This window comes from Phyllostomus discolor, chromosome X, assembly GCF_004126475.2.
Source record: "Phyllostomus discolor isolate MPI-MPIP mPhyDis1 chromosome X, mPhyDis1.pri.v3, whole genome shotgun sequence".
NCBI classification, from domain to species: Eukaryota; Metazoa; Chordata; class Mammalia; order Chiroptera; family Phyllostomidae; genus Phyllostomus; species Phyllostomus discolor.
Window position 1 is genome coordinate 15,632,904 of NC_050198.1, and position 71,576 is coordinate 15,704,479.

The 71,576-nt window shown below is 43.4% G+C and overlaps 6 protein-coding genes and 1 pseudogene across 6 annotated transcripts in view; all 7 read left to right on the forward strand.

The window, feature by feature from the left end:
• The first annotated feature begins 401 nt into the window (after positions 1-401).
• Positions 402-1,445, forward strand: LOC114505614 (melanoma-associated antigen B2-like). Its single transcript, XM_028523432.1, has one exon. The coding sequence runs from the start codon at positions 402-404 to the stop codon at positions 1,443-1,445; it is 1,044 nt and encodes a 347-aa protein (XP_028379233.1).
• A 9,675-nt stretch (positions 1,446-11,120) lies between these two features.
• On the forward strand, positions 11,121-12,152 carry LOC114505615 (melanoma-associated antigen B2-like). The gene has a single exon (XM_028523433.1). It carries the CDS (start codon positions 11,121-11,123, stop codon positions 12,150-12,152), a length of 1,032 nt encoding a protein of 343 aa, XP_028379234.1.
• Positions 12,153-21,424: 9,272 nt separating this feature from the next.
• Positions 21,425-22,468, forward strand: LOC114505616 (melanoma-associated antigen B4-like). Its single transcript, XM_028523434.1, has one exon. The coding sequence runs from the start codon at positions 21,425-21,427 to the stop codon at positions 22,466-22,468; it is 1,044 nt and encodes a 347-aa protein (XP_028379235.1).
• A 6,510-nt stretch (positions 22,469-28,978) lies between these two features.
• On the forward strand, positions 28,979-30,219 carry LOC114505617 (melanoma-associated antigen B3-like). The gene has a single exon (XM_028523435.2). The coding sequence runs from the start codon at positions 29,018-29,020 to the stop codon at positions 30,002-30,004; it is 987 nt and encodes a 328-aa protein (XP_028379236.2). The 5' UTR covers positions 28,979-29,017; the 3' UTR covers positions 30,005-30,219.
• Positions 30,220-35,563: 5,344 nt separating this feature from the next.
• Positions 35,564-35,664, forward strand: LOC114505794 (annotated as a pseudogene).
• A 21,597-nt stretch (positions 35,665-57,261) lies between these two features.
• LOC114505618 (melanoma-associated antigen B3-like) lies at positions 57,262-58,309 on the forward strand. The gene has a single exon (XM_028523436.2). It carries the CDS (start codon positions 57,350-57,352, stop codon positions 58,307-58,309), a length of 960 nt encoding a protein of 319 aa, XP_028379237.1. The 5' UTR covers positions 57,262-57,349.
• Positions 58,310-67,073: 8,764 nt separating this feature from the next.
• The window catches only part of LOC114505619 (melanoma-associated antigen B2-like), a 5,579-nt gene continuing 1,076 nt past the window's right edge, over positions 67,074-71,576 (forward strand). Inside the window, exons 1-2 of the mRNA XM_028523437.1 lie at positions 67,074-67,108; positions 69,955-70,150. Of these exons, the coding sequence (XP_028379238.1) occupies positions 67,074-67,108; positions 69,955-70,150 (231 nt within the window). The remainder of the gene's footprint in view (positions 67,109-69,954; positions 70,151-71,576) is intronic.

Genomic DNA, 71,576 nt, shown 5'->3' on the forward strand with positions numbered 1-71,576 from the left:
GCAAAGGGGAAGGTGCCCGGCCTCTGGCCATGGTTGACGTGATAATATGGAAGATGAACTGAGAGGATCCCACATGCCGGAACAAAGAGGGCTACACTGACATCACCTGCTGTTACTTGGGCAAAGTCAGGCAGGGCTGGTAGGATGCAGCATGAACCTCTCTCTAAAGGTTCTACAGTCCCTGTATGGGATTCTCAGTGGATAGACTGACCAGGAAAACAGGAATCTTGTCACTTTTTAGAGTAGCACCCTCAAGGGGGCCTGCAGAGGCAGCCTTCAATAAAGCCAAGGTGGAATCTACCTGTTGAAGGTGCTCACATCCTCTCTTTCTCCATCCACCAGGTGCCCAAGTCACCTTTCTTGGCCCACACTCCTGTCTGCTGTCCTGACCCACATTCATCATGCCTCGTGGTCACAAGAGTAAGCTCCGTGCTCGTGAGAGGCGTCACCAAAACAAAGCTGAGGCCCAAAGTCTTAAGAGTGCTCAGGCCACTGCAGGAGAGGAAGAAGAGGCTGCTTGCTCCTCCTCTCCTGTTCTGTGGGATGGTCCCTCGACCTCCACTGGTGCTGGCCCCCTCCAGGCATCTCCGGGTGCCCCAGCCACCAGCAGTACCACTGCAGGTGTGTCATACGAAAGATCTGCTGGAAAAGCCAAAGGCCGTGCTCGGAAAAGTAAAAATTCCTCTGGGGCCTCAACTTTTACAAAGAAACCTGGCCTGAATATTTTATCTCAGAAAGCAAATAAGTTGGTTCAGTATCTACTGAATCAGTACAAAAAGAAGGAGCCCATTAGAAAGGCAGACATGCTGAAGATAGTCCACAAATGGTACAGGAAGGACTTTTCTGAAGTTCTCAGGAAGGCAACTGACCTAATGGATCTGGTGTATGGTCTAGAAGTGAAAGAGGTCAAGCCCAATGGTAACTTCTACACTCTTGTCCACAATCAAGATGACACCGATGATGGGAGTCTGAGCACAGTTTGGAGATTTCCCATTAAGGGGATTCTGATGCCTCTCCTGAGTATGATCTTCTTGAATGGCTACCGCGCCCCTGAGGAGGAGGTCTGGAAATTCCTGAATATGATGGGTGTCTATGCTGGAGAAATTCACTTCATTTTTGGGGAACCCAGGAAGCTTATCACTCAAGATTTGGTGCAGAAAGAATACCTGGTGTACCAGCAGGTGCCCAACAGCGATCCTCCACGCTATGAGTTCCTGTGGGGTCCAAGAGCCCACGCTGAGACAAGCAAGATGAAAGTCCTTGAGTTTTTGGCCAAGCTCAATGATAGTGAGCCCACAGCCTTCCCATGTGTTTATCAAGAGGCTTTGAGAGACGAGGAAGAGAGAGCCCAAGCCAGGGCCCAAGCTGAACCCAGGGCTGGCAGTCCTTCAAAGGCCGGTGGGCACCCTACAGCCACATCCAGCCACGACCCTCACCCTGAGTGAATTCGAGGTGGGGTCTTCACTCTTTAGTTGAGAAGGCCTGTTAGGCAGTTGCCTGATATGCAGAATAACTTGTTGACTTATCTTGGTGTTTATGTTGAATGTTTCAGTAGTGTTCCTTCGGACAGAATGTTCTTGTAGATTCAGAACACAGGCTTATGAAGGCCATGGAACTCACAGTAACTGCTCTTTATCAGATTAGTAGTGTGATGTTTATTTTTTGTTTCTTTTTCTTTTTTGGAAATACAGATTGGCAATCCTTTTATCGCTTTTGTGATACAGAACAGGATAACTTGACTTTAGCATAAGAATCTCTTTCCAGGTCAGCAGGAAGTTTGCACTAACATAGTTGGGAGCAGTAGATAGGTGAATATATAGGTGAATAGACAGATGAAGTAAAAGTTGGCCACATTAAAGAAATTTTAATTACAGTTGTCATACAATATTATACTAGTGCCAGGTGTGGAACATATTAATTAGACATTTATGTGACTTACAAAGTGCTCATTGCAATAAGTTTACTACCCATATGAACCATATGTACTTATTACAATGTTATTTACTATTTTACCTATGCTGTGCCCAGCATGATCTGTTACAGCCAAACATGGACACAGGCTACATGTACATCTGCAGACGAATGAATAAAGAAGATGTGGTACATGTATAAAATTGATCATTTCTTGTTCTCCTCACTGGATTTAGTCATTTGTTGTATAAACTGTAAAGATATGCACCTAGATTTGCTTATGTTTTTCAAGAATGTTTGATAATATAAATGATGATGAATCAGACCTCTTGGTTCACGGTTTTTATTTGACGTAGTCACTAATGGAACATCAGCTCTTTGGAAGTCTTCATGCTTGCACCAGAGATGTTTTCTTTTAAAGATTTTATTTATCTTTAGAGAGAGGAGAGGGGAAGAAGAAAGAGAGGGAGAGAAACATCAATGTACGGTTGCCTCTAACATTGCTTCCAACCGGGGATCTGGCCCACAAACCTGGCATGTGCCCCGACTGGGAATCAAACCGGTGACCCTTTGGTTCTCTGGCTGGCACTCCATCCACTGAGGCACACCATCCAGGGTTGCACTGGGGATGTTTATGCAAAGATGACCCTGCCCGTGCCTGTGCAATTATAGATTGTAGGAGAAGCTATCATTACCAAAGAGGGTGAGAATCTCACAACTCCACAAGGAACAAGAAAAAAGGCAAGTAAAAAGGGGGAGGGATATGGCAGATTACTTAGATTTCGTCACTAAGCAGAATTTCATGCCATTGGCAGGTCAATGGGTGAATCAGGAGTACCTGCACTTGTTTCTGTCACCCTGAGTGAGGCCTGAGGTGGAGTCTTCACGCTGGTTGGAAATGCCTGTTGGCCAGTATCCCTGATGTGCATGGACATTGTGCCGACTTCTATTTTGAGTTAATTTCCAAGTAGTGTTCTATCAGCATAACGCCTATTTCGGTTCAGAAGATAAGTGTATGAAGGACAGGGATAGCACACTTATTATTCTCTATATCAGATTGAGGAGTGAGAGTTGTGTGTTTTGAAATACACATAGAAAGTCCTTAAATCACTTTTGTGGTTCTGAAGAAGACAGCATGGCATTCCATTGGGGGTATGTTTGTTAATGTTAAAAAAAAACTCAAACAAATAGATCTGATGAGAACATAGAGTGGTAGAAGAAATGTAAAAGTTGGTCAGTTATGGATTTGCCTAATCCATTCAGTCTTTCTGTTCTTAACTTTAAAAGTTAAATACCTGGATATCTTTAGATTATTCAAAAGTGAATGAGTTTAGGGGAATGTGAATTGATAAAGCCAATAGGGAAGAGAATACAGAGATGCCCCCAAAAGTAAAAAATTGAACTACCATGTTCTGCAGCCATTCCACCATTGGGTACTTAGGTAAAGGGAATCCCTAACATGAAGGAATAGAAGTACACCCATGTTCATTGAAACAGTATTCACAGTAGCCACAACATGGAAGCAACCTCAGCAACCATTAATGAATGAATGTGTAAAGGCAGTGTGATACACAAACACTCACCCACTCAGGGAAAAAGATACATCACTCATCCATAAAAAAGGAAGAATTCTTGGTATTGGTAAGAGCACGTGCTTGGTCAAAGAAGGGGTAATGTTCAAATGGTGGTCTTTCATTAGAAACTTTTCAAAAGACAGACAAATACTATGTAGTGTCACTTACATGTGAAATCTTTAAAACACATATACTGATAAATTAACTCACAAATTGAAGAGATTGGTGCTTGCCAAGGTGGGGAGTGGAAGGTAGGTGAAATTGGTGGGTGGTCAAATGATACAAATTTTCCATTATATAATAAGTAGCCCCTGCAGATGCAACACACAGGATGAAAACTAACAGTTAATACTATATTAGATATGAAAATATAACCAAGACATTATACCTTAAATGTTCTAATTATGTGATAGAAAATAAAAAGCTCTGGCTAGTGTGGCTGAAGTGGAATGAGCATCAGACCAGGAAAAATAGGGTCACTGGTTTCATGCCCAGAAATGACACATGCCTGGTTTGCATGCCAGGAAGTTTGGGGTACAAGGGAAACAACCACATGGTGATGTCTCTCTCCCTCTCTTTCTATGTTCCTTCTGTGTGTATAAATAAATAAAATCATTTTTTAAAAAGAAGAAGAAAGAATCTGCAGGTGGAATTTCTTCAGTACATATGTTAAAATACTTTACTTTTGACAAAATGCCAGTGTTTTGTACATTCTACCTACAAACATTTAGTACCTCACAGTTCCATAGGACAGAAGTTGGGTGTGGAGTCACTGGGATCCCTAGTTCAAAAATCTTACAACTCTGCAATCATTGTTCCTGGTGGCTTTGTTCTCATGTGGAGCTCAGGAGCTCCTTCCAATCCACACATTTTGGTGGGAGCAGAATTCAGTTACCAGCAATTGAAGCACTAAGGTTCCCATTTGTGAGCATGCTATGGGCTAGAGATCATTCTCAGGTCTCTCTTAGGTCTTTGCTATGCTGTGCAGCTCCTTCCATCTTCAAAGCTGGCCAGGAGAACCTCCCTCTCATCCTTTGGATTTCTCTCCCCAAGAAAAGCTCCATCTGATTCAAGGATTCACCTCATTCATTAGGTGTGGCTCATGGAGGATAATCTCCCTACTTTAAGAATAGCAGATTTGGAAACTCCATTATGTCACCTAAATCCCTCATAGCAGCACCTAGATTAGTGTTGGATGGATTAACTGGAAGAAGGTGTTTGTACACCAGGAATCAGGAATCCAGGAGGTCATCTTGGAATTCAGACTGCCTGTGTCCTTGCGTATTTTGGTTATGTTTGTAATTAAGAGCTTCAATCTTTAAAGGTACAGAAAAGGATAAATATTGTTATTTTGTCTGCCTCACAATAGTTTGAGGGCTGAGGGTGACATAGATGTGACAAGATTAGCTGTGTGTTGATATTGCTGAAGCTGGGAAGTGAGTACCTGGAGCACCGATTACATTATACGCTCACTGCTGCAAATGTCCTCATTTCTTCATACAAATTATCCAGAGCATACATGTGAAGTAAAACAAAACTTCCAAAAAATTTTTAAAGACTTTATTTATTTTTAGAGAGAAGTGAATGGAGGGAGAGAATCTCCCTCCTGAGGATTGGTCGCCTCTCATGCAGCCTCCACTGGGGACTGGCCTTGAAACCCAAGTATGTGCCCTAGACTGGGAATAAAACCTGCAACCCTTCAGTTCACAGGCTGTCACTCCATCCACTGAGCAACACGAGCCAGGGCCAACACGTCCAAAATTTCTAATAAAACAAGTATAACATAACATAGACATGTTAAAAGCAGCTCCAAATCACTTAATTTATTATTGTATTACTGAAGAATATTACTTATTTCCCACATTACTTAAGAACATTGTTGCAAACATTCTCAAAATGTTAACTTAAACCTGATAATATGCAACAAAAGTAAATATTCATTTATTGGTGACACACTATTCCACTGACCCTGGGTAAGGGGAAAGCTTCCCCTTAAGGATTACACTCAAGCAGATAAAAACATATACATGTTCATGTATGGATTGATTGAAAAACATGTGGTATATCCACACTGAGTCAGAGCTTCAGCCCGGGTTCCCCTACTGCAGCCATGGCCAGTTTGCTGTCCAAGGCATGTCCCGCAACTCCTCCCATCCCTAGTGAGGTCTGAGACAGAGTCTTCACTTTGTGGTTGAAGAAAGCAGCCAGTCTTCTAACTACTGAGGAGCCAACACTGGGCTCCTGCAAACACAGGACATACTCTGTCCTTCTACAGTATGGGGACATTGGAGATTGATCTTTTGTTTTTTCTATAGTAAATGTTCTTCCTTTAAATTAGTGGCTATTTACCTCCAGTACCGAAGATTATGAGTGATGTGGATCACACATTTATTACAGACTTGTAAGTTGAAATATAATTCTGGGATTGTGTAAAAATTGAAAATCTTTGGATCATTCCTGTGATTTGGACCAAGATACTATAATATTGGAATATGGATTTTTTTTCAAATGGAGAGGGGTTGTTACCACACAGTAAAGACTGTGTCACCATTCGTGTGGAAAAAAAAAATGTAAAACGTTTTCCATTCTTCCTTACTCTCCTTCCTTTAAGTTCTTTATAAATTGAAGAATATGGATATGGATTAGCTCAGCTAACTGAAAGATATTAGAGAAATTAAATCATAGTACAATTGACTTCTTGTACACTTGCTCTTTACAAATCCAAATATTAATTCAGCAAATGCTCTTTGGAAGGCACCATAATATAGGGGATGCTAGGAGAAATGGACCCTGCCTTCACTGCCCATAGGATTTTAAAGTTTAAGAGCAGTTTTCATATTAGATGGAAAAGTTCTCCATGACGTCTAGAGAACCAGTAAAATTAAGGGGAAGAAATGGGACCTGAGGTTCCTGATTGCACGTCTTGTAGAGAAGACATTCAGGACTGCAGATAAATAGTAGGAAAGTGAAATTGATGCAGTGGGTGGTAATGTGAAGGTCACAGCAGGGTGGGCTAGATAAGGCTGTGATGATGGTGGGAAGGGGCCAGACCCACAGATAGTGGGTCTCAGAGTTGAACAGCTTAGACCTGGAATGACAAGTTACCCTTACCAATTATTTTGGAATTTTCTTACTAGCCAATATCTTCTATTTTCTTTTTTTAATTTTTAAAACTTTTTCTGTCCCTGGCTGGTGTAGCTCAGTGGATTGAGCCCGGGCTGGGAACCAAAGTGTCCCAGGTTAAATTCCCAGCCAGGGTACATTCCTGGGTTGCAGGCCATAACCCCCAGCAACCACACATTGATGTTTCTCTCTCTCTCTATCTCCCTCCCTTCCCTCCCTAAAAAAAAATAAATAAAAATCTTAAAAAAAAACAAAAAACTTTTTCTTATTGCTGTAGAATTACAGTTGTCCCCATATCCCTACTGTTGCTCTCCTCTGTCCCGCCCACTCCCCTACCCCCTCAGCCAGTCCCCAGCCTGTTGACCATTACCGTGGATCCTTTCTACATGTACCTTGGCTAGAGGCTCCCCTTTCTCTCGCCTGGTCTCCCTCCCTCCCTCCCCTCTGCTCACTGACAGTTTATTCCTTATCTCCAGGTCTCTGCTTCTATTTTGCTTGTTTGTTTGTTTGTTTGTTTCAGAATCATGAGTAGACCAGAGAGAATCTCCACATGGGACAGGGAAAGGATGCATCCTGTGCTCCTATTCCTCTGTATGTGACCACAGTGCACAGACAAGTATGCACTTCAACACCAGGGAGGATCTGTGAAGTAAGGGAGATGGTGTGTGATGGAAACTCAGGAGCCATCAGGTTGGCACCCTTTGCAGTGTGTTGTACTAGAGTGCCACATATTTGCTGATATCTACTGAATACTTTTTATTCCTTTAAGGTGAGCGGTATTTTCTGGGGTGGAAATAATCATAATCATAGACATAACAAATATTGTGCAAAATCTCAATGAATTCCAGGCACTATGCACATTTTCACACACAATGAACACAATCCATGAACCCAACCAGAGAGGGCTTTTAAAAAAAGACTATGACGCCCTGGCTGGCGTAGCTCAGTGGATTGAGCGCAGGCTATGAACTAAAGTGTCGCAGGTTCGAATCCCAGTCACGGTACATGCCTGGGTTGCAGGTCATGACCCGCACCAACCACACATTGAGTTTCTCTTTCTCTCTCTCTGTCTATCTCCCACCCTTCCCTCTCTAAAAACAAATAAATAAAATCTTTTTAAAAAATACCATGACAAATGCAGAATCTGAGGCCCATACACAGCAGCTAAGTGACAGCACTGGGACTAGAACCCCTAGACTGCATTTGTCCAGAGCTTCCAGGAGAGCACTCTTTCCAGCTGACCACAAGTCAGTTAATTCACTTATGTCTACTACCCCAAAGCACAGCTCAAGTGATAAAACAGAAGACCTTGTGACCAAAACACTGGATGGACTACATAACAAGAGCAGTTAGAATATCCACATAAACAAGAGATATGAATAAAGCAGACATGGTACTTAGTGCCAGTATGATCAGCTACATATGCAATATCAGATAGTGTCAAAACATCAGTCAGGGATCACACATCAGGCTCCATCCTTCTATGCTCCCTAAGCCAGGCTCATGAAAAGGAAGAATGTATCAGCTTTCTTTTCTCGGACAGCACAGCACATGGGCTCTGATACGAGCTGCAGTTTCCTAATGTTACATCACTCATGGAGGGAACCCATTTTCTGCACCTTTGCAGGAAGTAGAATATACAAGTACTGGGAGGGAGGTGTCACCACCCAGGAAGCCATTAATCAGAAGACAGGTGCCAAGATGAGGACTCCCATGACTGAGGAATGAGAAAGCAATCACACCAAATTAAGTGTATTAAACAAAATTATAAGGAGGGTATCTCGGTTTCGTAGGAGTCCAAGGCTCTGACAGATATAGTGAGGATCCTGCCTGGGAAGAGTAGAGGCAATCAGCCAGAATACTAAGTCCTAGAGTCGAACCCTCATTGTCTCACCTTGGAGGCCTCCGACGACAATGATCGTATGAGGATGACCTTGATTTCCAACATGGAATTCCCAGAAAAGTGGGATATTAATGTAACATGAGCAGAGTCAATAAAGCAAAGGCCAAAGTTACAGGACTGTTCATGTGTCAAAGTGAGGACCCCAAAGTGAACTAAGGGTAGAACCCAGAGCATGAAAAGGAGGTCTCACAAAGTCTCTTGTGCTATCATTCCTGGGAAGCCCCTGGCAGAGATATCAGGCCGGACAGCCTCAAGGAGGTCTGCACCTTGGTGTAATGCAGACAATTTTCATCTGGAAGAAGGAATGACTGGGTCTCTAACAGGAATCCGTCTATATGAGTATCCTGAGTATGATGAGGGGCTGCACCAAAAAATAAAAAAAAAAACACAGGGGAGTCACATAAAAACAAGGACTTTCCATAGCCTTGGGGAACCCAGAAGGGCTACCACTGAGTGTCCACGCTTTCCACGGAGGTGGTCTCAGGGAGGGAAGAGCCTTGCTTAACAGGATCCAAGCCCAGTGTTCCAGAGACAAGAATCTTGAACAGAGGCGAGGCAAGTACACTCTGTGCTAAAAGGGAGGATCACCCTGGCAACCCCAGAGCCTGGCTGTGTGCCCACCCTTGGTCTGGCCCGCAAGGCCCAGGGCCCACATCAGAAGCTGTCCACCAAACTGCCACATGGAACTCAGAAAAGTGAGCACTTGGTGTGCAGCCGGGACCACCCATGTCACTAGAGGGACAAGCCGAGACTCTGACCACACAAAAACACAGACACTGAGTGAGGACTTAGGGCCCACCCACTCCTAAGCAGTGGGGTCCACCATATTTACCTGGGACTCTCAGTTATCAGGCACCCGGGACAGCCCGCGCCAGTTAGGACCCACCCACTTCCGCCTGGGGCAAGGGCCTTTCCTGGTGCACTCTGCTGGCGCCTTTCCGGCTCAGGCCAGATTCGCAGACTTTGCCTCCCGTCCTGGTGACCACCTACAGTGGGACCTTCGGAAATCCCAGCTCTCCCAGAGCGAAGGTGAGCTCACCCCCCATCCCTGCCCTGGGGTCAAGCTCCGAGAGGCCCGAGGACAGCCGTGGGGCTGAATTCGGCCTCGAATGTGTTAGTGAGAAGGCCGTCCCTGCCCTGAGGGTATAGTCTGATTCTGCAGAAGGGCGACATGCAGCAGTGAACTGCTTTCAAGATGAGGGCCTGAGTGCTTAAGAGTCCACCTCTGCCCAGAAAAGTGGGCCACACAGAGCCGCAACCTGGCCCTCACCTCCAGCAGCCTCCAGACGTAGGAAACAGACAATAAGCAAAGTAACTTTCTCTCTAGGGTAGCTAAGGGAGACCAGGGCTGCACCCACCAGCAACCAAACTCAAGAAAGGAAGCCCGGGGAGAGCTCGCAGGCTGAGCTGGGCCCTCATTTCCTCTGGCGGTGGTCTCAGGGGGGTGAGGGCCTTGGTTTATTGGACAAAGTCCAAATGAGAAAAGGGGGGCGAGTCCCAGGTGGGATTTAGGGTTGTGGAACTGATGAGGAGCGGGGAGCCCGCCCAGGAAGTAGGGGTCCACCTGAAGTCTCCGGGGCTGTTCTCAGACCTTGAAGATGGGGCATATCGCCATGTTGAGTTGCACTCCCTTCTTCCCAGAGCATCGCTGGGAGGAGACAGATTAGGTCAAAATAGCGATCTCCCGGCATGAGTGGCAGGACTTCACATTATGCCGGGTATCTCAGAAAGACCATTGTGGACTTTGGCGATGTGCTGCACCGTATCAATGGGGCCCACACAGTGTCCTTTGCATTTTCCGTGCTGGCGGCTCTCTAGCATAGATTTCAGTCTGGAGTGCCCATCTGTCTTCACTAAAGGGAAAAGGGGTAGTGAGAGGGGTGGTCCCATATTATCAAAGGGAAATTGCAACCTAAGGAGGAGACAAATTTAGAATTTGAATTGTGATTCTGTTTGGAACAGCTACCATGGGAAATTCGCTAGCACACAACAGCCCCCACCCACTCCTGGGCGATGTGCTTTGGTTACATAAGGTCCACTTCATATCCTCTTGTTGCGTCTCAGGGAGGTTGCAGTTTCCTATGAGCAGTTCTCCTCCAGGAGTCCACTTGAGGAATATGCAGAGGGCTCAAGCAACCAAGCAACCAACCCCCCAAATAGAGGACATCAAAGCCTCCATCCCTATCTTTAGCTATCAGCCCAGGATAGCTCAGAGATGGGCAGTCAGGTTGAGTTTCCCTGCATTTCTTCGTATCAGACCTAAGGGAGTTAAGATCCTTAGTAAGTCTAGCCACCATTGAAAGAGAAGGCAGAGGTGCCAGTCCTCACAAGGAGGCAAACTGAGCAGCTTGACTGACAACTGATGATACTCACGAATTCAGGAGACAAAGGAGCCAACCAAACTCTGGGCACCGGGTGTCCTCTGACAGGCAGGTAGACTGAGGCTCCGTTTGTGGGTCCCAGGGAGTGTTGAGGTGTCAATGTCAGAGTAGCAGAGGGGAATGAGCCTGCCGAAGGTGCTCCCATCCTCTCTTTCTCCATCCACCAGGTGCCCAGATCACCTTTTTGTTGGCCCACACTCTTGTTGGCTTTCCTGAAAATCACCCCTCATGCCTCGTGGTCACAAGAGTAAGCTCCGCGCTCGGGAGAAACGTCGCCAAAACAGAGCTGAGGCACAAAGTCTTAAGAGTGCCGAGGCCGCTACAGGAGAAGATGCAGAGGCTGCTTGCTCCTCCTCTTCAGTTCTGGCAGGTGCTCCCTCAAATGCCACTGGTGCTGGTCCTCTCCAGACACCTTCGAGTGCCCCAGCCACCACCAGTGCCACTGCAGGTGTTTCATGCAAAAGATCTGCTGGAAAAGCCAAAGGCCGTGTTTGCAAGAGTAAAAGTTCCTCCCAGGCCTCACCTTCCCCGGAAAGCTTTGCCCTAGATATCCTGACCCAGAAGGCCAGTCACTTGGTAGACTATCTTCTGAATCAGTATCAAATGAAGGAGCCCATTAGAAAGACAGACATGCTGAAGATAGTCCACAAATGGTACAGGAAGGACTTTTCTGAGATTCTGAAGATGGCCTCAGACCACATGGATCTGGTGTATGGTCTAGAACTGAAAGAAGTCAAGCCCAATGGTAACTTGTACACCCTCGTGCAAAATGAAGATGCCACCAGTGATGAGAGTGTGAGCAGAGCCTGGACTTTTCCTATCAAAGGGATTCTGATGCCTGTCCTGAGTGTGATCTTCTTGAATGGCAACCGCACCTCTGAGAAGGAGATCTGGGAATTCCTGAATATGATGGGCATCTATGATGGAAAGTCTCACTTCATTTTTGGAGACACCAGGAAGCTTATCACCCAAGATTTGGTGCAGGAAGAATACCTGGTGTACCAGCAGGTGCCCAACAGCGATCCTCCATGCTATGAGTTCCTGTGGGGTCCGAGAGCGCATGCTGAGACCAGCAAGATGAAAATCCTGGAGTTCGTGGCCAAGATGAATGATAGAGTCCCCACTTCCTTCCCAGCCTATTATGCAGAAGCTTTGAAAGATGAGGAAGAGCGAGCCCGAGCTGCACTCAAGGCTAGCAGTCCTTCCAAGGCCGGCAGTGACCCCAGACCTGCATCCAGCCACTACCCGCAGCCTGAGTGACATGGAGATGCAGTGTTCCCTCTTTGGTTGGAAAGGCCTGTTAAGCAGCTTCCTAATGTGCAGAATATCTTGTTAGCCACCTCTGGGGGGCGGGGGGTGGTATTGCGCATTTTCAAATGGTGTGTTTTTAAGCAGAACATTTCTTTAGATTCAGAATGTAAGTTTAAGAATGACAGGGATCACTCATTTATTGTCATGTAGCAGGTTAGCAGTACGCGTTTTTGTTTTTCAAATACAAATTGTGAATCCTTTAATCATTTTTGTGATCCAGAAGAAGGTAACATGGCTTTAGGGTAGGGATATCTTTAGCAATGTGAAGGGAGTTTACACTAACATAAGAGGCAACAGTAGATGGATATATAGAAGGGTAGATAAACTAAAAGTTGGCTGCTTGCTATAACCTTGTATTCGAATACAGTAGATACAGAATATTCTTTTAGATTCAAGTGTACAACATAGTGATTACACATTTATATAACTTACAAGGCATTCACACCCATGGGTCTACAGCCCATCTGAACCATATGTACTAATTACAATATTATTTACTGTATTAGCTGTGCTGTACCCAGCTGGTCTGTTACAGCCAAGGCAGGGACATAAACTGCATGTCCCATCTGTACATGAATGGGTAAAGAAGATGTGGTACATATATAAAACTGGTCACTGCTCATTTTCTTTACTATATTTACTCTTTTGTTGTGTAAGTGTAAAGCTGTGTACCTGGATTTGCTTCTGTTTTCAAATATGTTTGATAATATAAATGATAGTGAATCAGACCTCTTGGTTCATGGCTTTTATTTGACACACGCATTAATGGAGCATCAGCTCTTTGGAAGTCTTCGTGCCGGCACTGGGAGTGTTTAGGCAAAGGAGACCCTGCCTCTGCCCCTGTGGTTTGATTGTAGAAGCTGTCATTACTGAAGAGGATGAGATTCTCTCTACTTCTTAAGGAACAAGTGAAAAGTAAAGTGGAGCTCCAGGTAGTGTACTACCTAGCCTTTGTCGCTAAGCAGAATTTAGTGCCATTGGGAGGATAAGGGGTGACCCAGGGCCATACCCAGTCGCTTCTGTCACCCTGAGTGAGGTCTGAGGTGGAGTCTTCACATTGTGGTCAGAAATGCCTGTTGCCCAGTGTCCCTGATGTGCACAGACACCTCCATGACTCCTATTTTGAGGTAATTTTCACGTGGTGTTCTAGCAACAGAAAGTCTAGGGTCAGAAAGGAAGCCTATGAGTGACAAGGATCTCAGACCTGTTGTGTGTCAGAGTGAGAGTTTTGGTTTTTCAAATTCACCTTGAGAGTCCTTAAATCACTTTTGTGATCTTGAAGATGACAGCATGGAATTCCATTTGGGCTATGTTTGGTAATGTGGGAAAAACTAAAAAATAGATCTCATGAGAATATAGAGTGGTAGAAAATGTAAAAGTTGGTCAGTTATCGGTTTACCTCACTCCACTCAGTATTCCTTTTAACTTTAGAAGTTACATACCTGGATATCCTCAGATTATTAAAAATGAATGAGTTTAGGGGAAAGTAAACTGATTCAGCCACTATGGAAGACAGTAAAAGATGCCTCCAAAAGTTAAAAATTGAACCTCCGTGTTCTGCAGCCATTTGATTATTGGGTACTTAGGTAAATGGAATCCTTAATGTGAAGGGATAGAAGTATCCCCATGTTCATTGAAACAGTACTCACAGTTGCCACGACATGGAAACAACCTCAGTAAGCATTAATGAATGAATGTGTAAAGGCAGTGTGATACACACACTCACCCACTCAGGGAAGAAGATATATCAATCAGTCATAAAAGGGGATGAATTCCTGGTATTGGTGACTGCACGTGCTTGGTGAAAGAGGGTGAGCTTTTCAGATGGTGCTCTTTCATTAAAACTTTGGAAAGACAGACAAATACTGTGTAGTATCGCTTATAGGTAGAATCTTTAAAACACACACTGATAAGTTAACTCCCAGATTGAAGAGATTGATGTTTGCCCAGGGGGGTGGGTGGTGGGTGAAATTCCTGAAGGTGGCCAAAGATACAAACTTTCTGTTATACAATAAATAGCTCCTGGATATGCAATGTACAGGACGAAAACTAACAGTTAACAATACTGTATTAGATGTGAGAACATAGACAAGAGGGTATATCTAAATGATCTAATTACATGAAAGGAAATAAGAAGCTGTGGCTGGTGTGGCTCAGGGGAATGAGCTTCAGACCATGAAACAAAGGGCCGTAGTTTTTATTCCCAGTCAGGGCACATGCCTGGGTCACAGGCCAGGGCCCCGGTTGGGGTGCTGAAGAGGCAACCACACATGGATGTTTCTCTCCCTCTCTTTCTCTGCCCCTTTCTGTCTGTATAAATATATAAAATATTTTTTAAAAAGAAGAACAAAGAATCTATACATTATTTTTTCAGTGTACATATTATAATACTTTACTTTTGACAAATTGCCAGTATTTAACACATTCTCCCTACAGACATTTAGTACCTCACAGTTCCATAGGACAGAGGCTGGGTGTGGAGTCACTGGGATCCCTGCTTCAGAAGTCTTACAACTCTGCAATCATTCTTGCTGGTGGCTTTGTTCTCATGTGGAGCTCAGGAGCTCCTTCCAATGCCACACGTTTTGGTGGGAACAATCCAGCTACCAGGAATTCAAGCACTAAGGTTCCCATTTGTGAGCATGCTATGGGCTAGAGGTCATTCTCAGGTCTCTCTTAGGTCTTTGCTATGCTGTGCAGCTACTTCCATCTTCAAACCTGGCCAGAAGAACCTCCCTCTCATCCTTTGGATTTCTCTCCCTCAAAAAAGCCCCATCCAATTTAAGGATTCACCTCACTCGGTCTGGCTCCAGAGGATAATCTGCCTATTTTAAGAATATCAGATTTCAGACCTCCATTCCATCTGCCAAATCTCTCATAGCAGCACCTAGATAAGTGTTGGATGAATTAACTGGAAGAAGATGTTTGTACACCAGCAGTCAGGAATCCAGGAGGTCATCTTGGAATTCAGACTGCCTGTGTCCTTGAGGTATTTTGGTTATGTTTGTAATTAAGAGCTTCAACCTTTAAAGGTACAGAAAAGGATAAATATTGTTGTTTTGTTTGCCTCACAATAGTTTTAGGGCTGAGGGTGACATGGATGAGACCAGACTGGCCGTGTGTTGATATTGCTGAGGCTGGGAAATGAGTACCTAGAGCACTGGTTACATTATACTGTTACTACTACTGGAAATGTCCTCATTTCTTCATACAAATTATCCAGAACATGTGAAGTAAATCAAAACTACAAAACATTTTTTAAATATTTTATTTATTTAATTTTGAGGGAATGGAAGGGAGGGAGAGAGTAAGGAGACATCTATGTGTGGTTGGCTCTCATGCACACCTCACTGGGGACTGGCCTGCAACCCAGGCATGTGCCCTGATTGGGAATCAAACCTGGGACCCTTTGGTTCACAGGCCAGCACTCAATCCATGGAGCCACACCAACCAGAGCCAAAACATCCAAAATTTTAAATAAAACAAGTATAACATCATAATATAAGCTAATTGAAAGTAGCTCAGAATTACTTAATTTATTATTATATTATGTAAGAATATTACTTATTTCCCACATTACTTAAGATCATTGTTGCAAATATTCTCAAAATGTTAACTTATACTTGAAAATATGCAACAAAAGTAAACGTTGATTTGCTGGTGACACACTACTCCACTTTCGAAAACTTACCCTTAAGGCTTACACTCAAGCAGATAAAAACATATACATGTTCATGTATGGATTGATTGAAAAACATGTGGTATATCCACACTGAGTCAGAGCTTCAGCCGGGGTTCCCCTACTGCAGCTATGGCCAGTTTGCTGTCCAAGGCATGTCCTGCAACTCCTCCCATCCCTAGTGAGGTCTGAGACAGAGTCTTCACTTTGTGGTTGAAGAAAGCAGCCAGTCTTCTAACTACTGAGAAGCCAACACTGGGCTCCTGCAAACACAGGGCATACTCTGCCCTTCTACAGTATGGGGACATTGGAGATTGATCTTTTGTTTTTTTCTATAGTAAATGTTCTTCCTTTAAATTAGTGGCTATTTAGCTCCAGTACCAAAGATTATGAGTAACCTGCTCACACACTTATTGGAGACTAGCCAGTTGAAAAAATAGGAATTCTGGTATTGTGTAAAAATTGAAAATCATTGCATCATTTTCTGTGATTTAAACCCAGATACTACAATATTGAAAAAAGGAATTAAAAAAAAAAAAAGACGATGAGGGGTTGTTACCACACTGTAAGCCTGCGTTATCAGGAGAATGGGAAAAAAATGTAAAACGTTTTCAATTCTTCCTTTGTTTTCTTCCTTTTAGGTTCTTTGTAACTTTGAGGTACACGCAAGTGGATTAGCTCAGCTAACTGAAAGATACTAGAGAAATTATGTCATAGTACAATTGACTTCTTGTACACTTGCTCTTCACAAACCTAAACATTAATTCCGCATCTGCTCTTTGGAAGGCACCATACTATTGGGGATACTATGAGAAATTGACCCTGCCTTCGCTGCCCATAGGATTTTAAAGTCTAAGAACAGTTTTCATGTAAAGTAGGTGGTCAAATTCTCCATGACGTCTTAAAGACCAGTAAAATTAAAGGGTCAGAAATGGGGCCTGAGGTTCCTGATTTCTGGTCTAGTAGAGCAGCCATTCAGCACTGCAGTTAAACATTAAGAAAGTGAAATTCATGCAGTGGGTGGTAATGTGAAGGTCACAGCAGGGTGGGCTAGATGAGGCTGTGATCATGGTGGGAAGGGGCCAGGCCCTCAGATAAAGGGTCTCAGAATTGAAAGGCTTACACCTGGAATGACAAGCTACGCTTACCAGTTCTTTTGGAATTTCCTTACTAGCCAATATATTTTCTTTTTTTAAATTTAAAGCTTTTTCTCATTGTTGTAGAATTACAGTTGTCCCCATATCCCTACTGTTGCTCTCCTCTGTCCCGCCCACTCCCCTACCCCCTCAGCCAATTCCCAGCCTGTTGTCCATTACCGTGGATCCTTTCTACATGTACCTTGGCTAGAGGCTCCCCTTTCTCTTGCCTGATCTCCCTCCCTCCCTCCCCTCTGCTCACTGACAGATTGTTCCTAATGCCCACGTCCCTGGTTCTATGTTGCTTGCTCGTTTGTCTTGGAATTATGAGTAGACCAGAGAGAACCTCCACATGGGACAGGGACAGGATGCATCCTGTGCTCCTATCCCTCTGCAGGTGACCACAGTGCACAGACCAGTATGCACTTCAACACCAGGGAGGATCTGTGAAGTAAGGGAGATGGTGTGTGATGGAAACTCAGGAGCCATCAGGTTGGCACCCTTTGCAGTGTGTTGTACTAGAGTGCCACATATTTGCTGATATCTACTGAATACTTTTTATTCTTTTAAGATGAGTGATATTTTCTGAGGTGGAAATAGTCATAATCACAGACATAACAAATATTGTGCAAAATCTCAATGAATTCCAGGCACTGTGCACATTTTCACACACACTGAACACAATCCATGAACCTACCAGAGAGGGCTTTAAAACACCTCATGACAAATGCAGAACCTGAGACTCATACACAGCAAATAAGGGACAGCACTGGGACTAGAACCCCTAGACTGCATTTGTCCAGAGCTTCCAGGAGAGCACTCTTTCCAGCTGACCACAAGTCAGTTAATTCACTTATGTCTACTACCCCAAAGCACAGCTCAAGTGATAAAACAGAGGACCTTGTGACCAAAACACTGGATGGACTACATAACAAGAGCAGTTAGAATACCCACATAAACAAGAGATATGAATAAAGGAGACATGGTACTTAGTGCCAGTATGATCCGCTACATATGCAACATCAGATAGTGTCAAAACATCAGTCAGGGATCACACACATCAGGCTCTATCCTTCTATGCTCCCTAAGCCAGGCTCATGAAAAGAAAGAATGTATCAGCTTTCTTTTCTCGGACAGCACAGCACATAGGCTCTGATATGTGCTGCAGTTTCCTAATGCTACATCACTCATGGAGGGGACCCATTTTCTGCACCTTTGCAGGAAGTAGAATATACAAGTACTGGGAGGGAGGTGTCACCACCCAGGAAGCCATTAATCAGAAGACAGGTGCTAAGATGAGGACTCCCATGACTGAGGAATGAGAAAGCAATCACACCAATTTAAGTGTAGTAAAGAAAATTGTAAGGAGAGTATCTCAGTTTCATGGGAGTCCAAGGCTCTGACAGATATAGTGAGGATCCTACCTGGGAAGAGTAGAGGCAATCAGACAGAACACTAAGTCCTAGACTTGCACCCTCGTTTTCTCTCCTTAGAGGTCTTGGTGTGAGCATGACCTTGATTTCCAACATGAAATTCCCAGAAAAGTGGGATATTAATGCAACATGAGCAGAATCAAGAAAGCAAAGGCCAAAGTTACAGGACTGTTCATCTGTCAAAGTAAGGACCTTGAAGTGGAGTAAGGGTAGCACCCACAGCATGAAAAAGTAGTTTCAGAAAAATCTCCTTTGCTGTCATTCCTGGGAAGTCCTGGGCAGAGATTTCAGGCTGATTGAAGCCTGGGAATTGTCAGGGACATGAGCACCTCAGTGAAATATAGGCAGTTTTCATCTGGCAAAGGGAGTGACTAGGTCTCTAACAGGAATCCATGTATGCCAATAGCCTGAGTGATATGCGGAGTGGCGCCCAAAAACACATGAGCCACAAAAAGTTCAGGATTTTCTATGGCACTAGGGAACTCAGAAGCGCTACACAACTGAGAAGCCCACTCCTTCTATGTGGGCGGGAGGTCTAAGGCATGCAAAGGCCTTGCCTAATAGGATCGGACCCCAGTGCTGCAAAGACTAGAGTCTTGCACATAGGCGAGGCAAAGAGAGGACATTCAGTCCTAAATGAATAGACACCCCGATGAAGGGGGATCCTTGCTGGCTGCAACCCCTAAGGTCAGAACTGTAAGGCCCAGAGTGCACATAAGAAGCTGTCTGCCCCAATTGCCACACTAGAACTCAGAAAGTTAAGCATTTGATTTGTGGCCAAGACCACCTAGCTCACTAGAAGGACAAGGCGAGGTTCAGAAACACATAAGTGTGGACCATGAGTGAGGGGCTAGGGCCGACAGAGTCCTAAGCAATGGGGTCTGGCAAAGAACAACGCGTCCCACAATTCTCCGGCACCCGGGACAGCCCTACCAGTTAGGACCCACCCACTTCCGGTTGATGGCGAGGACCTTTTCAGGCCCACTCAGCCATCAGCTTTCCGGCTGAGGGCGGATTCCCAGGACTAGCCTCGAGTGAAGGGGAGGACAGTGGGGGGAACCTGCACAAATCACAGCACTCCCAGAGCAAAGGTGAGCCCACCCTCCAGCCCTGCCTTGCTGCCAGGCTCTGAGAGGCCCCAAGGAAGCCATCGGGCTGAATTTGGCCTCGAATGTGTTAGTGAGAGGGCCGTCTCTGCTCTCTGGGTGTACCCTGAGTCCGCAAACGGACGACCTGTAGATCCACACTGCTTTCAAGATGAGGGCCTCAGTGCTGAAGAGCCGAGCTTAGTACACAAAACAGCTGCCACACAGAACAGCATCCCAGCCATCAGCCATAGGAGGCGCCAGGCAGAGTAGGCAGATGAAAAAGCAAAGTATCATCCCTTCTAGCGGTAACTGAGGGAGGTGAGGGCTGCGCCCGCCACCTCACAAACTCAAGAAAGGAGGCCTGAACTGAGTTGGCAGTTTGAACTGGGCCCTCATTTCCTCTGGGGTGGTCTCGGGGAGGTGAGGGCTCAGTTTAGAGGAGGAAGGCCAATTCAGAAAGGGAGAGCCAGTCTCTAAGGGGATTCAGGGTTGCGACAGTGTGGGGGATGGGGTACCATTCTCACAAAGTACAGGGTCCACCGGAAGTCCGGGCACTGTTTTCAGCCCTGGGATATTGGGCACGTTGCCGTGATGGTGATGAGTTGCACTCACTTCTTCCCAGGCCATCTCAGCGAGAGGACCAATCAGGTCAAAGTGGCATCCTCCCCTCATTGGTGGCAGGGTTTCATGCTATGCCATTTTTCGAGAGACCATTGATGACTGGGTATATGCTGCACTATACCAGTGAGACCACGGAGAATCCTCCCCATTTTCTTTGCCAGCAGACCTTAAGGATAAGTGTTGTGTGGGAGTGCGCATGAGTCAGCATTCAAGGGAAAGAGGGAAATGAGAGAAGTGGTCCCAGGTTGAGAGAGAGAAATCATGATCCGAGCAGACGTCAAATTTAGACCTTGAATTGGGATTCTGTTTGGATCTATCTCCCACAGGACCTCACCCTGCGTGTAGCAGTCCCCACTCTTGGGCGACCTATTTTGCTCACATAAGGTCAACTTCATGCCCTCTTTTTGGGTCTCAGGGCAGCTGGCTCTTACTGTGAGGAGTTGTCTACCATGGGCCCAGTTGAAGAATATGAGAGAAGTCTCAAGCAACCAGCCATCCCTGAATAAAGGGGACATCAAAACGTCCATCCCAACCTTTATGTATCAGCCCAGGATATCTTAGAGATGGGTTATCAGGTTGACCTTCCCCTGCATTTCTTTATATCAGGTCTGAGGGAGGTGAGACCCTTAGTCTGTAGGTCCAGCCACCAGTTAAAGAGAAGGGAGGTGCTAGGCCTCACAAAGAGCCAAGGTGAAGAGCTTGACTGACAACTGAGGGTCCACATGAACTCAGGAAACAAATGAGCCCTGCAAACTCTCGGCACTGGGTGTCATGTGGTACACAGGTGGACTGAGGCTCTGCTCCAGCTCCTCCAGCTCCTTCTCCTGGGTGTCAGTGAGTGTTGAGGGGTCAGCCTAGGAGTAGCAAAGGGGAAGGTGCCCGGCCTCTGGCCATGGTTGACGTGATAATATGGAAGATGAACTGAGAGGATCCCACATGCCGGAACAAAGAGGGCTACACTGACATCACCTGCTGTTACTTGGGCAAAGTCAGGCAGGGCTGGTAGGATGCAGCATGAACCTCTCTCTAAAGGTTCTACAGTCCCTGTATGGGATTCTCAGTGGATAGACTGACCAGGAAAACAGGAATCTTGTCACTTTTTAGAGTAGCACCCTCAAGGGGGCCTGCAGAGGCAGCCTTCAATAAAGCCAAGGTGGAATCTACCTGTTGAAGGTGCTCACATCCTCTCTTTCTCCATCCACCAGGTGCCCAAGTCACCTTTCTTGGCCCACACTCCTGTCTGCTGTCCTGACCCACATTCATCATGCCTCGTGGTCACAAGAGTAAGCTCCGTGCTCGTGAGAGGCGTCACCAAAACAAAGCTGAGGCCCAAAGTCTTAAGAGTGCTCAGGCCATTGCAGGAGAGGAAGAAGAGGCTGCTTGCTCCTCCTCTCCTGTTCTGTGGGATGGTCCCTCGACCTCCACTGGTGCTGGCCCCCTCCAGGCATCTCCGGGTGCCCCAGCAACCAGCAGTACCACTGCAGGTATGTCATACGAAAGATCTGCTGGAAAAGCCAAAGGCCGTGCTCGGAAAAGTAAAAATTCCTCTGGGGCCTCAACTTTTACAAAGAAACCTGGCCTGAATATTTTATCTCAGAAAGCAAATAAGTTGGTTCAGTATCTACTGAATCAGTACAAAAAGAAGGAGCCCATTAGAAAGGCAGACATGCTGAAGATAGTCCACAAATGGTACAGGAAGGACTTTTCTGAAGTTCTCAGGAAGGCAACTGACCTAATGGATCTGGTGTATGGTCTAGAAGTGAAAGAGGTCAAGCCCAATGGTAACTTCTACACTCTTGTCCACAATCAAGATGACACCGATGATGGGAGTCTGAGCACAGTTTGGAGATTTCCCATTAAGGGGATTCTGATGCCTCTCCTGAGTATGATCTTCTTGAATGGCTACCGCGCCCCTGAGGAGGAGGTCTGGAAATTCCTGAATATGATGGGTGTCTATGCTGGAGAAATTCACTTCATTTTTGGGGAACCCAGGAAGCTTATCACTCAAGATTTGGTGCAGAAAGAATACCTGGTGTACCAGCAGGTGCCCAACAGCGATCCTCCACGCTATGAGTTCCTGTGGGGTCCAAGAGCCCACGCTGAGACAAGCAAGATGAAAGTCCTTGAGTTTTTGGCCAAGCTCAATGATAGTGAGCCCACAGCCTTCCCATGTGTTTATCAAGAGGCTTTGAGAGACGAGGAAGAGAGAGCCCAAGCCAGGGCCCAAGCTGAACCCAGGGCTGGCAGTCCTTCAAAGGCCGGTGGGCACCCTACAGCCACATCCAGCCACGACCCTCACCCTGAGTGAATTCGAGGTGGGGTCTTCACTCTTTAGTTGAGAAGGCCTGTTAGGCAGTTGCCTGATATGCAGAATAACTTGTTGACTTATCTTGGTGTTTATGTTGAATGTTTCAGTAGTGTTCCTTCGGACAGAATGTTCTTGTAGATTCAGAACACAGGCTTATGAAGGCCATGGAACTCACAGTAACTGCTCTTTATCAGATTAGTAGTGTGATGTTTATTTTTTGTTTCTTTTTCTTTTTTGGAAATACAGATTGGCAATCCTTTTATCGCTTTTGTGATACAGAACAGGATAACTTGACTTTAGCATAAGAATCTCTTTCCAGGTCAGCAGGAAGTTTGCACTAACATAGTTGGGAGCAGTAGATAGGTGAATATATAGGTGAATAGACAGATGAAGTAAAAGTTGGCCACATTAAAGAAATTTTAATTACAGTTGTCATACAATATTATACTAGTGCCAGGTGTGGAACATATTAATTAGACATTTATGTGACTTACAAAGTGCTCATTGCAATAAGTTTACTACCCATATGAACCATATGTACTTATTACAATGTTATTTACTATTTTACCTATGCTGTGCCCAGCATGATCTGTTACAGCCAAACATGGACACAGGCTACATGTACATCTGCAGACGAATGAATAAAGAAGATGTGGTACATGTATAAAATTGATCATTTCTTGTTCTCCTCACTGGATTTAGTCATTTGTTGTATAAACTGTAAAGATATGCACCTAGATTTGCTTATGTTTTTCAAGAATGTTTGATAATATAAATGATGATGAATCAGACCTCTTGGTTCACGGTTTTTATTTGACGTAGTCACTAATGGAACATCAGCTCTTTGGAAGTCTTCATGCTTGCACCAGAGATGTTTTCTTTTAAAGATTTTATTTATCTTTAGAGAGAGGAGAGGGGAAGGAGAAAGAGAGGGAGAGAAACATCAATGTACGGTTGCCTCTAACATTGCTTCCAACCGGGGATCTGGCCCACAAACCTGGCATGTGCCCCGACTGGGAATCAAACCGGTGACCCTTTGGTTCTCTGGCTGGCACTCCATCCACTGAGGCACACCATCCAGGGTTGCACTGGGGATGTTTATGCAAAGATGACCCTGCCCGTGCCTGTGCAATTATAGATTGTAGGAGAAGCTATCATTACCAAAGAGGGTGAGAATCTCACAACTCCACAAGGAACAAGAAAAAAGGCAAGTAAAAAGGGGGAGGGATATGGCAGATTACTTAGATTTCGTCACTAAGCAGAATTTCATGCCATTGGCAGGTCAATGGGTGAATCAGGAGTACCTGCACTTGTTTCTGTCACCCTGAGTGAGGCCTGAGGTGGAGTCTTCACGCTGGTTGGAAATGCCTGTTGGCCAGTATCCCTGATGTGCATGGACATTGTGCCGACTTCTATTTTGAGTTAATTTCCAAGTAGTGTTCTATCAGCATAACGCCTATTTCGGTTCAGAAGATAAGTGTATGAAGGACAGGGATAGCACACTTATTATTCTCTATATCAGATTGAGGAGTGAGAGTTGTGTGTTTTGAAATACACATAGAAAGTCCTTAAATCACTTTTGTGGTTCTGAAGAAGACAGCATGGCATTCCATTGGGGGTATGTTTGTTAACGTTAAAAAAAAACTCAAACAAATAGATCTGATGAGAACATAGAGTGGTAGAAGAAATGTAAAAGTTGGTCAGTTATGGATTTGCCTAATCCATTCAGTCTTTCTGTTCTTAACTTTAAAAGTTAAATACCTGGATATCTTTAGATTATTCAAAAGTGAATGAGTTTAGGGGAATATAGGGGAAATGGATGCACCTACTATGGATGATAATATAGAGATACATCAAAAAGTAAAAAATTGAACTACCATGTTCTGCAGCCATTCACTATTGGGTAGTTAGGTAAAGGAAATCCGTAACATGAAGGGATAGAAGTATCCCCATGTTCATTGAAACAGTATTCACAGTAGCCACAACATGGAAACAATGTCAACAACCATAATGAATGAATGTGGAAAGGCAATGTAATACTCACACACACTCATACCCACTGAGGGAAAGAAAAACATGCATTGGTAAAAAAGGAAGATTTCCTGGTACTGGTGACAGCACATGCTAGGTGAAAGAAGGGTTCATTTTCAAGTGGTGTTCTTTTATTAAAACTTTTCAAAAGACAGAGACAAATACTGTGTAGTATCACTTATATGTGTACTCTTTAAAATACACTGATAAATTAACTCACAGATTGAATAGATGGGGGCATGCCAACAGGGGTGGGGATTGGAAGGTGGACAAATTTGGTGAAGGTGGCCTTAAAGTACAAACTTTCCATTTTATAATAAATAGCTCTTTGGGATGCAACGTACAGTATGAAAACTAATAGTTAACAATACTTTATTGGATATGTGAATATGGCCAAGAGAGTATTATCTAAATGATCTAATTATATGAAAGGAAATAAAAAGCTGTGGCTGGTGTGGCTCAGGGGAATGAGCATTAGACCACACAAAAAAAGGGTCGCCAGTTTCATTTCCAGTCAGGGCCCATGCCTGGCTAGCAGGCCAGGACCCCAAAGTGGGGCTGTTTTATAGGTAACCATGCATTTATGTTTCCCTCTCTCCCTCCCTTCCCCTCTGTATAAATATATAATATCTTTTAAAAAAGAATCTGTAGGTAAAATTTTTCAGCATATATATTACAATACCTTACTTTTCACAAATTCCACTTTTTAATACATTCCACCTACAGACATTTAGCATCTCACAGTTACATAGGACAGAAGTTGGGTGTAGAGTCACTGGGATCCTTAGTTCAGAAGTCTTACAACTCTGCAATCATTGTTCCTGGTGGCTTTGTTTTCATGTAGAGCTCAGGAGCTCCTTCCAATCCACACATTTTGGTGGGAGCAGAATTCAGTTACCAGCAATTGAAGCACTAAGGTTCCCATTTGTGAGCATGCTATGGGCTAGAGATCATTCTCAGGTCTCTCTTAGGTCTTTGCTATGCTGTGCAGCTCCTTCCATCTTCAAAGCTGGCCAGGAGAACCTCCCTCTCATCCTTTGGATTTCTCTTCCCAAGGAAAGCTGCATCTGATTCAAGGATTCACCTCCTTAGGTCTGGCTCAAAGAGGATAATCTCCCTATTTTAAGAATATCAGATTTCAGACCTCCATTCCATCTGCCAAATCCCTCATAGCAGCACCTAGATTAGTGTTGGATGAATTAACTGGAAGAAGATGTTTGTACACCAGCAGTCAGGAATCCAGGAGGTCTTCTTAGAATTCGGACTGTGTCCTTGAGGTATTTTGGTTGTTTGTAATTAAGAGCTTCAACCTTTAAAGGTACAGAAAAGGATAAATATTGTTATTTTGTTTGCCTCACAATAGTTTGAGGGCTGAGGGTAACATGGATGAGACAAGATTAGCTGTGTGCTGATATTGCTGAAGCTGGGAAATGAGTACCTAGAGCACTGGCTACATCATACTCTTACTGCTGAAAATGTCCTCATTTCTTCATACAAATTATCCAGAGCTTGCAAAATAAATACAAAATTCTGAAAAAATAATTCAAAGTTTGCATTTATTTATTTTCAAAGAGAAGGGAAAGGATGGAGAGAGGAAGGGAAATGTCCACATGTCATTGCCTCTCATGGGTGAAAGCAAAGACTGAAGTTACAGGACTGTTCATTTGTCAGAGTAAGGTCCCCAAAGTGGACTAAGGGTAGCACCCCTAGCATGAAAAGGAGGTCTCACAAAGTGTCCTGTTCTGTCATTCCTGGGAAGCCCTTAGCAGAGATGTCAGGCTGATTTGAGTCTGGACAGTCTCAGAGAGGCCAGCACCTCGGTGTAATGCAGACAGTTTTCGTCTGGAAGAAGGAATGACTGGGTCTCTAAGAAGAATCCATCTATATGAGTTTCCTGAGTATTATGAGGGGCTGCGCCAAAAAACAGTGGGGGTCACATAGAAACCAGGACTTTCCATGGCCTTGGGGAATCCAGAAGTGCTACCACTGAGAGTCCACACTTTCCATGTGGGTGGTCTCAGGGAGGGAAGTGTCTTGCCTAATAGGATCGAATCCCAGAGCTGCAAAGACAGGAATCTTGCACTGAGCGGAAGTGAGGTCACTCAGTGCTAAAAGAGAGGATCACCCTGGCAACCCCAGAGCCTGGCCGAGTGCCCACCCTGGGTCTGGCCTATAAGGCCCAGGGCACACATCAGAAGCTGTCCACCGAACTGCCACATGGAACTCAGGAAAGTGAGCACTTGGTGTGCAGCCGGGACCACCCATGTCACTAGAGGGACAAGCCGAGACTCTGACCACACAAAAACACGGACACTCAGTGAGGACTTAGGGCCCACCTACCCCTAAGCAGTGGGGTCCCCCGGATTCCCCACCCCCCAACCGCGGGGCTCTGCGTTCTCAGGCACCCGGGACAGCCCACGCTAGTTAGGACCCACCCACTTCCGCCTGGGAGCGAGGGCTTTTCCTGGTGCACTCTGCTGGCGCCTTTGCGGCTCAGGGTGGTTTCCCAAGACGGGCCTGGAATCAAGGTGACGACCTACAGTGGGATCTGGGGAAATCCCAGCTCTCCCAGAGCGAAGGTAAGCCCACCCCCCATCCCTGCCCTGCGGTGGGGCTCTGAGAGGCCCCAGGAGAGCCGTCGGGCTGAATTCAGCCTCAGATGTATAGTGAGAAGGCGGTCCTTGCTCTGTGGGTGTACCCTGATTTGGTAGGTCTGAACTGCTTTCAAGAAGAGGGCCTGATGCTTAAGATTGGTCTTCCTTATTCTGTTTAGCTTTAAGTTTTCTGTTATTTTGTTCTCTACTTTTATTTGGGCCATATTTCTTTGGTCCTCGTTTTCGCAGCCTTATTCTGTTTCTAATAGGTAGAGTTGCTTTACCTCTTCTGTGTCTTAGTAGCATGGCCTAATGTAGCAGATTTCCTGTACCATCTAGTGACAGAGTACCCTTGTCCCGCAAGCTGAGTACTCCCAGTTGTGCCCTCCATGTGGGCTGAGTACTTCCTCCTCTTGTAGTTGGGTCTTGATTGCTTTCAGTATGCCCATAGCAGGTACTTACTCAGGCCATACAGCTGGTAGGTCTGGTTCTGACCACAGATCAACAACCATTTCCCACCAAGGGACTGGTTGATAGTGCTCTCACATGGTCTGTAGCTGTCCACTGGATCCACAGGCTCTGAGGTTTCCTGCGTGATGCACGCCAAGGTCAGCCACCAACAGTGTTCTGTCTGGGGTCACTTGACATAAGCTCTAAAGTGATCTGCAAATGGCTGGTGCTAGTGCCCAGCCTGGGGCTAGTCAGAGAGAGAGACAGGAGCTTGGCTCAGCTGTTGGCTTGTTTGAGCAGATTTAGGAGGGTCTGTAGCAAGAGCCTATACCAGGCAGTCATATGGAAAAGCACTGTTACCGGCTAGGGTGGGCCATAAACTTGGATGGGACAGAGCCTTAGGTAATCAATACAGCAGGGCTAACCGTGTCAGCCAGGTAGGTGAAGTCTCATCTCAGATATGGTGCCATGGTACTGTGGCAATGTGTGAGGGCTGAGAAATAGAACAATGGCTGCTATCTGCAGTTCTGCCCAGGATGAAGCTGTCACCCAGCTGTCACTCTGATGCCAGACACTTCAGTTGCTCCCCCCCATGGCATCGGTGCCCTTCCAGGTGCTACCCTGGTGCTGGAGCCCAGAGAAAATGATCTGAGTGAGTCTAGATGTGAGGACATTTCAAGAGGAGGCATTTGAGATTCCCACAGTTTCTTCTGCTGACTGAACCCTCACTGGTTTACAGCCAGAAATTATGGGGACTTATCATGCTAACACTGGAATCATGGGCTGGAGTGTCTGTATTAAGTGCCCTCTTATTTTGATGGCATTGTGTTCATAAGAGCCTTTCTAAGCATAGGGATATCAGATCCACAGAGGCAGGTGTCCAAGGCCTTACCTAGATTGAAGACGAGAACCCTGGATGAGGACTTAGGGCGCCACCGTGCTCAGCACAATGAGTCCCTTGGAGCTGTCAGCAGTGGGTGTCCCCTAGCAAAGGTGGTGGGTTGGGGTGCTCATTTGGATCCTCTTAAGATGCCAAGAAGATGAGGACCTGGATTTTAGGTATAAATGTAGAGCAGCCCAGAGGAGGGACAAAGGCTGTGCTAAAAGTGGATATGGTGCTCTCAAATGGGAACTGGGGAGACCCCCACACTCCATAGCAGATGGGGCTCCATAGAAACTAGACTTTCCTGCTTCTGCTGTCAGGCCTACTAAGCAGTGAGCAGGGCTGCTCAGGTGCAGCCTGAGGCTCACTTTAATGGTTTCCACATGGCTCTCAAGGGACAGGTTGATGATAACAGAAGCTCTGTAGGTGCCTAGAGCACCTCCCTCCAGGAAAGCTACAGAAGTTGCCTTCTTAAAAGTCAAGGTAGTATGTCCCTGATAAAGTTGCTCAACCCATTCATGTTCATTCCTCTCATGCTCAGGTTCCCTGCTGACCCACCTGCTCTCCTGACTACTGTCCTTGACAGTCATCATGCCTCAGGGTCATAAAAGGAAGCTCCACATCCCTGCAGAACACCACCAGGCCCAAGGTGCAACCCAACATCTGGGGAATGCCAAGGAGGAAGCACTGGCCTCCTCGTCCCCTCCTCCATCTGAAGCTGCCACACAGAAGAAGCCTGGTGCTAGGTCACGTAGCCCTGTCAAGTGGCTTCAGAGAGCCCTGTCCACCATCATTAAGTCTGCAGGTGTTTCAAATGTAGGATTATCTGAAGGAGCCAACTGCAAAATGAAGAACAAACCAAGTTCCTCCAAGGCGCCACCTTCCATGACGCAGTCTCAGAGAGACCGTCAGACTGAGATGACCTGTATGGTGGTACAGTTCCTGATGCAGATGTACAAAATGAAACAGTCTATTAGGAAGGCAGATACACTGAAAATTGTCAGTAAAAAGTACAAAAAGCTCTTCTATGACATCCTCAGAAGAGCATCTTCCAGTAAGGAGGTGGTATTTGGTGCTGACTTAAAGGAAGTTGATGCTACACAGCATTCCTGTACCCTGGTCAGCGAAATGAATCTCCCTGGCAATCAGAGGGTGAGTGGTGGCAGCAGGGGATTTCCCAAGTATGGTCTCCTGATGAATATCCTGGGCATGATCTTCAAGAACAGCAATTGTGCCACTGAGCGGAAGATCTGTGAATTCCTGAACAACATGACACTATATGCTGGAAAGAGGCATTTTTCATTGAGGGAACCAAAGAAGCTCATCACCCAAGACTCTGTGAAGCTCAAATATCTGGAGTACCGCCGGGTGCCCGACAGTGATCCTCCACGTTACGAGTTCCTGTGGGGTCCAAGAGCCCATGCCGGGACCAGCAAGATGAGAGTGCTGGAGTTTGGGGCCAAGATTAATCACACCGTCCCCTGTGCCTTTTTATCTAGGTGTGAAGAGGCTTTGGGAGTTGAGGAAAAATCCAAGCCACAATGCCATGAAGGGCTGGCACCAATGTCATGGCAGTGATCGACTGGGCCACATCCAGCAGCTGCTCCCACAGCTGGTGAACTTGAGGTCACTTCTTCATTCTGTAGTTGAAGAGATCAATGAGTGTTCTGAGCAGTGAAGAGTTGAGTGTGACTGAAGGAAGACAAGGTATGATACCTTAGTGTTCCTATTCTGTGTGGGTGATTTGGAGATTCATCTGTGTTTTCACTTTGTCTTGTTTTTAGTGGATTTACTCCTAAATAAAAGTTTGTCTGTCATTACAATCTAAGTTAATTATATTAGTCACACTTGTTGCTTATCAGGTTTAAGAGTGAGAGGTTTGCTGTTTTTTAAAACAAGTTGGGAAATTTTCCATTTTGTCAAGTGATCTGGTGCTAGGTAACATATGCATTTCCTTGAAAATGTAAAGATACAAAGCAGTAAAACATATGGAATCACCCAATAGATAAAAACTAACATTGTCAATATTCCCTTCCCAATCTATTTTAGTCTGTGTTTTATAGAGTTAAAAATAACACCATGTACTTGACTCGTTATAGAATGTAGTGAAATAAGCCAGTCAGTGAAAAACAAATACCATAAGATCTCATTTACAAGAGAAATCTAATGAACAAAATAAACTAACAAACAAAATAAAGCCACAGGCATGGAAACATGTAACAGACTGCAAGTGACCAGAGGGACAGGAAAGAGTGATAATGGTGGAAAGAAGGGGAAGGGACTAGACAAATAAAGTGTATGATGACCCACAGACATGGACAACAATGTGGGGATTGACTGTGGGAGCAGAGCAGGGGAACTGGAATGGGAGAAGGAGGGCAAAGTGGTGAAAAATGGCACAACATTAATACAGTAACAACTAAAAATGATTTTAAAAAGTAAAAGTGTAGAATTAAACTGTAATAAATTAGCCTCCATGCCCACAGGCTGATTTAATTCCCCAAACAGTAATTGCATATGAAGGCTCCATGCTAATGCTGGGAGAGGTGAGAAGAAGAAGACCTAGCCACAGCCCCTAAACATTATAGCACTGACAAGCAGCTATCATATTGGGGAAGTGGTAATGCACAATGTAAGAGGCACAAAACCAATGAAACGACAGAGTAGGAACAGAGAAAGGGGGTTCCAGAGAAGATCAGTGAAGTGTAAAAGCCCCGAGGGAAGGCAGTGTTGGATCTTAGGAAAAGAAAAGTCCCTCAATAGGAGGGAATTTCATTTAGTTGTATGGTGGGTGAGATGATGCTGTGGAAATCGTGAGCAGAAGACAGACTCTCAGATAGGTGGCAGGACACATAGTTGCAAACAAAGTCTGGAAATGGGAAACTGCACTTAACAGTTACTTTGAAATTCCAAGTAAACAGCACAGAGATTACCCGGGGCAGGGATGGGACAGGTCCTGTGCTCTTGTCCCAGTGCAGGTGAACACAGTGTGCAATTCACATATTTTAGTCACGTGGTCTCCAGGGAATCCTTAAGAAATAAGTGTGATACTCCCTTCAGGAAGGAATGCCCAGAATTCACTGGACTGACACTCTGCTTTGAGATGGAGGAGTCTGAGTCTGTTCCTTAGAAAAGACATTTGCATTAAGTTACCTTGTGTATAATGTGGCCAACTCTAGGCAAGGTTACATTGTTCCTGGTGGTTAAACAAATGAAACTAGGAGCGGCCTAGAAAGAAAGGCAGCAGAGAAGGGCGCAAGACTTTGATCCTTGAAACATATTTTGAGAGTTTTCTGACACGTCTACTGAGGAAGTCTACCTCACACTAGTGGACATTGAATGACATACTCTAAGGGGGGAGGGGAGAATATGACTGAGTTCTCCTTGCTAAGCAGCATTTTGCTTGATCGGGTTTTCTTTGGCCTAGAGCACTGATATTCTCTGACCTGTCCCAGGTTAAAAACCCAATCTCAGTGTAGTGGGTTGAAACCCCAGGGGACAAATTCATGATGGTAGGAACTGGCATCCCTTAAAGTCAATACAATACAGATCGGGCACTTGGCATGCACTATATACCTTCTGCTGGCCCCTGAGATGGAGCTTATCAAACCCTTGCACTGATGAAGAGACTGAGGCTCGTGGCGTTTGCTAATGTGCCTGATTACATATGGCTGTTGAGAGAAAGGGTAGGAACTAGACCTGTGGCCTGAATTAGTCTGAAGTCTACAGTTTTTCTCCCCTCTCAAGCTGAGACCGACTTTGAGTCCATTCATTCACCTTTCTTCTCACTTCTCATAAATGGATCTTAGGTGATAAAAAATAAGAGGAGCCTGCCCAAGACTCTAAATTGAAAGCATACCAGAGTAATGAGAATTTTGAAATAATGGAGGCATGTGAATAAAGGAGAGGCAGAATATTTGCTGACAGTATCATCTACATATGCAAAATGAGTGCACCTCAAAATATCGGGTTCACAAAACCATTTTAGACAGTGTGTTCTGGGTAAAAATTTAAACCTACTCAAACATAAGTGACACAAGGTGCTGAGTCTAGCTGGAAAAGGAAGGAATATGTCGAAGCATTCTTTTTTCGTTAACATGACATCTGTCCTGGGGTCTGTGCCTGGGGTTACAACTCACTTTATTCCTGAGACAGGGAGCCATTCTCTGAAAAGTGTGCAGTTGGAAAACTCATCAAGAAGTTACAGAGATGTGGTCTTTACCAGAAAGGTTTTCATCAAGAAACAGAAGCCATAAGAAAGATTCCCTTACTGGACTGGGAAGAGCAACCTGCCAGGCAATTGTCAGCCTGTGCATCCCCTCACTTACTCTTCAGGGCTCTCAGGGACTAGTGAGACAACTCTAGGAGGATAACCCGAGGCCACTAGAGGGAAGTGTCCTAGTCTCCAACACATATGAAAGTGAGGAATGAAATCCCTGAATGAGGAATGAGGGGAGCACCCACACAGAACAGTGAGGCCCATAGATACCCGACTCGTCGGTCAGCCCCCAGAGTCCCGAAACAGCCTTGACAGGATATGCCTGAACCTGACTTCCCTTTCAGAGGTCAAGAAGGTAAAGACCTTGTTCTGAGGTTTGTGGATACTGGTGAGTAGAGGTAGGATTTCTAAGGCCTGCCAGGAGGAAGGCGAGTACCATGAAGAGTTCAGAGACCACCAAACTCTTCCCAGTGGAGACATCACCAAAATCTTCCTGTTCCATTGGCATGAGAGGTCCAGGAATAAATGTCAGGCAGAGAGGGTCTCAGATCCTTCTCAGGGGTAATGGAGGAGTTGCAGTGTGATCAGAGGGCTGAGACCCCACTTTAGCAGAGAGAGAAATCTTTGGCCTTCACACGACTCAGATTGAGGGTACTGAGTTGGAACCCTCAGAGGGATCACCCTCATAGGGCCTCAACCTGCATTCAACAGTAACATTCCCAGCGCTGGGGTGAGACTGAGGGGCCTCCCTCCCTTTTATACTTGCTGTTGTTTCATACAGCAGTTCTAGCTTTTTAGCAGACTGAACAGAAAGCACAGAGGCTACCCATGTACCCTCTTAACCAGAAGCACTCACAGCCTCCCCCACAATCAACATCCTGCCAAAGAGTGGTACATTTAGTACAATCTATGAACTTACATGGGCACAGTGTTGGCACAGAGTCCACAGTGACATTGCACTTTATTCTCGGTGTTGTACATTATTTGGCAGTTTAACAAATGTATGATGGCTTGTAGCCACATTATAGTTTCATGCACTGTAGTTTCACTGCCCTAAAAGTGGTCTGTGCTCCACCTATTCATCCCTCCTTACCTCCTAACCCTGGCAACCGCTGGCCTTTTCACTTTCCCTATACTGCTGGCTTTTCTAGAATGTCCTATAGTAGGAACCATACAGAATGTAGCCTTTTAAGATTGGCCTGTTTCATGCAGCAATATATATTTAAGCTTCCTGTATGTCCTTGTATAGCTTGAAACCTCATATCTTTTGTCTGGAGGTTAAAGGACATCTTGGTTAATTTTTAGTTTTAGCAATCATGAATACAGCAGCTAAAGACATATTTGTGCAGTATTTTAAAGTTTTATTTATTTTTACTTTTTCTTTTACAATTTGTGTTCAGTATTGTCTTGTGCCGGCACTTTTTGTGGATATATGTTTTGAACTCATTTGTGTATATACCAACAAGCAATATTGTTAGATAGTAAAGTAAGAATATGTTTAGTTTTTTTAAAAAGACTCTTTGGTGAGTTATAACTGACATACACAAAGCTGCACATATGTTGTACACAAGTTCATTAGACTGGAGAGCCTTGTGGGGTCAAGAGCAGTACTGTCAAGAAAACCCACTGTGGCAGTCCTGGTTAAAGCCAATGTGGAGCTCTAGCTCAAGGCCCTCATTCCATCACACTCTCCCTCCTCTAGGTGCATCACCCACTTGAAAATAACACCAGGCCCAGAGTACAACGCAGGGTCTCAAATGTTCTCTGGCCACTGCAGCCAGAAAGAGTCCTCTTCTCCTCATCTCCTGCTTGGGGGTTCTCCCTTAGATTTCCCCATTTACAGCATTCCCCAGAGACTCATAAATCCCCTCCCACCATCATTACTTCTACAGGCATTTCATGCACATGTCTGAGAAAGTTTTTAAAAGCCAATGTGAGAAAGTGCAAGTTTCTCTGAGAGTACAAGTTGATCCACAGAGAGTGAACTGAAAGATTTCCTTTTCAAAAAGGTGCAGGTGTCAATGCAATTACTGATGCAGAAATATCAAATGAAGGAGCCTGTTATGAAGACATAGATGCAGAAGACAGTGAACCAAAGGTAAAGGGAGCACTTCCCCGAGCCCTTCAGGAGAGCCACTGAGTTCATGAAGCTGGTCTTTGGCCTAGAACTGAACAAAGTCAAGCCCAATAGTCACTCCTATAGCCTTGTCTTCAAATTGCACACCACCAGCTGTGTGTGTCTGAGTGATGGCAGGGACTTTGCAAGAATAGGCTGCTGATGACTATCCGGAGTATGATCACCTTGAACAATGGCTATGCCACTGAAAACGAGAATGGGAATTCCTGAACTTTAAGGCATGTATAGTGGGAGTTTGCACTTTTGTTTGGAGATTATTTAAAGCTTGTAGCTCAAGATTTGGTACAGAAAAAAAAGCTGCAGACGCAGGAGGGGCCCAAACATGATCTCCATGCAACAAGTTCCTGTAGGGTCCAAGAGTCCATGGGGAAACCACCAAGATGAATCCTGCAGTTTGTGTCCCAGGTCAATGATACCATCCCTGCTGCCTTCCCATGCCCTCATGAAGAGCCTTTGAAAGATGAGGGTTAGAGAACTGGAGTCCAAGTTGCATCTAGTGCAGGAACTCCTTCCAAGGCCAGAATATGTCCAGGGCCATGTGTAGTTGCTATTCTCTCCTTGAGTGAGGCCTGGGGCAAAGTGTTCACATTGTGATTGGAAAGGCCTGTTGACTGGTACTCCTGACGTGTGCAAATACCTTATTGATTCATTTTCAGTAGTAATTTTTAAGTGGTGTTCTTTCAACAGAAACCTGCACACAAAAGCAAATAGATACTGTATAGTAGCACTTAAGAGTGAAATCTTCAAAACACACAAACACAGAAATGAATTCATAGTGCTCACCTTGACAAGATATATACTAAAATTGGAATGATACAGAGAAGATTAGCATGGCCCCTGCGCAAGGATGACATGCAAATTTGTGAAGCATTCCATACTTTTATGAAAACCAAAGGCCTGCAAATAAGACTACTTTAACCAGCAAGTTTCTCAATTAAAATTGAAGGCCAAATAAGGAGTTTCCCAGACAAAAGAAATCTAAAGGAATACACCTCCACCAAACCACCTCTGCAAGAGATGCTAAAAGGTCTACTTTAAGAACCACAAGAAAAACAGTGAGAGAGAGAGACACGAAGATGCAAAGGGATTAAAGTGGCAATGAATAAATACCTATCAATAATAACCTTAAATGTAAATGAATTAAATGCTCCAATCAAAAGACATAAGGTAACTGAATGTGTAAGAAAACATGACTCACATATTTGCTGCCTACAAGAGACACACCTCAGAACAAAACAGACTGCAAGTGAAGGGCTGGGAAAAACATTCCATGCAAATGGACAGGAAAATGCTCAGGGTAGCAATACTTATATCTGACAAAACAGACTTCTAAACAAAAGCCATAAAAATAGACACAGAAGGGCACTTCATAATACTCAAGGAAAGAATCCATCAAGAAGACATAAACATTATAAACATATATGCACTCAATATAGGACCACCAAAATACATAAGGAAAATTTTGGAGGACTTCAAGAAACATATAGGCAGCAACACACTCACACTAGGGGATTTTAACACCCCACTGTCAAAAATGGATAGCTCTCCCAAACAAAATATTAGCAAGGGTATTGTGGCATTGAACAATGCCCTTGATCAAATGGACTTAACTAATATATACAGAACCTTTCATCCCAAAGAAGTAAAATGCACATTGTTTTCAAATACACATGGAACATTTTCAAATATAGGCCACATAATAGGACATATAACATGCCTTAACAAATTCGAGAAAATTGAAATCATATCAAGCATCTTCTCAGATCACAAGGGCCTGAAACTAGAAACTAACCTCAAGACAAAAACTCAAAAACATTCAAATTCATGGAGATAGAATAGCATGCTATTATAAAACAATGAATGGGTTAAGAATGAGATCAAGGAAGAAATCAAAAAGTTTCTAGAAACAAATGAAATTGAACTCACAAAGGTTCACAACTTATGGGACACAGCAAAGGCAGTCCTGGGAGAGAAACTCATAGCAATACAGGCCTACCTAAAAAAGATAGAAACATTTCAAATAAACAACAACAAAGAAAGCCCAGAGCAAGTAGAAGGAAGGAAATAACCAAGATCAGAGCACAATGAAGTAACATAGAGACTAAAGGAACAATTCTAAAAATCAAAAAATCCAGGATCTGGTTCTTTGAAATGATAAACAAAATTGACAAGCCTTTAAGCAAATTCATCAAGAAAAAAGAGAGAGGACCCAAATAAACACAATCAGAAATGAAAGAGAACAGATTACAACTGATACCACAGAAATGCAAAGGATTGTAAGAAATTACTATGAACAACTATATGCCAAGAAACTTGAAAGCCTAGGTGAAAAGGACACATTTTTAGAAAAATATAATCTTCTAAAACTGAATGAAGAAGAAGCAGAAAGCCTGAACAGACCAATAACACTTGATGAAATTGAAGCAGTAATCAAAAAACTCCCAGCACACAAAAGCTCTGGACCACACAGTTTCACAGAATTTTACAAAACATTTAAGGAAGACCTAACCCCATCCTTCACAGACTATTCCAAAAAATCCAAGAAGATGGAAGACCCCAAACTCGTTTTATGAAGCCAGCATCATATTAATCCCAAAACCAAATAGAGACATGACAAAGAAAGAAAACTACAGGCCAATATTTGTGATGAACATAGACGCAAAAATCCTCAACAAAATATTAGCAAACTGCATCCAGCAATACATTAAAAAGATCATACACCATGATCAAGTGGGATTCATCCCAGGGATGCAAGGATAGTATGATATTCACAAATCAATAAACATCATACATAAAGATAAAAATAATATGATCATATCAGTAGATGTGGAAAAAGCTTTTGGTAAGGTACAGCACCCATTTCTGATAAAAACACTCAGCAAAGTGGGCATACAGGGAGCATTCCTCCCAATAATAAAGGCCATATACAAGAGACCTACAGCCAACATCATACTCAATGGGCAAAAACTAAAATCTTTTCCACTAAGATCAGGAACAAGACAAGGGTGTCTGCTTTCATGACTTTTATTTAACCTAGTATTGGAATTCCTAGCCACAGCAATTAGACAAGGTAAATAAAAGGCATTCAAATTGGAAAGGAGAGAGTAAAACTGTCATTGTTTGCAGATGACTTGATAGTGAACTTAGAAAACCATACTGACTCCACCAAAAAACTACTCAACCTAATAAGTGAATTTGGAAAAACAGTGGGACACAAAGTCAATATTCAGTAATCAGAGGCATTTTTGTACACCAACAATGAAATATCAGAAACAGAAGTCAGAGAAAAAAACCACTGGCTATAGCAACAAGAAAAATAAAGTACCTAGGAATAAACAAAACCAAGTAAATAAAAGACCTGTACTCAGAAAGCTACACAACACTGAAGAAAAAATTAAGGAAGAAACAAATAAATGGAAGCATATACCATATGCATGGATTGGAAGAATTAACATGATCAAAATGTCCACACTACCCAAAGCAATTTATAGATTCAACACAGTCCTTATTAAAATACCAATGACATATTGCACAGATATAGAACAAACACTTCAAGCATTTATATGGCACCATAAATGACCCCGAATCGCTGCAGCAATTTTAAGAAAGAACAACAAAGTAGGAGAGATCACAGTACCTGATATCAAAGTATATTACAAGGCCATGGTAATTGAAACAGTCTGGTACTGGTATAAGAACAGACACATAGCTCAATGGAACAGAATAGAGAGCCCAGAAATAGACCCAAGTCTCTATGGTCACTTAATATTTCACAAAGAGGACAGAAGCATAAAATGGAATAAAAATAGCCTTTTCAACAAATGGTGTTGGGAGATCTGGACAGATCTCATGCAAAAAAATGAAACTCTACCACCAACTTACACCTTACACAAAAATAAACTCAAGATGGATAAAAGACTTAAATGTAAGTCATGATACCATAAAAGTACTAGAAGACAAGATAGGCAGGAAAATCTCAGATATTCCATGCAGCAATATTTTCACCAATATGTCCCCTCAAGCAAGGGACATAAAGGAAAGAATAAACAAATGGGACTTCAAAATTAAAAGCTTCTGTGTGGCTAAAGAAAACATTAGCAAAATGAAAAGGGAACCAACCATATGGGAAAATATATTCCCCAATTATATCTTGAACAAAAGTTTGGTCTCCAAAATATATAAAAAATTCAAATGACTCCACACCAGGAAGATAAACAATCCAATTAAAAAATGAGCAAAGGACCTGAACAAACACTTCTCCAAGGAGAACATACAGAGCACCCAGAGACATATAAGAGGATGCTCAGCATCAGTAGCCATCAGAGAGATGCAAATTAAAACCACAATCAGCTACCACTTCACACCTGTCAGAATGGCCATCATAAACAAATCAACAAACAACAAGTGCTGGCGAGGTTGTGGAGAAAAGTGAACCCTAGTGCACTGTTGGTGGGAATGCAAACTGGTGCAGTCTCTGTGGAAAACAGTATGGAATTTCCTCAAGAAACTAAAAATTGAATTGCCTTTTGACTCAGCAATTCCACTGCTGGGATTGTACCCTAAGAGTACTGAAACACGAATTCAAAAGAACCTATGCATGCCTATGTTCATAGCAGCACAATTTACAATAGCCCAGTGCTGGAAGCAGCCTAGGTGCCCATCAGTAAATGAGTGGATCAATAAACTGTGGTACATTTACACAGTGGAATACTATGCAACAGAAAGAAAGACGCTCCTACCCTTTGCAACAGCATGGGTGGGACTGGAGAGCATTATGCTAAGTGAAGTAAGCTAGGCTGTGAAAAACAAATACCATACGATCTCACCTATACTATACGATCTCACCAGACTAGGATTGGAGAGCATTATGCTAAGTGAAGTAAGCTAGGCCATGACAGACAAATACCATACAACCTCACCTATAAGTGGAACCAAATTAACAAAACAAGCAAGCAAGCAAAATATAACCAGAGACATTGAAATTAACATCAGACTGACAGTAGCCAGAGAGGAGGGGAGAGGAAAGGGAAATAACATTGGAAAGATGGGAAAGGGTCATAAATGAATTTGTATAAAGGACCCATGGACAAAGCCAAAGCGGGGTGTGACTAATGGTGGAAGGTAGGGGTGAGCAGAGCAAGGGAAAGTGGTGGTGGGAAAACGGAGACAACTGTATCGAAACACCAATAAAAAATGTTTTTAAAAAGAAGATAAATCTCAGTGAGAATTAATGCATGACAATAGAAAATAAAAAATAAAATACTTTAATATGAAAAAACAACAAAAAGAAACCACCCACAGCCACTGTCTGCAGTATAACTAGGAGACAGAGAATGCTACAAATCTCAATTTACACAGAAGAAGGAAAATGCAAATCTGGAACCTGTAGAGCCAGCCCTGAGGCCCCTGCTGGAGCTGAGAGTCAGGTAGAGAAAGCTTGGAAAGAGGAGAGACAGCAGGGTCCAGATAGAATCATTCCCAGCAAAAAGGATGCTCTGAGAGGATAAACAATAACAAAGGTCTTTAACCTGCTGGACCAGAACACCACTACTGCGGAAACAACAGGAGAAGATTTGAAAGTGCACAGGTCTTGGAAAAGTACTTTTTGGAAGAAGAGAGGTGTCCTTGGAACTTAGGTAGTGGAGTAGAAGAAGGAATAGAGTATGTGAGATTTCAGTTCATCTGATAAGGAGAAGCCCTCCTCCCCAAACAAAAATACTATCTGTTTTAAAGAAAGTACACTTCACTATATTAGTGGAAGACAGGGCTCTTGAACTTCTAAGGAACCCAATGAGCCCCTCCAAAACCTGCCACTGTCTACACAGAATCACCTGTTATTGTTGGTCTAGGAAAATACAAGCTAATTCAAAGTTAAAATAGCAGATAACATCTCCACAAAGTTACTATAATACCTTGGAAAATGAGAATCAAAATATTTTAGCGAGTGAAAAGTCTTCCCTCCAAAAAACTACAATGCAGAAGAAAACTAGCACAATCCCTAAACTGAATTAAGTGTTCATTTAAAAAGCACTAACATGTATTTTTTTTAAAAATCTTTGCAAAATAGGTGAAGGGAGTTAAAAGTACAGACTTCCAGCTATAAATAAGTTTTGGAGGAATAATATATAGCATGGTGACTATTGTTTATAGTAATATTGTTAATAATATTGTGTTATATATTTGAAAACTGCTAACAGCATAGATCTTAAAAGTTTTGATCATGAGAAAAAAATTGTAATAATGAGTGTTCGTGGATGTTAACCAGACTCATGGTGATCATTTGGCTATATATGTGTGTACATATATGTATACATATAAAATTATTGTGTTGTGTACCTGAAAAAAAAAGAAATGAATTCACAGACATAGAGAACAGATTGGAAGTTGGCAGAGGCAGGAGTGGAACATGGGTGAATAGGATAAGGTAATGAAAAGGTACAAATTTTCATTTATATAATGATAGGCCCTGTGGATGTAATGCACAGGATGAACAGTAAGAAGTAATAATACTGTATTAGATGTGTGAATATAGTCAAAAGAGACCTTAAAAGATCTAATTTTAAAAAGGAAAAATCAATAAGAAGCTGCAGGTAGACACTTTTCAGTGTGGATTTGTTTACTTTATAACAGAATAGCTGGTATCTGTAGGTCGAAAATCTTACATCGCTGCAATCAGTGTATCTGGTAGCTGTGTTCTCACATGGAGCTCATCAGCTCCTTCCAATGCCATGCATGTTTGGAGCAGAATTCACTTACCAGAAATTTAAAGACTGTGATACCCATTTGCTTGTTAGCTCTTGGCAAGGTGTCATTCTCAGGTCACTCTTAGGTCTTACCTATGCTATGCAGCTCCTTCCATCTTCAAAGCCAGCAATGGAGAACCCCCCTCCTCCTCTTTGGATTTCTCCAGCCAGGAAAACCCTGTTCCATTTAAGGACTCACATCATTAGATCTGGCCAATGGAAGATACTTTAAGAATATGAGATTTGGGACCTCAATTTCATCTGCAAAATCCTTCATAGCAGCACCTAGGCTAGTGTTTGATGAATTTACTGGAAGAAGATGTATGTACACCGGGAGTCAGGAATCCGGTAGGTGATCTTGGAATTCTGACTGCCTGTGTCCTTGAGGTATGGTGGTTATGTTTGTAATCAAGAGCTTTAGCCTCATATCATCAGAGAAATGCTAATTAAAACCACAATGGCATACCATCTCACACCTGTCAGAATGTCTATCATCAATAAATCAATAAACAACAAATGCTAGAGAGGATGTGGAGAACAGGAAACTTTTTTGCGCTACTGGTGGGAATGCAGATTGGTACAACCACTGTAGAAAGAAGTATGGAGATACCTCAAAAAAATGGATAATGGATCTGCCTTTTGACCCAGCGATCTCATTTCTGAGAATATATCTGAAGGAACCCAAAACACTAATTCAAAAGACTATATGAAGAATTGAAGGTGGGAGGTGGGTGTGGTGGGGGAGAGTGGTGGTGGTATAATGGAGACAACTATATTTGAACAACAATATAAAAAAAAGAAAAAGGAAAAAGAAAATAAAATTAAAAATAAAATTAAAAATCAAACAAAAAGAAATATACACAACTCTATGTTCATTGCAGTGTTATTTACAGTTGCCAAGATATAGAAGCATCCCAAGAGTCCATCAATATATGAGTAAGTTAAACAACTATGGGACATTTACACAATGCAATTCTACTCAGCCATAAAAAAAGAAGAAAATTTTATCCTTTGACACAGTATGGATGGACCTGGAGAACATTATGCTAAGTGAAATAAGCCAGTGAGAGAAATACAAATACCATATGATTTCATTTATACGTGGAATCTAATGAACAAAATGAACTAACAAGGAAAAAAGGAACAAACTCATAGATGGAAAGTAGATGACAGCTAGTTGACAGGGAGGTTAAGGTATGGAGGGATTGAGCAAAATGGAAAATGGACATGGACAACAGTGTGGTGATTGCTGGGGGGAGAGAGGGATAAGGGCATGAAATGGTATGGAAAATAAAATAAAGATTAAATTTAAAAGAGTTTTATCCTCTAAAGGTAAATAATAGGATAATTATTGTTATTGATGTTTGCTTCAAAATAACCTGGGAGCTGATGTTGCATATAGATGAAACAAAATTGACTGTGTGTTGATTTTGCTGAATCTGGGAAATGAGCGCATGGAGCATTCATTACATTGTGTTCTTGCTATTGCAAATGTATAAATTTCATCACACAAATTATCCCTAATAATATCATTACACACTAAAACAAAACTTCCAAAAATATGTTATGAAACAAGTAAAACTATTATTTAGGTGAGGGAAGGTAGCTGAAAATTATTTAATTTAGTATTAATTACTTTAAAATATTACTTAATTCCAATATTACTTAAAAATTTGATGCAAAAATACTGAAAATGTGAACTTGCAGAATTTGACAGTATGTAACAAAACTATCCATTTACCTGTTACCCAGTAATTTTACCTTTTTAATATTTATCCTGAATACACATCCACAACAATAGGAAAACACATACATGCTCATCAATATATTGATCTTTTGTTTTTTAAAGATTTTATTTATTTATTTTTAGAGAGGGAAGGGAGGGAGAGAGAGAGAGAGAGAGAGAGAGAAACATCAATGTGTGGTTGCTGGGGGTCATGGCCTGGAACCCAGGCATGTACCCTGACTGGGAATCGAACCTGCGACACTTTGGTTCACAGCCTGCGCTCAGTCCACTGAGCTATGCCAGCCAGGGCTAGTATATTGATTTTTTTAAAACCATCTTATATCCATACTGTACTAAGTACCTATAAAAATGAATAAGTATGATCTTTGTAGATTGATATGATGTGCTTTCTTATATATACATATAATGGATGAGTTTTTGCATAAGGTCCTTGACATCATGCTCACTGTCCTTCCATTTCATTATCAGAAGGTTTTGAGAGATAAAAAGAGAGAACCTGAATCAAAGCTGCAGCCAGGGCTTCCCTGCTGCTCCCAAGGCCAGTTTGCTGTCCAGGGCATGTTCTGAAACTCCTCCCATCCCTAGTGAAGTCTGAGGTACAGTCTTCACTTTTTGGTTAAAGAAAGCAGCTAGTCTTCTAACTAGTGAGAAGCCAAGGTGGGGCACTTGGGAACACAGTGCATAACATCTCTGTGTTCCTGTACAATATGGGGAAACTGGAGATTTGTCTTTTCTCTTTTTCTACTTTAAATGTTATTACTTTCAAGTAGAGGATTATTTACCTCTGAAACCTAAGTTTATGAGTGTCATGTATCACACATTTACTGGAGATTATCAGGTTGAAAATAGGAATTTGGCTCTCATGTAACAAATTGAAAATCTTTGGATACTTTCCTAATATTCAAAACAAGATAGCACAACATTGGAATATGGATTTCTGTGAAAAAAGAATTTACCCCACAGTAAAGTCTGCATGATCATGAGATGTGAAAAAAAATGACATGTAATTAATTCTTGGTTTGTTTCTTTTCAGTTTCTTTGTAAAATTGAAGTGTATGTATCTGGATTGGCTCAGCCTATTCAACAATGTAGAAGAAACTAAATCACAATAAGTTGACTTCTTGTACACTTACTCTTTATGTGTCCAAATATTAATTGAGCATCTGCTCATTTGAAGATTTCCTGACTGGTACTAGGAACATTAAGAAAAACAGACCCTACCTCAGCCTGCCACAAGATTTTAGAGTCTAAGAGCAGCTTTCATGTAAAGTACTTGGTGAAATGCTCAATCAAATCCAAAGAAACAGTAAAATGAGTGGGTTACAGGCAAGGAGGGAAGTTGCAGATGAAGGGTTTAGTGCAGATGCAGTAAGTCAAGGCAATTAGAGACCAGAAAAAGTGAAAGTCATGCAGTGGGAGGTAATTTGAAGTTCATGGTATGGTGGGCTAGATGAGGCTATGGTAATGGTGAGCAGGGGCCAGACCCTTAGATAGTGAGTATCAAAGTTGAGACACTTATTCCCGGAATGGAAAACTACCCTTACTAGTTACTTTGGAATTCTGAGTAAACCAGAGAGAATCACCACTTGGGAAAAGAATGGAACATATCCTATGCTCCTATCCCAGAGCACATGACCACAGTGCACAGACTAGTAGTTTATGACCAACATCTCCAGAGAATTTCTTTGAAATAAGGGTGATAACCTGTGATTGCAAACTCAGCAGCCATTGGCCTGACACTCTTTGTTGTGTGTCAGGGAGTCAGAGACCATTCTATTAGAATGGCATTCAGAATCTTTTGTCATGTTGTTGTTGTTGTCATTTGCCAGACTCTGAGAGAGGTGTAGATTTTAGGTGATGGCAAAATTAATAACGATAGTGGAGGTTTGTATGAAAGGGCAGCTAGGTTGGAAAAAATACTTAGACATTGAACCAATTTCTAATAGATTTTAGTTGTATTCAGCTGTAAAAACACCCCCACACTCAAAATATGGCCTAATGGGAGGACACTTACTCAGAGTTTCTTTGTAAAAAGCAGTTTGGATTGATTTGGTGTTCCATGAACTGAAGTGTCACACATTCTCATATATCTACTGGATTTTTTTTATCCTTTAAGCTGGGTATTATTTTCTTGTGTCATAATAATCCTAATCATGGACATAACAGACATTGTACAAAATATAAAATCTTTACAGGAACTGTGCTATGTGTTTTAAATACATAAACCACAATCCATGACCTCTACAAGGCAGGGTTTAACAAATCCCTACCACAGACACAGAAGCTGGGTCTCACAGAGTTTGCTAATGTATCTGGGGTGGCACAATTAATAAGTGACTGGACTTGGACTGGCCTCCCCAGTCTGGGATTGTCCAGAGCTCACACTAGTGCACTCCTTCCAGCTGACCATGTGTCAGTTAATTCACTAAGGTCTACTACTCCAAAATGTATCTCAAGTGACAAAAATTAGACCCTGTGACCAAAACACTGCATTGGTTTACCTAAGCAGAGCATTAAAAATACTCAAATAAATGAGAGACATGAATGAAGGAGAGAGCAGTCTTAATGACAATATAATCATTTACATATGCAAAATCAGATACTCTGAAAAGATTGGTTGGGGCTCAGAAACATTTGGTTTTATCCTTCTAGATAGAAAGTGGATGCTGGAGAACTTCCCTAAGCTTGGTTGGTTAAGAGAAAGAATATATCAGGTTTATTTTCTCTGACAGCACAGCACATGTCCTATGCACCAATTTGTGCTGCAGTTTCCTAATTTTACATCATTCATGGAAATGGGACCATTTTCTGCAGATTTGCAATAGGGAAACAGCTCATGTGTTTGCAGGGAAGTATTATTTCCCAGAAAGCCTTTAATCAGCATACAGAGGCCAACTTGAGGACTCCCTTGTCTGAGAACTGAGGAAACAATCACCCCCAAAGTTAGGGATCAATCAAAAGTCTAAGGAGGTTTACCTCAGTTCAGTAGAAGGGGTCTGAGGCTCTGACATACGGTGAATATCCTAGGGAAAGAAGAAAAGAAGGAGCCAGCCAAAACAGTAAGGTCCTAGAGTTGCACATCTGTTGTCTGTCTATGGAGGCCTCAAATGACCATGATCGTGTAAGTATCTCCCTGATTTCCAACTTGAAATTCTCAGGAAAGTGCAATACTAAAGTAACATGAGCAGAGTTAGAAAATGAAGGCTAAAGTTACAGGACTGGTCATCTGTCAATGTAAGGACCCCGAAGTAGACAAAGGGTAGCACCCACAGCATGAAAGGAGGTCTCACAAAATCTCCTGTGCTGTCATCCCTGGGAAGCCCTGGGCAGAAATGTCAGGCTGATTTAAGCCTGGGACGTTTCAGGGAGGTGAGGGCCTCAGTGTAATACAGGCAGTGTTCTTCTTGCAAAGGGAATGACTGAATCTCTAATAGGAGTCTACCTATGCAAATAACCTGAGCGTTATGAAGAGATGCACCAAAAATCAGAAGGGCCACAGAGAAACCAGGACATTCCTTAGCCCTGGGGAACCCAGAAGCACTACCACTGAGAAATCCATGCCTTCCACGTGGGAGGTCTCAGGGAGAGAAAGGTCTTGCCTAATAGGATCAAAGCCCAGCGCTGCAAAGGCAAGAGCCTTGCACATAACCGAGGAGAGGCGAGGACACTCCGCTAAAAGAGAGGATCACTCCTAGAAACCAAGAGCCTAACTGGGTCCCGCCCCTCCTGTCAGGCCTGTAAGGCCCAGGGCACACATCAGAAGCTGTCCATTTCAACTGCCACATGGAACTCAGGAAAGAGATCATTTTGTTTGTGTCTGGAACCACCCGACACACTAGAAGGATAAGCTGAGGTTCTGAAGACACAAAAGTGTGGACCCTGAGTGAAGACCTAGGGCCCACTGACTCCTAAGCAACAGGGTCCCCCAAAGCCCCGTGCGGGTCTCAGTTCTCAGGCACCCTGGACAGCCCCACTAGATAGGACCCACCCACTTCCGCTTTAGGGCGCGGGCCTTTCCGGTGCACGCGGCCGTCGTCTTTCCGGCTGAAGACGGTTTCGCAGGACGGGCTTCGAGTTGAGGTGAAGACACTGAGTGGAAGCTGAAGAAACCCAACCCTCCCAAAGCGAAGGTGGGCCCCCCATCCCTAACCTGCCGTTGGGCTCTGAGAGGCCCTGGCATAGTTGTGGGGCTCAATTCGGCCTCGAACATGTTAGTGAGAAGGCCTCCCTTGCTCTATGGGAGTAACCCAATTCGGCAGAAGGACCACCTGTAGGTCCGAACTGCTCTCAAGATGAGGGTCTGAGTGCTTAAGAGCCGACGTATGTCCCAAAAGGGGGCCACACAAAGCAACATTCCAGCCCTCAACTCTAGGAGGCACAGGGCAGAGTAGACTGAGAAAAAGCTAAGTGTCATCCGCTCTAGCGGTAACTGAGGGAGGCGAGGACTGTATCCGCAAATTCATAAACTCAAGAAAGGAGGCCGGAGCTGAGCTGGCAGTTTGAACTGGGCCCTCATTTCCTCTGGGGTGGTCTCGGGGAGGTGAGGGCTCAGTTTAGAGGAGGAAGGCCAATTCAGAAAGGGAGAGCCAGTCTCTAAGGGGATTCAGGGTTGCGACAGTGTGGGGGATGGGGTACCCTTCTCACAAAGTACAGGGTCCACCGGAAGTCCGGGCACTGTTTTCAGCCCTGGGATATTGGGCACGTTGCCGTGATGGTGATGAGTTGCACTCACTTCTTCCCAGGCCATCTCAGCGAGAGGACCAATCAGGTCAAAGTGGCATCCTCCCCTCATTGGTGGCAGGGTTTCATGCTATGCCATTTTTCGAGAGACCATTGATGACTGGGTATATGCTGCACTATACCAGTGAGACCACGGAGAATCCTCCCCATTTTCTTTGCCAGCAGACCTTAAGGATAAGTGTTGTGTGGGAGTGCGCATGAGTCAGCATTCAAGGGAAAGAGAGAAATGAGAGAAGTGGTCCCAGGTTGTCAGAGAAATCATGACGTTACCATGTGTCAAATTTAGACCTTGAATTGGGATTCTGTGTGGAACCAACTACCATATGTCTTCAACCTGCTAGCAACAGACCCCATTCTTGGGGAACCAGGTTTGGTCAGATAAGGTAACCTTCATATCCTCCAGTTGGATCTTGGGGAGGTTGGATATTCCTGTGAGGAGTTCTCTGCCAGAAACCCAGCTGAGTAATAGAGAAGGCTCAGCAGCCAGCCAGCCCTGAATAAAGGGAACATCAAAACGTCCATCCCAACCCTTAGCTGTCAGCCCAGGACATCTTAGAGATGGGTTATCAGATTGACCTTCCCCTACATTTCTTTATATCAGGTCTAAGGGAGGTGAGATCTTGAGTCTGTAAGTCTAGCCACCATTTAAAGAGAAGGCAGACACATCAGTCCTCACTAGCAGGCAAGGTGAGGAGCTCGACTGACAACTGCAGATCCAAATGAACTCAGGAAACAAATGAGTCCTCTAAACTCTCGGCACTGGGTGTCATGTGGTACACAGGTGGACTGAGGCTCTGCTCCAGCTCCTCCAGATCCTTCTCCTGGGTGTCAGTGAGTGTTGTGGGATCTGCCTAGGAGTAGCAGAGGGGAAGGTTCCTAGACCCTGGCCATGGTTGATGTGATAATATGGAAGATGAACTGAGAGGATCCCACATGCCAGAACAAAGGGGGCTACACTGACATCACTTACTGTCATTTGAGTAAAATCAAGGTAGTACTGGTAGTTTCCAGGGTAAGACTCACTCTAAAGTTTCTCTGCTTCATCTATGGGAATCCTAGGGGACAGACTGACCTGGCGAACAACAACCCTGTAGATTTCTAGTGTAGCACCCTCAAGGAAGCCTGCAGAGGCAGCCTTCAATAAAGCCAAGGTGGAATCTACCTGCTGAAGGTGTTCACATTTTCTCATTCTTTTTAATTATAGTTCATTGATTATACTATTACAGTTGTCCCAGGTTTTCACCCTTTGCCACCCTCCACCAGCATGCCCAACTCCTTCTAATGATCTCCCTACTTTGTTCATGTCCATTGGTCATGCCTATAACTTCTTTGGCAACTCCCTTTCCTATACGTACTCTTAACATCCCCTTGCCTATTCTATAACTACCAATTTGTACTTCTTAATTTCTTCACCTTTTTTCCCAAACCCCCAGACCCCCATCCCAACTCGCCATTATCCCAATCTTCTGCATATCTATGTTCCTGTTTCTGTTCTGCTTGTTGGCTTCATTTGTTTTTTAGATTCAACTGTTGATAGTTACATATTTTTGCCATTTTAATGTTCATGGGTTTGATATTTTTCTTAAATAAGTCCCTTTAACATTTCATATAATAATGGTTTGGTGTTAATGAACTTCTGTAGCTTTACCTTGTCTGGGAAGCACCTTATCAGCCCTTCCATTCTAAATTATTACAGGGTGTCGGTCCTTGCTTTTCATCATTTTGAATACTTCTTGCCAATCCCTTCAAGCCTGCAGAGTTTCTTTTGAGAAGTCAGCTGACAGTCTTATGGGAACTTCTTTGAAGGTAACTATTTGCTTTTCTCTTGCTTTTTTTGAGATTCTCTCTTTATCTTTAACCGTTGGCACTTTAATTATGATGTGTCTTGGTGTGGTCCTCTTTACATCCATCTTGTTTGGGATTCTCTGTGCTTCCTGGACTATGCTTCCTAGACTGGCATTTCCTTCAGCAAATTAGGGAAGTTTTCTTTTATTACTTTTACAAGTATGTTTCCAATTTCTTGGCTCTTTCTCCTCTTCTGGCACACCTATGATACGAATGTTGGTATGCTTGAAGTTGTCCCAGAGGCTCATTACACTATTCTCATTTTCTTTGGATATTTTTTCTTCTTACTGTACTGATTGGATGTCTTTTGCTTCCTTGTGTTCCGAATCATTGATTTGATTCTTGGCTTCATGCACTCCAGTGTTGATTCCCTGTAAATATTTCTTTATTTCAATTAGTGTCTCCTTCATTTCTGATTGCATCCTTTTTGTGCTGTTGAAATATCCACTGAGTTCCTTGAGCATCTTTATAACCAGTGTTTTGAACTCTGCATCTGATAGATTGCTTATGACCATTTTGTTTATTTTTCTGTAGTTTTGTTCTGTGCTTCCATTTGGGCCATATTTCTTTGTGTCCTCATTGTGGTAGCCTTTCTGTGTTTGTTTCTAATGTTAGGTAGAGCTGCTTTTACTCCATGTCTTGGTAGTGTGACCTAAAGTAGTAGGTTTCCTGTAGGGTCCAGTGGTATCCACCAAACTGGGTACTCAAGGTGTGCTCTTTTGTGGGCTGAGTACTCCTTCTTCTTGTAGTTGAGTCTTGATTGCTGTCAGCAGGTCAATGGGAGGGAGTTACCCAGACCAGACAACCGGTAGGTCTGGCTGTTTCCACTGGGCACCAGCCACCTCCCTGCATGGCTTGTGAATGTGTTTGGGTGGTAGTGTTCCAATGTAGTCTGTAGCTGTGTACTGGGTTTGCAAGCTCTGAGGTGTCCCAGGTGGTGCAGGCCAAGGTCAGCCACCACCCATGTTCTCTCTGGGGCCACTTGTCATAAGCTATAACACATTCTGCAGATGACAGCTGCTAGTGCTGACCCTGAAGCCACTCAGCAACAGGGACAGGGGCTGGGCTCAGCCGTTGCTTGTTTGAGCAGATTTAGGAAGGTCTGAAGCCTGCACCTAGCCCAGACATTCATATGAAAAAACCACCATTACCAGCTTGGGTGGGCCTGAAATTTGGAGGGGGTGGAGCCTTAGGTAATCTTTGGGTGAGGGGAGTGCTAACCATGTAAGTCAGGTTGGTGGAGTTCAGATATGGTGCCACTGCACTGTGGCTCTGTGTAGGAGAGGGCTAAGAAAAGGAACAATGGACACTGTCTGCAGCTCTGTCCAGGAGGTAACTGTCCTCCAGCTCTCACCCTGATGCCAGACACTTCAGTTCTTCCCCGTATGCCACTGGTGCCCTTTGAGGTTCTGCCCTGGTGCTGGAGCCCAAAGGGAATGAATCTGAGTGAGACCACATGCTAGGGGGGTGCCCTCTAAGAGGAAGTGCCTGAGATTCCCAGTTTCTTCTGCCAACTGAACCTCCACTGGGTTTACAGCCAGAAGTTATGGGGACATATTTTCCTGGCACTGGAACCCTGGGCTTGGGGGGGTCTGTTGTGGGGCTAGGATCCCATGATCCCAAGATATCCCTCCATTTTTATCTACCACATAATTGGTGTGGGACAAGCCCATTCCATGTCTCTGCTTCTTCACCCCTCCTACCTCTTAGGATGAATGTGGTTTCTTTAATTTCTCAGTTATCAGACTTCCATAGAGCTCAGTTTTCTGACAGTTTTGAGTGATAGTTCTGTAGTTTAGCTATAATTTTACTGTGGTTGTGCAAGAAGATCCTCATTTACCTACATCTCCATCTTGACTGAAAGTCTCCACATCCCTTCATCTTTTATCCACCAGGTGCCCAAATCACCTCTTTGTTAGCCCACACACCTGTTCGCTGGCCTGAACAACAGCCATCATGCCTCATGGTCACAAGAGTAAGCTCCATGCTCATGAGAAATGTTGCCATAACAGAGCTGAGACCCAACATCTTAAGAGTGCTCAGGCCACCACAGGAAAGGAAGGGGAAGCCACTTTCTCCTCCTCTTATATTCTGGTGGAATTCTCCCTTGACCTCCACTGGTGCTGGTCCTCTCAGGCACCACTGAGTGCCCCAGCCACCAGCAGTACCACTGCAGGTGTTTCATGTGAAAAATCTGCTGTAAAGCCCATGGGCTGTGCTGGTAAAACTAAAAATTCCACCAGGGCATCAGCTTCTACAAAGAGCTGTGGCCTAAATATTCTATCTCAGAAGGCAAATAAATTGGTGGAATATCTGCTCCATTGAGATAAAATGAAGGAGCTCTTCAAGAAGGCAGACATGTTGAAGATAGTCCACAAATGGTACAGGAAGGACTTTTCTGAGATTCTCAGGAAAGGTTATGAACACATGAACCTGGTCTTTGGCATAGAACTGCAAGAGTTCAAGCTCAATGGTAACTTCTACACCCTTACCTACAATCAAGATGACACCAGTGATGAGAGTTTGAGCAGAGGCTTGAGATTTCCTATAAAAGGGATTTGATGCCTATCCTGAGTGTGCTATTCTTAAATGGCAACTGTGCCTCTGAGGAGGAGATTGAAGAATTCCTGAATATGATGGGCATCTATGATGGAAAAAGTCACTTCATTGGGGGGAACCCAGGAAGCTTATCACTCAATATTTGGTGCAGGAAAAATACCTGGTGTATCAGTAGGTGCTCAACAGTGATCCTCCATTCACTGAGAAAAAAGGAAACTTTGCACACTGTTGGTGGGAATTTAAATTGGTACCGCCATTATAGAATACAGTTTGGAAGTTCCTTGAAAATCATTAAACTGGAACTATTACATGTTTCAACAAGGAAATGAGATCAGAATCTCAAAAAAATATGTCTGCACACCCGTTATTCACAATGGCCAATTATGTAAACCACCCACATATCCATCAACAGATAAATGGGTAAAGAAAATGTGATATATACATATAATGGAGTATTGTTTAACCTTAAAATTGGAAGAAATCCTGTTATATGAGACAACTTGAATGAACTTATACTATCTTATTTCTAAATGAAGTCAGTCAGTGACACAATGATAAATACTGCATGATTCCACTTATATGAGGTATCTAAAATAGTCAAACACATAAAACATAGTGTAGAATAGTGGTGGCGGGGGCTGGGTACAGGGAGAAATGAAGAGTTGCTGTTCAATAGGTGTATCAGTTATGCAAGACCAATAAGTTCTAGAGATCTGCTTTAAACACTGTGCCATATTTAACAATTTCCATTGTGCACTTAAAATTTTGTTAAGAGAGTATTGTCATGTTAAGCGTTCTTACCACAACAAAAATAATAAAGTTGCCTTGCTCTCTCCCCAACTAGAGAGTAACCTGATTAAGTGTAAATACTTGGAAGAAATAACTTATGTTAATGGGAGTGTAAATGGTAACGTGACTATAAAAAAACAATATAGAGTTGCCCCAAAATTTTCAGAGAACTATATAATTCATCAATACCACTTCTGGCTATCTATCCAAAGGAGTTGAAATTGGGATCTCAAAGAGAGATCTGCACTACCCTGGTCATTGCAACATTATTCACAATAGGCAAGAAATGGAGGCAACCTACATGTCCACTTATGGATGAATGGTTACAGAAAACATGGTATTACATACAATGGAGTATTATTCAGCCTTAGAAAGAAGGAAACGTTGCCATTCATAACAACAGAGATGAACTTAGAGGACATTATGCTACGTGAAATAAGCCAGACAGTAGAACAAGTACATGATACTACTTATATGAGGAATCTAAAATAGTCAAACTAGTAGAAGCATAATAGAATGGCGATTTTGCCAGGGGCTAGGAAGCAAGATAACGGGAAGGTGCTGGTCAAAGGGCACAAAGATTCTGTTATATAAGTTGAATAAGTCTTAGAAATGTACTCTATGCCATAGAGCCTGTAGTTTACAATGTATTGGATACTTATATATTTAGACAAAAGTATAAATGTTCGTCGTTCTTGTACTCCCAATGTAATACGTACATACATACATACATACATGAAGTAGAAGAGAAAACTTTTGGAAGTAGGGGATATATGTTTATGGCATAGATTCAGTGATGGTTCAAGGGTGTATACTTATCTCCAAACTCACCAAGTTGTATATATTAAATGTGTAGAGATTTATATATGTCAATCGTACCTCAATATTTTAACTTTAAATAGAGAAGATATTTTGTCTTATTTGAGGTTGTAGTCTCAGCACAGTGCCCAGGATATACTAGGCCAAAAAAAGAAAGAATATAAATAAGGAAAAGAATGTCAATCCTTGGTTTGCCTTATTGCTTCTAGTGTTTCCTCCTATAAAAGTGAAAATTATAGCCCCAGCTGGTGTGGCTCAGTGGATTGAGTGCCAGCCTGCAAACCAGGGGGTCACTGGTTCGATTCCCAGTCAGGACACATGCCTGGGTTGCGGGCTGGGTCCCCAGTGGGGGGTGCATGAGAGGCAACCACACATTGATGTTTCTCTTCTTCTTTATCCCTCCCTTCACCTCTCTCTGAAAATAGATAAAATATTTTTTAAAAAATAAAAATTATACACCTAGATTTGCTTAGAGAAATTAGAAATATAAAAAAGTAACTCCTAATAATGAGAATTCATGCTCACTTTCTGAGTTTATTTCCCAATTACTAATTAAGAATGAAATCTTTAGAAGAATTCATGCCAGTACTCAGGATGCCTTCAAAAACAAGAACAAAGGCAACAAAATTAAAACCCAGCTCCTGCCCACTGAACTTTGAAATCTGGGCTTGCTCTCATATGAAAAAGATGTTGAGATATACTCTAAGACTTAACAAACAAGTAAAAAGAAAAGTTAAAGAACGGACAAGGTTTGAGTTCAAAGCAATCAAATGTAAATGCAGTGAGACAAGGTAATTTGTAGTTTTACAAAATTGCAAATCCTTCAGTGAGGGGTAATATAAATGAGGATGCACGGTGGGCTAGGTGAGGCTATGAGAGTGGTGATCAAAGACTGAACCCTGACTCAGATGGAGGACTTTGTCAGAGATGAAAGATAAGCCTGCAATTCAAAAATATTTAACATTCACTTTGGGATTGTGGGTAAACCAGCAACATTCTCCACCTGGGGTTGGGATGAAGTTGCCCCTTGCTGTCTTCTCAGTACAATTGAACACAGAGCCCTTAGTACATGTTGAATGCACATCAACACTTAGAAGTTTCTGAACAATAAGGTTGAAAGTTTCTTGCGGTGGGATGCCCAGTATCCATATGCTGGACTGACACTATTTACTCTGGGATGGGTAATCAAAGACTGCTCCATTAAAAGGGCTCTCAGCTAATATATCTTGCATATAATCTAGCGAATGTTAGGCAGGGTCCTGATTTGCACTGGTGGTTAAATGAATAAGAAAATAGTGGTGATTAAAATGGAAGGGCAGCTGAGAGGAAAGATACAAGTTATTGACAAAGTTCCAAGAACTTTGAGTCATATCCAAGGGTGACAGACTCTCCCACAGATGATATATTATATCCTCTGATGAGGATATATTAAATAATTATCTTTGCTAAGCAGCATTTTGGTTGCTTACAATTTCTCTGTCTTGAAGTTTGGGAATATGCTTGAGGTAACTAGACAAATAAGTGATAGGGCTAGCACAAGGCTTCTGATCTGAATTCCTCTAGAGCCCACACAGTTCATTCCACTCCTCTCTGTTTAAAGTAGGCCTTATACTCCTTAATGTTCCAAAATGTATCTCAGAGAATAAAAATAAGGCCGTTTTGCCCTAAGAATTGGATTGGAATACATAGCCAAAGCAACTAAGAACTTCATGGGAAATTCAGTTATGCAAAGAGAGGAGAAGCAGATATATTCAGTGATGATATGATCCGCTCCATGCACACAGATAACTTCAAAATCAGAGATCTCATAGCTGTCCTGGAGAGGTCCTTCGTGTTAGTACCTAAATCAGTTAAAACAGAGGCCAAAAGGCTAACTCTGACCATTGAAAAGAAGGGTAGATCAGCATCATTTTTTTCTGGCGCTCCAATTTTTTTTCCTTAAAAGTAAAGTCTCAACACTGGTCTGAAGTCCAAGGTGGGACTCTGAGTGTGGACTGCTGAGTCCACACCCACTGCCAGAAGAAAAGTGGCCCTAAAGGTCCGTCTGAGATCAACAGTGGGAAGTCTCTAAGAGCACTCTGGCTACATTCTGCCTGGGCAGTCTCAAGGGGGGAAGGCCTTGATCTAAGACTCTTGCTCTGATTCTTCAGATCAAGGAAACCTCAGCCCTAACTAGAGCCAAGGGGAGGGCCCTGGGAGGCAATGAGGCAATCTCTTCCCATTAAAGAAGAAAACACAAAACAGCACCCCTACTCTCAGTTCTGGGAGTCTCCAAGAAAGGGTATCATTTGACAGGACCTGATTTCCCCTAGAAGCTCACAGAGGTGAGGGCTGTGTTGGGAGGCTGGTGAACTCATCGGAGGAAGGAGCCTCTGGCTTGGGTAGATATCAGATGAGGACCTAAGTGAGGACTTAGAGACCACCAGAACCTGTTAGTGTGAGCCACCCCTGTCATTTCTATCTGAAGAGTCCCAGACAGGTAACTGTGTTAGACTCATTGGGTAGCCTCAGTTATGGAGAGATGAGGCCCGGGGGGAGGATCCTGAATAAAGGCTGCTGGTAGCACTCACCCTCCTACCAAAAGTAGAGGAGAACAGAGGGATGACTCCTTGCTTGCAGTACAGAGACCAGGCCTGGGAGTCAGGTACATGTGAACCCTCTTTCATTTTGATGATATTGTGTTCATAAGAGCCTTTCTAAGCATAGGGATATCAGATCCACAGAGGCAAGTGTCCAAGGCCTTACCTAGAGTGAAGGTGAGAACCCTGAATGAGGATTTAGGGTGCCACCATGCTCAGCACAATGAGTCCCATGGAGATGACAGCAGTGGGTATCCCTTAGTAAGGGTGATGGGTTGAGGTGTCCTTTCGGATTCTCTTAATATGCCAAGAAGATGAGGACCTGGATTTTATGTGTAAATGTAGATCAGCGAAGAGGAGGGTGCCAGGTTGTGCTAAACGTGGATATGGTGGTCTCAAATGGGAATGGAAGAGACCCCATACTCCATAGCAGAAAAGGCTGCACAAAGACAAGACCTGCCTGCTTCTGCTGTCAGGCCTAGGAAGCAATGGGCAGGCTGCTCAGCTGCAGCCTGAGGCTCACTTTAATGGTTTCCACATGGCTTTCAAGGGACAGGTTGGCGATAGCAGGGGCTCTGTAGGTGCCTAGAGCACTTCCCTCCAGGAAAGCTACAGAAGTTGCCTTCTTAAAAGTCAAGGTAGTATGTCCCTGATAAAGTTGCTCAACCCATTCATGTTCATTCCTCTCATGCCCAGGTTGCCTGCTGACCCACCTGCTCTCCTGACTACTGTCCTTGACAGTCATCATGCCTCAGGGTCATAAAAGGAAGCTCCACATCCCTGCAGAACACCACCAGGCCCAAGGTGCAACCCAACATCTGGGGAATGCCAAGGAGGAAGCACTGGCCTCCTCGTCCCCTCCTCCATCTGAAGCTGCCACACAGAAGCAGCCTGGTGCTAGGTCACATAGCCCTGTCAAGTGGCTTCAGAGAGCCCTGTCCACCATCACTAAGTCTGCAGATGTTTCGAACACAGGATTATCTGAAGGAGCCAACTGCAAAGTGGAGAACAATCCAAGTTCCTCCAAGGCCCCACCTTCCATGACGCAGTCTCAGAGAGAACATCTGACCGAAATGGCTGGTATGGTGGTGCAGTACCTGATGCAGATGTATAAAATGAAACAGCCTATTAGGAAAGCAGATATGCTGAAAATTGTCAGTAAAAAGTACAAAAATCACTTCCATGAGATCCTCAGAAGAGCATCTTTCAGCATAGAGGTGGTATTTGGTGTTGATTTGAAGGAAGATGATGCTTCGCAGCATTCCTATTCCCTGGTCAGCAAAATGGATCTCCCCAACAATGGGAGGGTGAGTGGCGGCAGCAGGGGATTTCCCAAGACTGGTCTCTTGATGAATATTCTGGGCATGATCTTCATGAATGGCAACTGTGCCACTGAGCAGAAGATCTGGGAATTCCTGAACAAGATGAAAATATATGCTGGAAAGAGACACTTTCTATTTGGGGAGCCAAAGAAGCTCATCACCCAAGATTTTGTGAAGCTCAAGTACCTGGAGTACCGCCAGGTGCCTGACAGTGATCCTCCACATTACGAGTTCCTGTGGGGTCCAAGAGCCTGTGCTGAGACCAGCAAGATGAAAGTGCTGGAGTTTTGGGCCATGATTAATGAAACCGACCCCAGCGCCTTCCCATCCTGGTATGAAGAGGCTTTACGAGATGAGGAGGAGCCCAGGCCACAATTTCCCTAAGGACTGGCTCCAAGGCAACGGCATGATCCATTCAGGGCCATGTCCAGCAGCTGCTCCCGCACACGGTGAACTTGAGTCCTATTCTTCAGTTTGTGGTTGAAGAGAGCAGTCATTGTTCCGAGCAGTGGAGAGCTAGATGTGACTGAGGGAACACAAGGTATGATCCCTTAGTGTTCCTATTCTGTGTGAGCGATTTGGAGATTTCATCTGTATTTTTAGTTTGTCCTGTTTTTTCTAATATATTTTATTGATTAAGCTATTACACTTGTCCCATTTCCCCCATTCACTCCCCTCCACCCTGTACACCCTGTCCCACCCACGTCCCCCACTTTAGTTCATGTCCACGTGTCATAAGTTCTCTAGCCTCTACTTTGTCCTGTTTTTATTGGATTTACTCCTAAATAAAGGTTTATCTGTGGTTCCAATCTAAGTTAATTATATTGGCCACACTTGTTGTTTATTTGGTTAAACAGAGATTTCCTGTTTTGTACAACAAATTGGGGAAATTTTTTCATGTTGTTAAGTGATCTGGTGAAGGTTAACATGCATTTCCTTCAAAAAGTAAAGACATAAAGCAATATAAAATAGAGAATGACTAAATAGTGATAAAATACCATTGACAGTATTGATTTCAAATCCCTTTTAGTCTGTTTTATAAAATTATTAATAAAAGCACATACTTAACTAATTCAAGAATGTCGAATTAAACTGTATAAATTAGCCTCCATGCCCACAGGCTGATTTAATTCCCCAAACAGTAATTGCATATGAAGGCTCCATGCTAATGCTGGGAGAGGTGAGAAGAAGAAGACCTAGCCACAGCCCCTAAACATTATAGCACTGACAAGCAGCTATCATATTGGGGAAGTGGTAATGCACAATGTAAGAGGCACAAAACCAATGAAACGACAGAGTAGGAACAGAGAAAGGGGGTTCCAGAGAAGATCAGTGAAGTGTAAAAGCCCCGAGGGAAGGCAGTGTTGGATCTTAGGAAAAGAAAAGTCCCTCAATAGGAGGGAATTTCATTTAGTTGTATGGTGGGTGAGATGATGCTGTGGAAATCGTGAGCAGAAGACAGACTCTCAGATAGGTGGCAGGACACATAGTTGCAAACAAAGTCTGGAAATGGGAAACTGCACTTAACAGTTACTTTGAAATTCCAAGTAAACAGCACAGAGATTACCCGGGGCAGGGATGGGACAGGTCCTGTGCTCTTGTCCCAGTGCAGGTGAACACAGTGTGCAATTCACATATTTTAGTCACGTGGTCTCCAGGGAATCCTTAAGAAATAAGTGTGATACTCCCTTCAGGAAGGAATGCCCAGAATTCACTGGACTGACACTCTGCTTTGAGATGGAGGAGTCTGAGTCTGTTCCTTAGAAAAGACATTTGCATTAAGTTACCTTGTGTATAATGTGGCCAACTCTAGGCAAGGTTACATTGTTCCTGGTGGTTAAACAAATGAAACTAGGAGCGGCCTAGAAAGAAAGGCAGCAGAGAAGGGCGCAAGACTTTGATCCTTGAAACATATTTTGAGAGTTTTCTGACACGTCTACTGAGGAAGTCTACCTCACACTAGTGGACATTGAATGACATACTCTAAGGGGGGAGGGGAGAATATGACTGAGTTCTCCTTGCTAAGCAGCATTTTGCTTGATCGGGTTTTCTTTGGCCTAGAGCACTGATATTCTCTGACCTGTCCCAGGTTAAAAACCCAATCTCAGTGTAGTGGGTTGAAACCCCAGGGGACAAATTCATGATGGTAGGAACTGGCATCCCTTAAAGTCAATACAATACAGATCGGGCACTTGGCATGCACTATATACCTTCTGCTGGCCCCTGAGATGGAGCTTATCAAACCCTTGCACTGATGAAGAGACTGAGGCTCGTGGCGTTTGCTAATGTGCCTGATTACATATGGCTGTTGAGAGAAAGGGTAGGAACTAGACCTGTGGCCTGAATTAGTCTGAAGTCTACAGTTTTTCTCCCCTCTCAAGCTGAGACCGACTTTGAGTCCATTCATTCACCTTTCTTCTCACTTCTCATAAATGGATCTTAGGTGATAAAAAATAAGAGGAGCCTGCCCAAGACTCTAAATTGAAAGCATACCAGAGTAATGAGAATTTTGAAATAATGGAGGCATGTGAATAAAGGAGAGGCAGAATATTTGCTGACAGTATCATCTACATATGCAAAATGAGTGCACCTCAAAATATCGGGTTCACAAAACCATTTTAGACAGTGTGTTCTGGGTAAAAATTTAAACCTACTCAAACATAAGTGACACAAGGTGCTGAGTCTAGCTGGAAAAGGAAGGAATATGTCGAAGCATTCTTTTTTCGTTAACATGACATCTGTCCTGGGGTCTGTGCCTGGGGTTACAACTCACTTTATTCCTGAGACAGGGAGCCATTCTCTGAAAAGTGTGCAGTTGGAAAACTCATCAAGAAGTTACAGAGATGTGGTCTTTACCAGAAAGGTTTTCATCAAGAAACAGAAGCCATAAGAAAGATTCCCTTACTGGACTGGGAAGAGCAACCTGCCAGGCAATTGTCAGCCTGTGCATCCCCTCACTTACTCTTCAGGGCTCTCAGGGACTAGTGAGACAACTCTAGGAGGATAACCCGAGGCCACTAGAGGGAAGTGTCCTAGTCTCCAACACATATGAAAGTGAGGAATGAAATCCCTGAATGAGGAATGAGGGGAGCACCCACACAGAACAGTGAGGCCCATAGATACCCGACTCGTCGGTCAGCCCCCAGAGTCCCGAAACAGCCTTGACAGGATATGCCTGAACCTGACTTCCCTTTCAGAGGTCAAGAAGGTAAAGACCTTGTTCTGAGGTTTGTGGATACTGGTGAGTAGAGGTAGGATTTCTAAGGCCTGCCAGGAGGAAGGCGAGTACCATGAAGAGTTCAGAGACCACCAAACTCTTCCCAGTGGAGACATCACCAAAATCTTCCTGTTCCATTGGCATGAGAGGTCCAGGAATAAATGTCAGGCAGAGAGGGTCTCAGATCCTTCTCAGGGGTAATGGAGGAGTTGCAGTGTGATCAGAGGGCTGAGACCCCACTTTAGCAGAGAGAGAAATCTTTGGCCTTCACACGACTCAGATTGAGGGTACTGAGTTGGAACCCTCAGAGGGATCACCCTCATAGGGCCTCAACCTGCATTCAACAGTAACATTCCCAGCGCTGGGGTGAGACTGAGGGGCCTCCCTCCCTTTTATACTTGCTGTTGTTTCATACAGCAGTTCTAGCTTTTTAGCAGACTGAACAGAAAGCACAGAGGCTACCCATGTACCCTCTTAACCAGAAGCACTCACAGCCTCCCCCACAATCAACATCCTGCCAAAGAGTGGTACATTTAGTACAATCTATGAACTTACATGGGCACAGTGTTGGCACAGAGTCCACAGTGACATTGCACTTTATTCTCGGTGTTGTACATTATTTGGCAGTTTAACAAATGTATGATGGCTTGTAGCCACATTATAGTTTCATGCACTGTAGTTTCACTGCCCTAAAAGTGCTCTGTGCTCCACCTATTCATCCCTCCTTACCTCCTAACCCTGGCAACCGCTGGCCTTTTCACTTTCCCTATACTGCTGGCTTTTCTAGAATGTCCTATAGTAGGAACCATACAGAATGTAGCCTTTTAAGATTGGCCTGTTTCATGCAGCAATATATATTTAAGCTTCCTGTATGTCCTTGTATAGCTTGAAACCTCATATCTTTTCTCTGGAGGTACCACAGTTTAGAAATCCATAAGGTACTGAAGGACATCTTGGTTGATTTTAAGATTTGGCAATTATGAATACAACTACTACAAACATATGTATGCAGGGTTTTAAAGTTTCACTTATTTTTAATTTTTTCAGGTACAATTTACATTTAGTATTATCTTTTGCAGGTGATTTTTGTGGATATATGTTTTCAACTCATTTGGGTAAATACCAAGATGCAATATTGCTAGACAGTGTAGTAATAATATGTTTAGTTGTTTTATTTAAAAAACACACACATTTTAGTGAGTTATAACTGACATACAGGAAGCTGTACGTAGGTAGCATACACAAACTGAATAGATTGGAGAGCTTTGTGGGGTTCGAGAGCAGTGCTGTCAAGAAAACCTGCTGCAGTAGTCTTGGTTAAAGCCTAGGTCCAATCTCCTTGCTCAAGGTGTTCGCACAATTATACTCTCCTTCCTCCAGGTGCAACATCCACATGAGAAATCACACCAGGCCCAGAGTAAGACCCAGGATCTCAAGTGTTCTTAGGCCAATGCAGCCAGGAAGAGTCCTCTTCTCCTCATCTCCTGCTTTGGAGGTGCTCCCTTGGATTTCTGCATTGTTAGCATCCGTCAGAGCCTCATAAGTCCCCTTCCACCATCATTACTTCTACAGGCATTTCATGCACATGTCTGAGAAAGGTTTCAAAAGCCAATGTGAGAAAGTGCAAGTTGCTCTGAAAGTACAAGTTGCTGAACAGAGAGTGAGCTAAAAGATCTTTTATTCAGGAAGGTGGAGATGTCGACGCCATTCCTGATGCAGAAATATTGAATGAAGGAACCTGTTATGAAGACAAAGATGCAGAAGGAAGTGCACCAAAGGTAAAGGGAGCACTTCCCCGAGCCCTTCGGGGTAGCCACTAAGCTCATGAAGGTGGTCTTGGCCTAGGACTGAACAAAGTCAAGCCCAATAGTCACTCCTATAACCTTGTCTTCAAATTGCACACCACCAACTATGTGTGTCTGAGTGATGGCAGGGACTTGCAAGAATAGGCTGCTGATGACTATCCGGAGTATGATCACCTTGAACAATGGCTATGCCACTGAAAACGAGAATGGGAATTCCTGAACTTTAAGGCATGTATAGTGGGAGTTTGCACTTTTGTTTGGAGATTATTTAAAGCTTGTAGCTCAAGATTTGGTACAGAAAAAAAAGCTGCAGACGCAGGAGGGGCCCAAACATGATCTCCATGCAACAAGTTCCTGTAGGGTCCAAGAGTCCATGGGGAAACCACCAAGATGAATCCTGCAGTTTGTGTCCAAGGTCAATGATACCATCCCTGCTGCCTTCCCATGCCCTCATGAAGAGCCTTTGAAAGATGAGGGTTAGAAAACCAGAGTTCAAGCTGCACCCAGTGCAGGCACTCCTTCCAAAGCCAGAGAATGTTCAGGGCTATGTGCAGCTGCTAATCTTTCCTTCAGTGACGTGTGGACAGAGTCTTTACATTGTATTTGGAAAGGCCTGTTGACCAGTGTTCCTGAAGGGCATGAATACATTATTGATTTATTTTTTTAATGGTTTATTTTATTTTGTTTTATTTTTAAAGAGATGGGGAGAGAGGGAGAAAGAGAGGGAGAGAAACATCAATGTGTGGTTGCCTCTCACACCCTTTCTGGGGATGTGGCCTGCAACCCAGGCTTGTGCCTGACTGGGTTTGAACCAGTGACCCTTTGGTTTAAAGGCCTGCACTCAATCTACTGAGTCATACCAGCCAGTGCTACTGATTTATATTTAGTAGTAATTTTGAAGTGGTGTTCTTTCAACAAAACCTTTTCCACACAGAGAGAAAGGCAAATAGTGTATAGTATCACCTAAATGTGGAATCTTAATGCACACACAGACACACAAATGAACTCATATATACAGAGAAAGGGTTAGTGGTTGCCAGAGGCAGGGGTGGAAGGTGGGAAAAATTGGTTAGGGTGGCCAAAATGTTCAAACTTTCAGTTATATAATGTTAGGGCCTGGGGATGTAATGTACTGGATGAACAGTAAGAGTTAATAATACAGTACTATATGTGCACACATAGTCAAGAGAAATCTTAAAAAATCTAATTACAAGAATGAAAAAATGAATCTAGATAAAAACTTTTCATTGCATGTATTAGTTTACTTTATAACAAATTACCAAAAATTAAAAACTTCAAACCACAGACATTTAGTATCTCACAGTTACATTGATCAGAATTGTGTGCACATAGTAGCTGCGATCAGTAGTTCAGAAACCTCCCAGTGCTGCAGTCAATGTATCAGGTTGCTATGTTCTTACATGGAGCTCAGGAGCTCCTTCCAATATTCTACGTGTATGGGGCAAAATTCACTTGTCTGAAATTGAAGGACTGAGATACCCATTTGCTTGCTAGCTGTCAGTTAGGGGTCATTCTCAGGTCACTCTTAGGTCTTTGCTATGCCATAAAGCTTCTTCCATCTTCAAAGCCAGCGAGGAAAACCTCCTTCTCACCCTTTGGATTTCTTTCACCAGGAAAAGCTGGTGAAGCTTTTCATTAAAGGACTTATCTCATTATATCTGTCCCATGGAGGATAATATCTCCATTTCAAGAATATCAGATTTGGGACCTCAGTTACATCTGCTAAATCCCTCAGAGAAGCACCTTGATTTGTGTTTCATTAATTAACTGCAAGAAGATGTGTGCATACCAGGAGTCAGGAATCTGGTAGACCATCTTGGAATTCTGACTGCCAGTGTCCTTCTAGTATTGTGGATATCTTTGGAATTAATAGCTTCACCCCCTGAAAGAACATAATATGATAAATATTGTTATAGATGTTTGCCTCACATCTACCGGGGGGTTGAGGGTAGATAAAAATGAGACAAGACTGACAAAGTGTTGATTTTGCTGTTGCTGAGAAATTAATGAGAGGAGCATCGATTACATTATTCTCTTTCTTCTAGAAACATAAGAATTCCATCAATTATTCCAGAACTACAACAAAACTTCCAAAAGTTTTTTATGAGACAAATATGAAAATATTATTTAAACAAGGTAAAGATAGCTCAAAATTACTTAATTTTTTATGACTTAATATATTACTTCATTCTTATATTACTTTAAGAACATTGATACAAAAATCCTCAAAACATGATCTTCCAGAATTGACAATATATGAAAAAACTATAAACCTAACCAAGAAGATAAAATACCTGTATTCAGAAAACTACACAACACTGAAGAAAGAAATTAAGGAAGGCACAAGTAAATTGAAGCATATACCGTGTTCATGGATGGAAGAATTAACATCATTAAAAAGTCCATACTACCCAAAGTAATTTAGAGATTCAATGCAATCTCTATTAATATACCAATGACATGTTTCACAGATTTAGAACAAACACTTCAAAAACTTATATGGAACCATAAATGACCCCAAATAACTGCAGCAATTTTGAGAAAGAACAACAAAGTAGGTGGGATCACCATACCTGACATCAAACTATATTACAAGGCCACGGTAATCAAAACAGCCTGGTACTGGCATAAGAACAGACACATTGATCAATGGAACAGAATAGAGAGCCCAGAAATATATCCAAGTCTCTATGGTCAATTAATATTCAACAAAAGGGGCAGAAGCATAAAATGGAATAAAAATATCCTCTTCAATAAATGGTGTTGGGAGATCTGGACAGCTACATGCAAAAAAAATGAAACTCTACCACCAACTTACACCTTACACAAAAATAAACTCAAGATGGATAAAAGACTTAAATATAACTCGCAACACCATAAAGTCCTCAAGGAAAACATAGGCAGGAAAATTTCAGATATTCTATGCAGTAATATTTTCACTGATATGTCCCCTCAAGCAAGGGACATAAAGAAAAGAATAAACAAATGGGACTTCATCAAAATAAAAATCTTCTGCATGGCTAAAGAAAACATTAGCAAGAAGAAATTGGAATTGACTGTATGGGAAAACATAATTGCCAATGATAGCTCAGACAAGGGTTTGATCAATGGAGTGCTTTCTTATATGTATATACAATGTGTGAGTTTTTGGCTAACGTTCATGACACTATGGCCAGTGCATTCTCATTTCATTATGAGGAAGTTTTGAGAGACAAGAAAGACAGAGTCTGAATCATAGCTGCAGCCAGGGTTCCCTTACTGCTGCCAGGGCCAATTTTCTGTCCAAAGCATGTCCTGAAACTGCTCCCATCCCTAGTGAAGTCCGAGGTACAATATTCACTTTGTAGCTAAAGAAAGCAGTCAGTCTTCTAAAGTGAGGAGGCAAGGTAGGGCTTCCGGGAACACAGTGCCTAACATATGTGTTCCAGTACAATATGGGGAAACTGGACTTTTGTATTTTTTTCCTATATGAAATAATGTTCCTTTGAATTACAGGGTTACTTAGCTCCAAAACCTAAGTTTATGAGTGACATGGATCACAACTTTATTGGAGATTATCAGGTTGAAAAATAGGAGTTCTGGTATTCTGTAAAAAATTGAGAATCCTTGGATAATTTCTTGTTATTCAGAACAAGACAGCATAACATTGGAATACGGACTTTTGTGAAAAAGGAAATTACCTCAAAGTCAAGTCTGTGTGATCATGAGATATGAAAAAAAAAAGTAAAATGTAGTCAAATCTTGGTTTGCTTTATTTCATTCAGTTTCTTTGTAAAATTGCAGTATATGGACCTGACTTAGCACAGCTAATTCAAGAATGCAGGGAAATTTAATCACAAGTATGACTTCTTGTACACTCACCGTTTACATGTCTCAACATTAATTTTGCAACTGCTGTTTAAAAGACTCTTGGATACTACTTGGAATTCTAAGAAAAAAATAGAGCTTACTTGTGCTGCCAATAGGATTTTAGATTCTAAGAGCAGTTTTCATATAAAAAATGTGGTGAGATACTCCATTACATTGAAAAGACCAGTAAAATTAAGGGGTCACAAGCAGGGAGGGAGGTTTCAAAGAGGGGTCTAGTGTAGAAAGCTTTACAGCAATGAAGTTAGAGAATGGGAAACTGAAAGTTGTGTGGTGAGAGATAGTTTGCAGTTCACAGCATGGTGGGCTAGATGAGGTTGAGCTAATGGTGAGTAGGTGCCAGACCCTCAGATAGTGGGTATCAGAGGTTTGACACTTACTCCCAGAATGGAAAACTTTCTTTACCATTTACTTTTGAATGATGACTGAACCAGAGAGAATCTCCACTTGGGGTAGGAATGGAATGCATCCTGTGCTGCTGTCCTAGTGCATGTGACAGTAGTGCCCAGACTAAGTGCTGTATGCACTTCATCTCCAAAGAGTGTATGCAAAGTATGGATGACAACCTGTGTTTGGAAGCTCAGCAACCATTAGCTTGACACTATTTTCCATGGGTTGGGAAATCAGAGCCCATTCCATTAGTATGGCATTCAAACTTCTTTTGTTGTGTTGTTCTTTTTGCTATCATTTGTCAAGCTCTAAGAGAAGTGTAGATTTTACCTGATGGTGAAATTAATGAAGGTAGGGGAGGTTTGTATAAAACAGATCTTTGTGGGGAGAAAGACTTAGACATTGAACCAATTTCTAGCAGATTTGGGTTGTATTCAGGTGGGAAAACACCCTCATACTCAAGCTAGGATTTAAGGAGAAGAAATGTACTCAGAGTTACTTTGTCAACAACATTTTGGACTGATGTGGTGTTCCACGTACTGAAGTGCCACATAGTCTCTGACATCTAGTAGATTTTTTAAACCTTTAAGGTGACTGGTACTTTTCTTGGGTAGAAATAATCCTAATCATGGATATAACAGACATTGTGCAAAATCTCAGTGCATTCCAGATACCTAGTCACATGTTCACATACATTAACCACAATGCACATGGTCTAAAAAAAAAAGGACTTAACAAACTCCTTCACAAATGTATAACCTGAGGCTCACAAAGTTGCTAATGTACTTGAGGTCACACAGCTAATAAATCACAGGGCTGAAAGTAGGCCCCATGGACTCGACTTGTCCAGAGCTCACAATAGAGCACCCCTTCCAGCTGCCCATGAATCAGTTAGTTCACTTATGTCTATTACTCCAGAGTATATCTCAAGAGATTAAAGGGGAGAATCTCGTGACTGGATTGGATTCCAAAACCAGAGCAATAAGAATATCCAAATAAATAAAATATTAATAAAGGAGATAAATAAATCTGTCTTAATGACAATATGATCATCTACATATGCAATGTAAGATAACCTTAAAAGATCAATCAGAACACCACTGGTGTGATTCAGTGGGTTGATAATTGTCTTGTGAACCAAAAGGTCACTGGTTTGACTCCTGGTCAGGGCACATGCCTGGATTAAAGGCCAGGTCCCCAGTTGGGAGCATGTAAAAGGCAACCTATAGCTATTTCTCTCACACATCGATGTTTCTCTCCCTCATTTCCCCTCTCTCTAAAAATAAATGAATGAATAAATAAATAAATAAAACATACAATAAAAAACTCAGTCACGACTCACACACATCTGGTTCTATCCCTCTATGTTCACTAAGTATGGCTGGTGAGGACACATATCAGCTGTCATTTCTCTGATAACACAGCACATGTCCTGAGTTCCGATTTGTGCTACACTTTTCCAAATTATATTATTCATGGTATGGTGGCCTATTTTCTGTGGGTTTGCAATAGGGAAACAGTTCATGTGTTTTCAGGGAAGTGTCATTTCCCAGGAGGCATTTAATCTAGAGACAGGAGGCAAGTTGGGGACTCCTATGACTCAAGGATGAGGAAAGAATAAATCCAGAATATAAGGATCAAACAAAAACTTAAGGAGGGTATCTCAGTTAAGTACAAGGAGTCTGAGGCTCGGACAGATATGGTGAAGACCATAAATAAGGAAGACTAGAAGGAACCAGCCAAATCGCTAAGATCCTAGTGTTGTCTCTCCTTGGAAGCCTTGAAAGTCCATGATCATATGAGGACCACCCTAATTTCCAACTTGGAATGCTCAGAAAAGTGCAATATTAATGTAACATGAGCAGAGTCAGGAAAACAAAGGCCAAAGTTACAGGACTGTTCATCTCTCAAAGTAAGGACCTCGAAGTGGACTAAGGGTAGCACCCAGAGCATGAAAGGAGGTCTCACAAAATCTCCTGTGCTATCACTCCTGGGAAGCCCATGGAAGAGATGTCAGGCTCATTTGAGTCTCGGCAGTCTCAGGGAAGTGAGCACCTCAGTGTGATGCACAGTTTTAGCCTGGAAGAAGGAATGACTGGGTCTCTAAAAGGAATCCGTCTATATAAGTAACCTGACTATTATGAGGAGCTGCGCCCAAAAACGGGGCGGGTGGCGGAATCTCATAGAAACCAGGACTTTCCATGGCCTTGGGGAATCCAGAAGTGCTACCACTGAGAGTCCACACTTTCCATGTGGGTGGTCTCAGGGAGGGAAGTGTCTTGCCTAATAGGATCGAATCCCAGAGCTGCAAAGACAGGAATCTTGCACTGAGCGGAAGTGAGGTCACTCAGTGCTGAAAGAGAGGATCACCCCGGCAACCCCAGAGCCTGGCCGAGTGCCCACCCTGGGTCTGGCCTATAAGGCCCAGGGCACACATCAGAAGCTGCCCACCGAACTGCCACATGGAACTCAGGAAAGTGAGCACTTGGTGTGCAGCCGGGACCACCCATGTCACTAGAGGGACAAGCCGAGACTCTGACCACACAAAAACACGGACACTCAGTGAGGACTTAGGGCCCACCCACTCCTAAGCAGTGGGGTCCTCCATATTTACCTGGGACTCTCAGTTATCAGGCACCCCGGACAGCCCGCGCCAGTTAGGACCCACCCACTTCCGCCTGGGGCGAGGGCTTTTCCTGGTGCACTCTGCTGGCGCCTTTCCGGCTCAGGCCGGATTCTCAGACTTTGCCTGGCATCCTGGTGACCACCTACAGTGCGACCTTTGGAAATCCCAGCTCTCCCAGAGCAAAGGTGAGCTCACCCCCCATCCCTGCCCTGGGGTCAAGCTCTGAGAGGCCCGAGGACAGCCGCGGGGCTGAATTCGGCCTCGAATGTGTTAGTGAGAAGGCCGTCCCTGCCCTGAGGGTATAGTCTGATTCTGCAGAAAGGCGACATGCAGCAGTGAACTGCTTTCAAGATGAGGGCCTGAGTGCTTAAGAGTCCACCTCTGCCCAGAAAAGTGGGCCACACAGAGCCGCAACCCGGCCCTCACCTCCAGCAGGCTCCAGATGTAGGAAACAGACAATAAGCAAAGTAACTTTCTCTCTAGGGTAGCTAAGGGAGACCAGGGCTGCACCCACCAGCAACCAAACTCCACAAAGGAAGCCCGGAGAGAGCTCGCAGGCTGAGCTGGGCCCTCATTTCCTCTGACGGTGGTCTCAGGGAAGTGAGGGCCTTGGTTTATTGGACAAAGTCCAAATGAGAAAAGGGGGGCGAGTCCCAGGTGGGATTTAGGGTTGTGGAACTGATGAGGATGGGGGAGCCCGCCCAGGAAGTAGGGGTCCACCTGAATTCTCCGGGGCTGTTCTCAGACCTTGAAGATGGGGCATATCGCCATGTTGAGTTGCACTCCCTTCTTCCCAGAGCATCGCTGGGAGGAGACAGATTAGGTCAAAATAGCGATCTCCCGGCATGAGTGGCAGGACTTCACATTATGCCGGGTATCTCAGAAAGACCATTGTGGACTTTGGCGATGTGCTGCACCGTATCAGTGGGGCCCACACAGTGTCCTTTGCATTTTCCGTGCTGGCGGCTCCCTAGCATAGATTTCAGTCTGGAGTGCCCATCTGTCTTCACTGAAGGGAAAAGGGGTAGTGAGAGGGGTGGTCCCATATTATCAAAGAGAAATTGCAACCTAAGGAGGAGACAAATTTAGAATTTGAATTGTGATTCTGTTTGGAACAGCTACCATGGGAAATTCGCTAGCACACAACAGCCCCCACCCACTCCTGGGCGATGTGCTTTGGTTACATAAGGTCCACTTCATATCCTCTTGTTGCGTCTCAGGGAGGTTGCAGGGAGGTTGCTATGAGCAGTTCTCCTCCAGCAGTCCACTTGAGGAATATGCAGAGGGCTCAAGCAACCAAGCAACCAACCCCCCAAATAGAGGACATCAAAGCCTCCATCCCTATCTTTAGCTATCAGCCCAGGATAGCTCAGAGATGGGCAGTCAGGTTGAGTTTCCCTGCATTTCTTCGTATCAGACCTAAGGGAGCTAAGATCCTTAGTAAGTTTAGCCACCATTGAAAGAGAAGGCAGAGGTGCCAGTCCTCACAAGGAGGCAAACTGAGCAGCTTGACTGACAACTGATGATACTCACGAACTCAGGAGACAAAGGAGCCAACCAAACTCTGGGCACTGGGTGTCCTCTGACAGGCAGGTAGACTGAGGCTCCGTTTGTGGGTCCCAGGGAGTGTTGAGGTGTCAATGTCAGAGTAGTAGAGGGAAATGAGCCTGCCAAAGGTGCTCCCATCCTCTCTTTCTCCATCCACCAGGTGCCCAGATCAACTTT

Coding starts and splice junctions, on each gene's coding strand:
- LOC114505614 (XM_028523432.1), top strand. CDS start 402: ATGCCTCGTGGTCACAAGAGTAAGCTCCGTGCTCGTGAGAGGCGTCAC.
- LOC114505615 (XM_028523433.1), top strand. CDS start 11,121: ATGCCTCGTGGTCACAAGAGTAAGCTCCGCGCTCGGGAGAAACGTCGC.
- LOC114505616 (XM_028523434.1), top strand. CDS start 21,425: ATGCCTCGTGGTCACAAGAGTAAGCTCCGTGCTCGTGAGAGGCGTCAC.
- LOC114505617 (XM_028523435.2), top strand. CDS start 29,018: ATGCCTCAGGGTCATAAAAGGAAGCTCCACATCCCTGCAGAACACCAC.
- LOC114505618 (XM_028523436.2), top strand. CDS start 57,350: ATGCCTCAGGGTCATAAAAGGAAGCTCCACATCCCTGCAGAACACCAC.